General features: G+C 47.6%; 3 protein-coding genes across 6 annotated transcripts in view; 1 reads left to right on the forward strand and 2 right to left on the reverse strand.

Moving 5' to 3' along the window:
• The first annotated feature begins 552 nt into the window (after nucleotides 1-552).
• On the forward strand, nucleotides 553-31,689 carry SPHK2 (sphingosine kinase 2). 2 transcript variants are annotated; one of them, XM_035135088.2, is made up of 6 exons: nucleotides 553-977; nucleotides 1,394-2,565; nucleotides 19,467-19,616; nucleotides 20,844-20,938; nucleotides 21,603-21,718; nucleotides 23,710-31,689. In XM_035135088.2, the coding sequence occupies exons 2-6, from the start codon at nucleotides 2,142-2,144 to the stop codon at nucleotides 24,731-24,733; spliced, it is 1,809 nt and encodes a 602-aa protein (XP_034990979.1). In that variant the 5' UTR covers nucleotides 553-977; nucleotides 1,394-2,141; the 3' UTR covers nucleotides 24,734-31,689. The 2 variants fall into 2 exon arrangements, with proteins under 2 accessions (XP_034990979.1, XP_034990981.1); XM_035135090.2 differs by having other exon boundaries at nucleotides 553-812.
• A 5,763-nt stretch (nucleotides 31,690-37,452) lies between these two features.
• DBP (D-box binding PAR bZIP transcription factor) lies at nucleotides 37,453-57,622 on the reverse strand. Of its 2 annotated transcripts, none has more exons than XM_035135957.2 (4): nucleotides 54,490-57,622; nucleotides 47,629-47,970; nucleotides 41,707-41,927; nucleotides 37,453-37,912 (listed from the first exon to the last, which is right to left on the reverse strand). In XM_035135957.2, the coding sequence occupies exons 1-4, from the start codon at nucleotides 54,650-54,652 to the stop codon at nucleotides 37,697-37,699; spliced, it is 942 nt and encodes a 313-aa protein (XP_034991848.1). In that variant the 5' UTR covers nucleotides 54,653-57,622; the 3' UTR covers nucleotides 37,453-37,696. The 2 variants fall into 2 exon arrangements, with proteins under 2 accessions (XP_034991848.1, XP_034991849.1); XM_035135958.2 differs by lacking the exon at nucleotides 54,490-57,622 and adding an exon at nucleotides 52,210-52,700.
• A 142-nt stretch (nucleotides 57,623-57,764) lies between these two features.
• ISOC2 (isochorismatase domain containing 2) overlaps nucleotides 57,765-69,883 on the reverse strand; it is a 12,231-nt gene continuing 112 nt past the window's right edge. The window contains exons 1-6 of one of the 2 annotated variants that reach the window (XM_035135960.2): nucleotides 69,040-69,156; nucleotides 63,938-64,076; nucleotides 61,724-61,936; nucleotides 60,582-60,652; nucleotides 60,366-60,483; nucleotides 57,765-57,870 (exon numbers count right to left, since the gene is read on the reverse strand). In XM_035135960.2, the coding sequence (XP_034991851.1) occupies nucleotides 57,790-57,870; nucleotides 60,366-60,483; nucleotides 60,582-60,652; nucleotides 61,724-61,936; nucleotides 63,938-64,069 (615 nt within the window). In that variant the 5' untranslated portion in view covers nucleotides 64,070-64,076; nucleotides 69,040-69,156 and the 3' untranslated portion in view covers nucleotides 57,765-57,789. Of the gene's footprint in view, nucleotides 57,871-60,365; nucleotides 60,484-60,581; nucleotides 60,653-61,723; nucleotides 61,937-63,937; nucleotides 64,077-69,039; nucleotides 69,157-69,883 lie in introns of those variants that run through there. The other variant, XM_035135959.2, reaches the window with a different exon arrangement.

Genomic DNA, 69,883 nt, shown 5'->3' on the forward strand with positions numbered 1-69,883 from the left:
CATTCCAGTAACAAAAATGGTTGCTATCTTGGGGGGGGGGAGGTAAATTCTCGCGCCTTGACCACTTCAAAGATGCGAATACGTGAACTGCCGTGAGGTGTACCCTCACTTAAGATGGCCACCAAGCGATTTGTTGCACGTAGTCGTAGAGCGAAGCCTTGAAAGTTCGCCCGCGTCCAAAATGGCCGCTACGCCTTCCTTTACCCCTGGCCCGGACTGAAACGCCATCCTTTTCACTTACTAAAGATGGCCGCTATTTATTATGGAAATAGAATCAAGTCTCTCGCTGTGACCTTGCCCCCACTACCAAACCCTGCGACCTCTCCCTTCTTCCGAACCCGCACGCGGCCTCCTTCTAATGTTACGGCGTTATGAAGCTTGCTATGCATAGAGCGGCTCCCTTCCCTTAATGAAGATGGCCCCCTCCGCGGCCTCTCCACACCTTTGCCCTGGACAAATATGGCAGCCGCCACCAATTCCGCCGCATCTGACTCGGCGGTGGGAAGGGGCGGCATTCCTGAATGGGCCGGCGAAAGGTCCTGTCTCTCTCTCACAGGCTAAGGGCGAACTCTCCCCGCCCTCTTTCCACCCGAATCATCCCTCCCTCAAGGTAGAAAACAGAGCACTTCCTAGTTGAGCACGAGAAGGAGCGTGGAGCTGGGAGAAGCAGGAGGGAGGGAGCGAAAGCCAGAGGAGCGAGAGAGAGAGAGAGGGGGGGGGGGTGGCGAGCGGGCGAAGAGGAAAGAGCGAACAGGAAGAGGATGGCAGGGAAAAGGAACTGCTGAACGGGGCCGGGGACCGTCGCCTGTCAGGTATTGAGGGAGGCGCTCGAAAGTGCACGGACCTGCGGGTTTTCCTTTATTGCCCCCCATCCCCACCGCTCGCTCCTCCAAGACGCTGCTGCACCGACTCCAAGCAGGCACTGATTCTCCTCAGTGTGGTCTTGTATGCTTTGGACAAAGGCGCCTGGTGAGGGGGTGAGTTGGGCGCCTCCTTTTTGGGTGTGTGGTGGTGGTGGGAATACTTCATAGACTTAGTAGTGCATCTGCACTACGTTTTTTATAGCACTTTAGAAAAAAGCCTTTCTTTCCCGTCCTTTCGATTTCATTTATAAGCTTGGGGTGTAATAACTTAGGAGTCTACTCTTGCCCTCCACTCGTTTAAAATAGTGGTGTTAGGTGGTGAAGGCGATATACGATCGGGATCATAGCTTAAGCTCTTTTAAAAGCTGAGCTGCCAAAGTATGCTGGTATGAAATGCTAGGCAAGTCCTTCTTTTTTTAAAAAAAAAAAAAAACCCGCAGCCTCCAAACCTGGCCTCTAGCTCAAGTCCTAAATGCAGCCTTTTCCAAATAGTATTTCCACATTTCTTTTGTTTCCTTTTTCCTCCTTAGCACCATCACCTGAACAGCTGAAACTTCTTTGGCATCCTTTGTTATGTTATTGGACTTGGGATCTCTTCCCAGTGAGAGCTGCATATCCTCAGTGACTCATTTGGATTCATGAGACTCTCATAGCTGGGACACCTTCCTGAGTACATTCTTCAACTCCTTGCCTGAAGGTGAAAATCATATTATTTGAAAACACCTGAAAAGTACCTGTTTGCTAGGGAATGCAAACATTTTTTTTTTAAAAAAAAAACCTTTGTTAGTTTTTGTCTCATTCCTCTCCCCTGGTCTTTATCCAGATAGCAGGGCTTCCTTTTTTCTTTCTTGTCCTAAATCTGAAGTAGCTCAGACAGGTTGTTTTTCGTTCCTATAAGCTTTTGATGTGGCCCTGCCCCATAGCATTCTTTTTTGTGAAGAAGCAAGAGGAGAAACGTGTTTGTGTATACACTTCCCCCCTTTAAAACTTTTTGTTTGTTTACTGACATGAAGGATCTTGCTCAATGAAGAAAGAGAAAGCCCTGGGAAACGGTTGGGCAGCTTGAGCTGTAGAGGAAGTTTCTTGGTTTAAAGGGCTGCATGAGCCACTTAATCTACTAAGGAAATGAAAAGATTTTCAAATCCTCCTCTTTAAATCTGCTGCTTCTGGGGGAGAGGTTAAAGGGAAAGGGTTAGGTTGCCGTGAGTTGCAACCAGCTTTTGACAGGCTTAGCAAAGGGTGAAAAACAAAACTGCAAAGCTGGGGCTCCGTAGCGAGATGAACATGTTTTTGGGGGCATGTGGGGAAGGCTCTGAGACTCTCCTGCATGGAGAATTTGGTGCCCACCCCCCAAAGGGGACCCGCTTTGCCCTCAGCCTCACACGGACAGAGTTGCATATCCAGCGCCTGGTGCCCAAGCCGGATACAGATCATCGGACGGTGTTGCAGCTGATTGATGTGGTGGGGTGCCACACAATGCGCAGCCACACAATTGCAAACCAGTCAGCTTTCTTCAGTGTCTACGCTTACCCGCTGAAGAAGAGGAAGGTGGCGGTGAGCTCTGGGCGGGTGCGGCAGCGGACTGCGAGGACCTTTCAGGTGGATAGCGCAGAGTGCTATGAGGATAACCTAAAAGTGGCGGAGAGGTGGGCAGCTGCCATCAAGTGCCTGGTCTTGGGGATCCCCATCTCGAGTGAAACAGGTAAGGGATGCCCTGCACAATCCTTTGAGTATTGCTTCTTGCCTAGAGAAACTTGAGTCCTCGCTACTTACAAGTGGTAGCCTTTCCTAGACTCTGATGCTTCAGATTGTAGGTGGGTTATCACCAATTTTTTTAATGCTTCACCTATAAAATCCTTCTTGCTTGTGGAAAACTGACCCATCAGGGAGGTGTTCAATGCTAGCCCTTGCCCTGATATGCCCCCCCCTCCAAAATAGGGAAGTGTTTTTTAAAAGCCCCTGGCACGTTATTTTGTCAGATATGTAGTGTATCTAACACTCTCCTCCACAAAATCAAATAGGTTTACTACAGTGTATCTGCTTCTAATATTTTCTTCAAGAACTCAGGAGACCTAGATACCGAAATCCCTTAGTTTTATAACGTTTTGTCTATCCCCACAATCTCTCTCTCGACTTAGAGAGCTGTTGGACTGATTGTGGCTGGTGAGGTTTGTGGTCTGAAAGATCTGGAGGATGGCTAGCAAAGGCTGGCCTAAGTGGAGATATCCTGGAGTCCATCCTCCTAAACCAGTATTGCTTCTAGACCCTCCCTATGATTCTTGGAACCCTTAGCTTCTGCAGTATTTTATTAACTTATTAAATGTGATACTTACCAAATGGCCCAGCTTATCTTGCAGGGCAGATAATTATAGTACTAAACTTGTACATAACATGAGAATAATTGTAATAGGTCAGAGTTTCGTAAGATGCTTGCCTCTGGCACCACTGTAGCTTTTGGCTTTATAGAATGGGGTGTGTAGGGAGTTCATAACATTAGTTGAAGGGAGGAGATACTCTGAAAGTGCTCTTGCTGCATTCTGTTCAAATGAAGTTCCCCCTCTTTTTCCCTTTGTCTCAGAGCAGGGGTAGCCAACATGGTGCCCTCCAATGTTCCTGGGCTACTGCTCCCACTCTCGCTGACCATTGGCCATACTGGCTGAGGATGGTAGGAGCTGGGAGTCGAACAACATTTGAGGGGTAAGCTCATGGGGAGAATAAGATTTGTATGCTTGCAGCGGAAGCTGGAAGTGCACAGCGCAGATTGCCCGATGTCTGTGATGTCACAAGCTCACCTGCCATCAACCTTGTCTACACCAGTGTAACTTCTAAAGTAGCTGGTGCCCTTTTTTTAAAAAATAATAATAATGAGATGATAGAATGAGTTTTTAAAACAATACAAGCGGTGCTGTCAATTATAATTATCACCACCACCACCCCGGCAATCTTTCTACCTGAAGAGCAGGAAGAGGAAGGCAAGACTGATAACTAAACCAGCATTTGATTTACAGTTACTCATGATGTAAAAATGGATGGGAACCATGTGGAGAAAAATCTCCATGACTCCTTTTAAAAAAATAAAATAAAGGCTGCAGTTCCATGCATGCTTACCTGGGATAAGTCCCTTTGAACTTCAAATGTGCTTATTTCTGGGTAGTGTATAGGACTTCACTGCATATATATGTCTGCATATACTTCCGATAGTGGCAAGCTGGTTGTGGGACAGGATTTTCCTGTGGGGCATATCTGTTTCTTTCTCTATTGCTGAACTTCTCAGCTCCCATTATGCCTGACCTTTGACCGAGGCGGCCTGGAGTGTCTGGAGCCCAGCCCTGTGCTGTTAGAAATAGAGCTCTGGAATCTTCCGTACCCGGAACCCTTGGTGTTTGCTTTCACTTCCCCGATTAAGGAAGCGAAAATGCATTTTGCTAACATTTCCTTCAGCTGATCATATTCCGACGCTCAGCTAAAATGCATGAAGTCATACCTTCCAGCCATCTAGGTGGATAAACACCAGTTACCACCATTCTGCCATGTGCTGGGCTGGGCAGGTGTATGTATGTGTGCCTGCATGTGTTGCCAAACTCATTTTCTGGCTGCACCCACCACTGACATGCTGATTCCAGATGGGCTCTTGCCATCTGGGTTCTTCTGCCTGAAAAGAAAAGAAAAGTTCAGCACCTGCTTTAATGTGGCCCATAAAGAGAACCTAGGGCAGGACTGTGTAGATCTAGGCTCTAGCTTGGATCTTAGAAGTTTCCCTTGAGTTTGGTGGGAGTTTGAGTTTGAGTAGGCAGGTGGTCACCTGGGACATCCTTGAGAGGCTCCCAGATCTATTTTTCGCTCTGGGCCCTGTGAGGTGGTAAGTGTAGTCCCACCGTGGCCATATCCCTAAGCGTTATTTCTCCAGTAGAAGGGAAGGCTTGCCCTCCATTTCCAAGCGGGGGTGAACGAAATGCTGCAGTGGGGGTAGGTGGGCCTGGAAGCAGTGTTCGGAATTAGCCTGGTGCATTTTGCCCTTGGCTAGCAGCCGCTTGAGACCAAGTGTCTATGCCTGGGTGCCAGGATAGTGCCTGACATCTCCACTTATCTGGAGGCGCATGCTTGAGGATCATTGGATCTTGACTGTTTTCACAAACTAATACCACATCCTGTAGAATTCTATCGGTTATATTTTATCTGCACAGTCAGCATAAATTTCAAGAACTGAAATGCTTTTTCTGTGCAGCCTGAGCAGGAGCAATGAATGACATTATAGTTGTTGTCACTTGTCTTCACCTGCCCCAACCCACTGTCCTGCTCACAGTTCTGAAGAATATCCTTATGTTATGAATGGTCCGTGTCACCATTAAGAAAAAGAGGTTGGAATAGGCCAATATATATGTGGACTATCCCTGGGCAAAGTGACTTTTCTTCTTTTAAGTTCTCAAAGCTCTTAATCTAGCTCAAGGTTGTCATCTGAACTAGCCAGATGTTTAACTGATAATCAATCACAGTCAGTCCATCATTTGAAAAATAAGACTTTAGCACCATCTGGCCCCCAAATGACAACTAGACATTCCGTTTTGGCTACTGTAACCTTGCTTTAAGGAGCCATTTGGTGCCTAGCTTACAGTATATATCTTGAGTTTCTAACCCTGCCTGGAAGTTAGGAAAGAAAAGCAAGTGGGGCCAAGGGAGCAGCTGAAACATTACTTTCCTCCTCAACCTTTCAAAACTTTATAGATCTTAGCCAGGCATCCCCAAACTTCGGCCCTCCAGATGTTTTGGACTACAATTCCCATCTTCCCCAACAACTGGTCCTGTTAGCTAGGGATCATGGGAGTTGTAGGCCAAAACATCTGGAGGGCCGCAGTTTGGGGATGCCTGATCTTAGCCATTTGTCAGGGCTGTGCCTCCTTTGCTTACACTGCAGGTTTAGCAACTCTCGTATGCTTGTGTGTCTGTAGCCGTGTCTTCAATGTGCATATTTACTTGGTTTCATTTCTGTTGACCAATCTATTAAAAGGGCTTAGCAGCATAATAATATTTGCCTACCTCCAGGGCAACTTTCCTCCTCTTGCAGTGCATTTGCTTCCTCTGCTGGGCACAGGGGAGAGGGGGACTCCTTTGTCCTCCATCCACTAGTCTTCTCACTCGCCTGCAATGCAGCTCCTTTTCGCCTTTGGCTACCCAGGCTAGTGCTTAAATACAAGGCTGGTCTAAAGTGGTACACAGTTCATCCTGCCCACCTTGCATCTCTTAAGCATTTAGTTCCTACCACATGTTGGTGCCTTTGTAGATTAGGCCTCCTTCCTCTTTTACAGGGGTGTGATCAGGAGAGCTGATCCTAAGGCATCTGTGTGAAGAGGACCCCACAATACAAGATGGGTGCTTTAGGACATATTTCGTGTCTATCCAATGGACTTTACATATACATTGAGAACAGGCATGGGAATCTACTATGTATTTTGGAAAGCATTTGTATTTCTCTTAAAATATTGTAACCAACTTTGGCATGATGATTCCTGAGGTCAAGGAGCAGGTTTTTATCTTGCGTATGGATATAATGGGTTGCCATTTTGAACCAAGATGGGGCACAGAACCTTTGAAAACCACACTGTTTTTAAAACTTCGCTGGTAGTTTACTTTATTTTATTATTATTATTATTTTCTTAGAATTCCTGAGCAATGCCAGACACAAGGCTGCTAGTATAAAACAAAGCCCCAGATTAACCTCAGATTGGGGGCGTAGGAAAATGGGAAATGGAATAAGGATCTTATGGAGTCCATTCAAGCAGGTGTGAACTCAAACCTTGACAGGGGAGTGGGGACCAACCTAAGCATTTGCAGAGTATCTGTTGGAGGAAGGGAAAGCAGGGAGGGCCCCATTGCTGCTCACTGCAGAGCCCCTCCCCCCATGCCGCCATGCACCCTCTTTGCTAGCTGGTTACACCTTCTGTTACGAAAGGCTTCATAATAGAAGACTGGAGATTTATAAACAGAATTAAATGTGTGTTTGGGAGGGTATTTGGCTGTGCAGAGTTGGCAGTCTGTTCCTGCCCGAGGTGCATCACACCTAGACCTTCAGCCTATACGAACAATACCACTGGGGGTGAAATTGATGAAACAGGCTCCAATGCACGATGTTGGATTGTGCAACCAGACTTCATATGGCACTGTTCTTGGTCACTTAGGTCTTCAACTTCTTGTTGGTGGACTACTTGTTCCGATAACGGTTGCAATGAGGGATATTAAAGGGCAGCGTTCCCTCCTGAGTAACCAAACACTTTGGTCCTGGGTGCTGCTAAGGCCTATGCTCTGCCATTGCGGACAGTCGGCCAGATTTGGTTTTAAAAAGGGTGCAGCTTTCCACAGAAGTTCTAGGAGAAGAGTTCTCAAGTGAGCGTAGTTCATCTGTTCAAGAGGAGCTGGGTAGGATGAAGAAGGTGGATACACAGTGAAGTCTGGAAGACATTGAAAAGAAGCTCACCACTTCAAGGATGTTGACTGTCCTCCACACACACTCTTGGTTGCGGTTGTTGATGGCGCTGTTAAAAAAACAACCATTAGGCTGCTTGACCTGTTGACTGTGTAGCCAGGCACCTAGGAAACCAAACAATGAAGTCACTGCTGGAAAGGGTTACAGTTAGTGTGAGGAACAGTTGAGGGACTTGGGTATGTTTAGCCTGGAGAAGAGAAGAGTGAGAAGTAAAAATGTCAGTCATCTTCAAGTATATGAAGGGCTGTTCGTTTCGTGCAAGATGGTTCCATAGCTTGTTTTTCTGCGGCTCTAGAGGGAGGACACGAACTAGCAGATTCAAATGACAAGAAAGGAGATTCCAGCCAAACATTAGGAAGAACTGTATGACAGCAGGAGCTGTTTGACAGTAGAACGGACTACCTCAGAGGGTGGTGGGATCTCATTCATTGAAGGCTTTTTAACAGGTTGGATAGCCAGCTGCAGGGGACCGTTTCACTCTGATTCCTGCACGGAAGGCAGGTAGACTAGATGAGCCTTGGGGGTCCCTTCCTTCTGAGTCTACAATTCTGCGACTTAAACCCACTGCGAACACCCCTACAAAATGGTGTTCAGTCTGGCATAGGTTTGAACTGCAGAAGCCTTTCCTTTGCATCGCTACCAATGGTTGTGGGGACCAATTCAGAAGCTGGGAGCCGCTCTGCAACCTGCAAAAGGGGCAACTGAAAAAGTACTGCAGTTTGCCATAAGAGATTTCTGTGGGACAACAGGCAAAGTGTCAGCTGGAAACCTTAGTGGGGAAAGCCACACCATTTCTAAGGAAATTGCATGATAGCATGAAAAATGTTTTCGAAGTGATAAGAGCATAAGAAAAGGCCTGTTGGCTCAGGCCAATGGTCTGTCTAGTCAAGTACACTGTTCTCACAATGGCCTGTGAGAAACCCACAAGTAGCACAAGCACGCTCCCCCTGCCTCCATGGTTTCCAGCAACTGGTGCTCAGAAGCATGACTGTCTCCGACTATAGAGTCAAAGCAGATACTTCCAGTTGTATACCTAGATGGGAAACCTGTGCTCCCCTCCCCTTTCCTATCATGAAAGTCTCTGTGTCGTTTTAAATCGGGCATCCCCAAACTTTGGCCCTCCAGATGTTTTGGACTACAATTCCCATCTTCCCCGACCACTGGTCCTGTTAGCTAGGGATTATTGGAGTTGTAGGCCAAAACATCTGGAGGGCCACAGTTTGGGGGAGCCTGTTTTAAATGAAAGAGTGCACAAGTTTTAAGTACAGTGGTGCCTCGCTTAACGAATGCCCTGCTTAATGAAATTTCTGCTTAACGAAAGGATTTTTCGAGCGGAGGTTGCCTCGCTAGACGAATGTGTTTTACGAAAAAGTCGTCTAGCGAATCGCGGTTTCCCATAGGAATGCATTGAAATTCAATTAATGCGTTCCTATGGGCAAAAAAAAATTCAATGCATTCCTATGGGATTCGCTAGACGAATTTTTCGCTATAAGGAAAGACCCATGGAACGAATTAATTTCGTCTGGCGAGGCACCACTGTACTCCATTGTTTTTCTTTCTTGCATGCGTAGTACTTGCTGCTGATGACACTTAATTGCAACAGTTTTCTGACATACTGTAATAGTTTTCCTCACCGCACTGTGATTATAATGAATGCACATTTCTATTTTAATATTTCTCACGTGAACTGGAACAAAGCCAGTTCTTTATGTGTGCCAAACTGGTTACTGAGCCTTGATTGGCCTGAAGCTGGAACCGCCTCGGCTGCAGCTGAACCAGAATGGAAATAAAATATTTAGTGGCTTGATCCCCTGAAGTTGATATTTTAGGGAGTAAAGGTAAAGGGACCCCTGACCATTAGGTCCAGTCATGACTGACTCTGGGGTTGCGGCGCTCATCTCGCATTATTGGCCGAGGGAGCCGGCGTTCAGCTTCCAGGTCATGTGGCCAGCATGACAAAGCCGCTTCTGGCGAACCAGAGCAGCACATGGAAACGCCGTTTACCTTTCCGCCAGAGTAGTACCTATTTATCTACTTGCACTTTGACATGCTTTCGAACCGCTAGGTTGGCAGGAGCAGGGACTGAACAACAGGAACTCACCCCGTCGCAGGGATTCAAACCGCCGACCTTCTGATTGGCAAGCCCAAGGCTCTGTAGTTTAACCCACAGTGCCACCTGCTGTTTAGGGGACCCTAAACACCCAAGTGGAGAAGGACACATCTTCATTGCCCTCACCATTGATTAGAGCCTCTAGGAGTCTAGGCCTAACCTGGTGCTTGGAAACTCAGTGTGTGTGAAAACCAAGTTCAAAGCACTTTGGACTTAAATAAGATGGCATCTCTTTTCCAGCTCCTTGTTGCTGTGTGTATATAGCCCTCTTTGTGTGGCCTCTTGTGCTGAAAAGTGCTACTAAGATGCAAACTTGCATTCTTAAGGGATTTCTGCTGTTGTTTGTGCGTGGAACAAGCTTCATGATGCCCTCACGATGATTGGAGGTATTAGAAGTCTTTAAATCTAAAGATTAAGTTGATTTTTAAAGAGTAACAAAATGGTTGCCTTTCATCCCACTTAACATGCCCATCTCCACAGTTCCCTTGCAGGTGTTGTTGGCCTGAAACTGCCATCATTCTTGACCATTGGCCATTCTGGCTGATGGGAGCTGTAGTCCAACTGTGTCTGGAAGACTCCTTGGTAGCACCCATGAGTGCTGCTAGGTCAATGGAGGCTGAGAAGTGGCTGCCCTCTGCAGACCAGAGAGGAACGTCAGGCAGCAATGTGGATAGGTGGCCTGGGAATGAATGGGACTGAGCAAGAGATCTAGAAGGGAAGATGTGATTGTGGTAGTAAAGAGTGAAAATGAACTGGGAAAAAGACTATGAATTGCGGGACACCGGGATGTACCAGTGTGGATTCTGATGTCCTATCACTGCTCAGAGTTGCATCTGGTTGGGAACACATGAACATTCACAGGAATTGTGTGGGGTGGTTTTCTCAAAGGATGTGATGGAATCCAGGCTGCATATCTTTCTTTATTACTGTGAGAATGAGAGAGGAGTCTGTCTGTCTGTCTTTTTTTCCACAAGTATGCCAAAAGCAAATAGGAAAAAGCTAACCGCTTCCCAGAGAAACACCAAGACCATCTTAACAAGTTCTCCTGGGGCACCTGCCAACTTTTAGAAACGGGAAAGACGTATGTTGGGTCTGGTCAATGTTCTGGCTTTCCCTGTCCAGTGTCTGCCATGAGGTGAAGGTTGGCCTTGGCTTTGCCAAAACAGCTTCACGGCTCACTTGAGGGGGCCTGGCAGAATTAGTTGGTATGATTGGGAATTTCTACATCAGGCATGTCCAGCTCCCAAGAGACTGCGATCTACTCCCACTAATATATATATATATATATATATATATATATATATATATATATGGCAGTGATCAACTTTGAAAAGCCAAAGTTGTTGAGCTTTTTTTTGTGTGTGGGGGGGGGAATCATTCAGGGTCAGGAGATCGACCTGTTGGACAGGCCTGTTCTACATGCACGGCTGTGTGGGGGATCTTTGGCCCACCAGATGTTGCAGAACAACTGCTCTCAACATCCCTGTCCTTTGACTGTGTTCTCTGGGGCTTGTGGGAGTGTAGGCTGCATCGATCATTTTGCAAGAGAGGCAGGATATAAATTATTACTTATGAAGCGCTTAAGGGTGCAATCGTACCCTTGAATTATGCCAGCTGAGGCCTATAGGACAGGGGCAGGCAATAGCTTGTTGCTTAGGGCAGGCATAGGCATACTCGGCCCTCCAGATGTTCACTTTCTCATGCCTGCCTCAGTCAGTGGTATTCATTGCTGCTCTGACACTTGCTATCCACAGGAGTGACTAGAACAGGCTTCCTCAACCTCGGCCCTCCAGATGTTTTTGGCATACAACTCCCATGAACCCTAGCTAGCAGGACCAGTGGTCAGGGATGATGTGAATTGTAGTCCCAAAACACCCGGAGGGCCGAGTTTGCCTATGCCTAGCTTAGGGAGCCGCATTCCTTTTCTCTGTGTGGTGTGTTCCAAAACAGTGGGTTGTGAGTGGCATAAGACCTGCTTGCAGGGTTGCCTTTCTCCACAGGGAATCGGGGATTGTTATCGTCCTGTGTGTTGAAACTCCTGGGACTATTTCACCATCATTATGAGTGCTTTCACTCTGTTGTCCATGGGCACAAGGTTGGCGCTGTCACCAACACAGTCCTTACGTAATTCCCACTGGCAATATTTCCAGGAATTCTGGAGGACGTCTCTTGCGTTATTACTCTGTAGACCCTATTTGCATTTTCTGGCTGCATGTTGTTGTTCCCCCCCCCTCCTCCAGGAATCGGGACCGGCATCAGGGGTGGGCATTGCTGGGTAGCTGCCAAGAACCCCACCCTTGCGGGTCCCTGGGGTGCCCTGGTTCTGCAGCAGTTCCTGCTTTCTCTGCTGCCCGTTCAGCACCAAGCAACTACCCAAGAGCAGGTGGAGGGAACCTTTGACCCTCTGCACGTTGCTGAACTACAACTCCCATCAGCCCCAGCAAGCAGGGCCAATGGCAAGATCCTAAGAGTGAGGAGATGGAGCAGCAGTTCCCTCTTGCCCATTGTTGGTCTGAAGGAGGAAGCAAGAGAGTGAGGCAGCTGTGCCCTGGTTAAGCACACATAATCTCCTGTCTTTGTTGTTACTGTGATGTTTGAAAGGACTCGTTTTATTGTATGCAGTATTTTAATCATGGGTTGCTAATGATGATTTTGCATACTTTAATTCTGAGTGTTTATACTTCAGTGTTTGATTGGGATTGTTTTCTTTATGTTAATCTTTGCCTAGCTGGTTTTTCTACATTGCAAACCTCTCAGAAGCAAATTTTGGGGGCACTTAAGTGATTTTAAGAAAAGGCGCTGATCCTTCCCGCAGGCTTCCATAGTCCAGGGATGAAGACAAGCCCCAGGCCCAAATGTCCGCACCTGGCATTCTCCTGCAGCTACCTGGCTCCAGCCCCCCCCCCCCACAATTGCTGATCCCTGCACTGGGCAGGAGGGCACCCATGCTAACTTTCTAGCAATGGCTCAGAGCACTTGATATAGTTTCTTTCGGACTTCTTTGGGTAACCACCTCTGCCACCCAGTAAGCTCACAGCAGCCAAGTTGCGGTGGTGACAGTGACAACACACACAGCCAAGGGCCTCCTTAGACCTGGACAAGACGTATTAGGGAGCCAGGGAAATGAATAAGTAGTTTCTCACCAATGTTTTGGGGCTGTGTTTGTGCTGAGTAAGTTTCCCTACAAAGAAACTGCAGGAAGCAATTATGCTTATTATTATTATTATGTGTATATCGCACCTTTCATCCAAGGAGCTCCCAGTGGGGTGTGTGGTTCTCCTCCATTTTATCCTCACAACAAACCTGTGAGGTAGGTTTAGGATGAAAGACAGTCACTGGCCCGGACTTCACCCAGGAATCTTTGTGGCTGAGTAGGGATTTGAACTCTGGCCTCCCAGATCCTAGTCCGGCACTCTAACCGCTGTGCCACACTGGATGTTGGTGCCCCATTGCCGATTCTGCCTAATATCTCCCCATCCTTTACCCAGAGTCTCTTGGAAGGAAGCCCTGACAGATTAGGTTGTGTGACATTGCAAACTTAAAGCTGTTTTCCCCACCCCAAACCGGCACTTTTTATTTCTCTTCCCCTGCGGCGCCCCCAGAATAAATGGCAGCTTTGCAGGAAAACAGCAACAACAACCAGCCACCTTATATTTTGGACTATCAGTGCCTGTTAGCCACTGTGGTTTCATTTTTTACCTCCACTGTCAGAGGCACCATTCCTCTCAATACCAGGCGCTAGGAATCACAAATAGCACGAGTTGCTGTTGCTCTCATGTCCACCTTATAGGCTCAGCTGCGGTGAGAGCAGGATGTTGGACAAGATGGGCCATTGGCCTGATCCAGCAGGCTCCAATTGCGTTCATGAGAAGTGTACAGCTAAGTAATTTTTGTCTCTGGACTGAACAGAGCCTGTAGATGGCCTTGTGGAGTCCTTCACTTCCTTCAAAGCACAGCCTTGCTCCCTTTGGCAGGTGTGTGTGTGCGTGTGCGCTACTGCCCACCCAGTGGAGCGTTGCCCCCTGGGTCTTGAACCCCCAAGTCCTGCCCTGGTGGCGCAGCAGGTGGGGCGGCAAAGGAGAGCCAGAGCACTCCTCTGTGCCCAGTGTAGAAAGCGAGTCTGCCCTTGAATGAGAACAGTTCCTTCCTGCAACACCCCAAGCATGGTAAAGTTGTGGCAGGGGTGGCTGAGCTCTCCATCCTTCCTCAGCCTGGATTGTAGAGCTGGTAACTTTCCTGGCCTTAATAATGCATTAATATTAATATACAGTTACTTATAGCCTGCCCATCTGACTAGGTTGCCCCAGCCACTCTGGGCGGCTTACAACGTAATAAGAACACAGCAAAGCATCACACATTTAAAAACTTCCTGATACAGGAAGTTGTGTAGTTCAGCGGCGTCCAGACTTTTTTCAAAGAGGGCCAGATTTGATGAAGTGAAAGGCCGTGGGGGCCAACCTAAATTGTTGACCCTTTTTTTTAGGATTGAAGTTGTTGAGCTTCTTTTGGGATTGAAGTTGTTGAGCTTTGGGATTGAAGTTGTTGAGTTTTTTTTTTTTTTTAGGATTTCAGCCCAGGAAGTAAACTGCCACAGGGGGGGCGGATTAAACCAACCAGCGGGCTGGATTAGGCCCCCGAAATGGTCTTTGGACATTGTTTATCTCCTCAACATCTGATGGGAGGGGGCCACTACCGAGAAGCCCCTCTGCCTGGTTCCCTACAACTTCTTGCAGTGAGGGAACCGCCAGAAGGCCCTCGGAGCTGACACATCCATCTACAGTTATGCACATTAGGACACAGTGCAACCTCTCCCCTCCCTGCCCTAAGCAATCCTGATCTCCCTCGTGTGCCACACAAGGTATGCGCTCTTTCATCCGTGTCCCAGATTGCAGTGCAGGCGGATTTTTGTTTCATTCCCCAGGATCCCGTGGGAGCCGCTGAGGACAGAGCCACATTCCTGTTTGCACAGCCCTGCCTCTTTGTCAGCAGAGCCTCCTCGCGGATTGCGTTTCTTCACTCTCAGGGCAAAACATGCCCCATGGGTATCTCCTGCACGTAATCTTTTTGCTCATAAAACTGGATACCTGTATGCATGCTCTGCTTTCAACACAAGAAGGAAGGGGAGCAAAGTTGCTGCTATCATTTCACGTGAAGCATTTTTCTCCCTGTGGCCTGGCTCACTTGGCGGCATATAGGCCTCTGGTGTTGTTGGACTACAGCTCCCATAATCCTTTACCACAGGCCACGCTGGCTGGGGCTGATGGGAGTTGGAGTCTAACGACGCCAGAGTCAGGAATGCTGCTTTACCTCTTGAGAGCCAGTCCTGACCTTTGGGCCCTCAGAGAACATTTTTTTCTGTCTTATTATGAGTCCCCTTGGCCGTCTTATCTTCAGGTTAAACGTGCTCTTCAGCCTTTCCTTGTAGGACTTGTTTTCCATACCCCTGACTATTATTTTCCGTTAAACGTGTTTTTATTTTTCACAAAGGTTGGCCACACACAAAACCCTTCACCTCCAGTCCACATATTCTACATACTTTACATATTCTTGATTTACCAGCCCATTGTGGCTAGTGAAAAGGGTCAGTGAAGTGGGCAATGCCTCGCTTCAGGAGTGAGTTATGCCCACTGAAGAAGAAGAAGAAGAAGAAGAAGAAGAAGAAGAAGAAGAAGAAGAAGAAGAAGAAGAAGAAGAAGAAGAAGCTTCAGTCCCTTATATTCTTTATATGCAAGGTGCAAGTTTTTTAAAATGCAAATTCCTGTTCGGGTGGGGGAGGGTGGATATTAAATGGAATCAGAGAAGGCACTGAGGGAGGATTTATCTCTCTTCTCTCCTCCCCCTGTCAACAGCAAAACTATTACAGCAGGGAGGAAATTGTACAGAATCATGGAATTGTTGACTTGGGGGGACCCTGAGGTCATCCAGCCCAACCCCCTGCAAGGTTTAAATTGCCTCTCGCAGTTTTGACCCCTATTGGCTTCCCCTCCCCAAAGTATCCCAACATTTGAAGTTCGCCTCAGAGGAATGCTTTGTCTCTACATCTCTTTAAAGTTCAGCTTGTTCCTCTTTGTATTGAAATGGGCACAAGTTCTGCTCGTTGGGCCGTTCCCTCCAGAATTATGAAAGGAGTTCAAGGTACCCGAAAGTCTTGTGAAAGCCTCCCGCCACTGAATGCAGTTGGCTGTGGCCTTGGCAGCATAGCGAAGTGCTACCTGCATTTTAGGTACAGCCCAGTGAGCATTTGGCCTCCCGCTCGGCATAACTAGTTATGCTCTGTGAGCATTTCCAAATTAGTATCTGCCTTCCGAGATGGATTAATTATTTTGAAGCCTCAGGCTGCAGAGCTTCCTTCCTTAGTTTTTAAGGCTTCCTGCCTGCCTTTTTATCTCATGTGTTTTTGCCCTTGGAAAACTAGAAGGAAGTCTGTAGTGGTGGGGATTCCCATTTCTAGGTCACAGCTTCATGCCAGGAACAGTCAGCATTTTGAGATGATTCCGGCGGAGACTATAGAGCTGCACCATGCTTTTAAAAGCACATGGTTTCCCCCAGAGAATCCTGGGACTTGTGGGGTTGTTTCCCCCCCCCCCCGCCACAGCATTGCAGTCCTGGAGCCAAAGGCATCTCTCACAGCCAGCCTACTACATTCTTCACAGCCAGACTTTGTACAGGGGTACATCGGTTTTAAGAACAGTCCGGTTTAAGAACGATTTTGTTTACAAACTCCACAAAACCAGAAATAGTGTCTTGGTTTGAGAACTTTACCTCCGTCTAAGAACAGAATCCAAATGGTGGAAGGGCACCGGCAGCAGGAAGCCTCATTAGGGAAAGCGCGCCCCAGTTTAAGAACAGTTTCAATTTAAGAACGGACTTTCAGAATGGATTAAGTTGGTAAACCGAGGGACCACTGTAGTTTAGTTAAAAGGGTTCTGGGAATTCTAGTTCTCTGAGGGCTGAGCTACAGTTTCTTTGCTTTAAATTATGGTGTGGATCGGCTAAGAGGAAGGCACTGGGTGTGCAGGTTAGCGAGGGTTCATACTGTTGTAAGGAATGGCTTTAAAAAGACAAACAACCTATAAAAGGGACCTATATAAGGATGAGGAGGAGTGATACTTCCCCCGCCCTGAAAGCTAAAGGTGGCATGGCAGCTGTCATTAGTCATGGTGTGCAAACGCAGTTTTATTTTCTGTCTCAATTACACTGTTTGTGGTTAAACAACATTTCTGGGTTTTCGATGCCCTGTAAAGGCTAGCAAAGGTGAGACCACGGTTTTTGAAAAAAGCACATACATGAATGAAAGCCACAGGCAATGATGGCTCTTGGTATCACCTTTAACTCTCCTGAAAATCTGTTTGTGGTCTATACGGCAGCTCCCTCCCCAGAGTCAGCTGCATATTGCAGCACCGTAAGAAGTCACTGTAGAAACGAGTGACTTTAAACTAGAGGCCACTGCAAATATGAGTTTTCCTCGGGGTGGGTGGGTGGGTGTGGGTGTCAGTCACGGTGAACATTGCACATCCCAGTGATGAACAGAAAATGTGTCTGGGATTGCTGGTGAATGTCTAAGAATACATAAACACTTTCAGCCCCACCCATGAATACTGGAAATGGTATTTGTGTGAATGTCAGCATCCACCCTTGTCTCTCTTGAGGTGCTCACCGGGTAAATGTTCTACATTAGTAGATATTAAAAATAGATAAATCCGTTGATCAGTCTCAAGTCCAGAAGAGGGCAACCAAAATGGTCAAAGGCCTGGAAACGATGCCTTATTAGGAACGGCTTAGGGAGCTGAGTATGTTTAGCCTGGAGAAGAGAAGGTTAAGGGGTGATATGATAGCCATGTTCAAATATATAAAAGGATGTCATATAGAGGAGGGAGAAAGGTTGTTTTCTGCTGCTCCAGAGAAGCGGACACGGAGCAATGGATTCAAACTACAAGAAAGAAGATTCCACCTAAACATTAGGAAGAACTTCCTGACAGTAAGAGCTGTTCGGCAGTGGAATTTGCTGCCAAGGAGTGTGGTGGAGTCTCCTTCTTTGGAGGTCTTTAAGCAGAGGCTTGACAGGCATATGTCAAGAATGCTTTGATGGTGTTTCCTGCTTGGCAGGGGGTTGGACTGGATGGCCCTTGTGGTCTCTTCCAACTCTATGATTCTATGAAGTGGCAGCAGGTTTTGAAACAAAGTCAGACAGCCTTTTAAAAACGTTTTTAAAGAAAGAATTCTTTATTCCTTTGTAAGAACTTGAATAAAAAATAAGGTTAAAAATACAGTACATCACTTTGAATAAACAGAGGGAAAGAACAGGCCTAAGGTCTTTTAGACAGACAAGTTGGCTGGTTTGACTCAGCTGGGTGGAGAATGCCATATAAAAAGGTTACAGTATTTTTTTATGTGCTTACTTTGACAACATTTTCATCCTGCCCTTCCTCCAAGGGCCTCGTACTTCTTCCACCTCCATTTAATGCTCACACCAACCCTGTGAAGTAAGGTGAGATGGAGTGAGAGTGACTTGCTTAATGTCACACGGTCAATTTCATGGCCGAGTGAGGATTTGAACCTGGGTCTTTCCAGCACGCTAAACCCCTCTGTGACACTGGCTTGAGAAAACATTTTTTTACTACAAGTGCTCATGGGTGGAGGCTGTGCCATTGCAGGAGAAGCATTTTCCGCTTCTCTTGCACCAAGGAAGACTTGCTTCTACTCAGACAATTACATAGATCAACTATCAAAACAAAGAAAGCATCTGCAAAACTATTGTTTTATTCATCCAGGTAGACGGAATCAGTTCAGACTTGGTATAATTTATTGACTAGATTTCTTTGATCAGATTTCCACTTTAGTTTTCCAGACATTCACAGCAGGCGTCTGGGATCAGCAAGCCTCCACAGGTAAAAGCTTGCAACGACCACAGTTTCGGGATTTGCCTTTGGTGTACAGCCGTACCTTGGATCCTGAACGCCTTGGTACTCAAACGTTTTGGTTCCCGAATGCTGCAAACCCAGAAGTGAGTGTTCCGGTTTGCGAACATTCTTTGGAATCCGAATGTCCAACAGGGCTTCCACAGCTTCTGATTGGCTGCAAGAGCTGCCTGCAGCCAATCAGAAGCTGCTTTTTGGTTTCCGAACGTTTTGGAAGTCGAATGGACTTCCGGAACAGATTCTGTTCGACTTCCAAGGAACAACTGTACATTGTTAGGGCATGAACTCCTAGCTACCCATGTCACATGGGAATGCACACTTGCTGTGTGAACGTCTTGCGGTGTCACGAGCACTTCTGAACTCTGTTTTGTGGTGTATCTGTCAAATGTGTCATGCAGATATTTACTGTACTTATTTTTATTTATTAAATTTGTATACCGCCCTATACCTGTAGATCTCACAACATAAAAAACTACAATATAAAAAACACAAAAGACATACAAAAAATATAAACAAAGACAACCCAATAATCCACCCTTCCACAACACACTTTAAAGGGCATTAGATGTCAATCAGCCAAAGGCCTGGTTGAAGGGAAATGTTTTCATCTAGTGCCTAAAGTTGTATAATGAAGGCACCGGGTGAGCCTCTCTGGGGGAGAGCATTGCACAAACGGGGAGCCACTGCAGAAAAGGCCCATTCTCATGTTAGCCCCCTCCAGACCTCTTGTGGAGGAGGCACACGAAGAAGGCCTCACAGGATGTTTGCAAGGGCCAGGTAGGTTCATATGGAGAGAGGCGGTCCTTGAGGAGCCAGCCCCCTCCCATGGAACTGGACTCCTATTGGACCCAGACAGTGCGGCCAATGGTCAGAGCCGATGGGAAGTGGAGTTCAACATTATTAGGAGGGTCAGAAGTTCCCCAGATCTGGAGTAATGTTTGAAGCTGGTCCTTGGTGCCACCACCACCACCACCACCATCATCATCACAGCTTTACCATGCAGGCAGTTTCCCGTTTTGCACCAGCTTGCAGATGCAGCTCCAACGGGGGAAATGCAACGCCTGATTTGTTCGCCCTCTTCTCTCCCCTCAAACCAGAGATCAGCCGCAGCCTCCTGCCCCGTCCCCGTCGCCTGCTCCTGCTGCTGAACCCCTTTGGAGGCAAGGGCAATGCCCTGCAGTGGTGCCAGAATCACATCCTCCCCATGATCACGGAGGCTGACATCGGCTTCAACTTGATCCAGACAGGTGAGGTGGCAGCAGAAGGAAGGTGGCCTTCAAGGGGCAAGGTGAATGGATGCCGTGTGGGGGGGGGGGTTAAGGACATAAGGCGAGCCAGCTGGACCAGGCCAGAGGCCCGTCTGGCCCAACATCCTGTCCTCACAGCCGTCAGCCGGATGCTAGTGGGGAACCCTCAGAGCTGTGGTTTCCAGCAAATGGTATTCAGAAGTATTGCTGCTTCCCACTGTGGCCATGAATTTGTCTAATCCTGTTTTGAAGCCATCTTGCTTGGTGGCCATCAGCACTTCCTGTGGATATGGGGAGAGGGTTTCCCTTTGCTGGAAACACAGCCTGTAGATGGATTCAAAAGCGGAGTGGGGGGGCGTAGACAAATTGGTAGAGGCTAGTTCTTATTGGTGACTCTGAGCCTTACTAGCTCAATGGAACCAGCGTGTTTAGGGGCAGTCTATCTTTGAATATAAGACACCGGGGGATCTACAGAAAGGGAGGGCTGCTGTCATTGTCATGCATTTGCTGTGGGGCTCTTTTTTTTTTTTTTTACCAAACTAGCTGGGCTGCTCTTAAGTACTTAAGTGAAACTCAGTTGAAAATGGGAGCACAGCAATATTTGGGAACAGATACTTTTGTTTAAACAAAAAACAGCAGCAGTAGTAGTGGTGGTGGCGGCGGCGGCGGCGGCTAGGCAAGAGCCATAGAACCTGTGAGCCGTAAGTCTCTGGTTCAAATGTCGCCTCAGACACCAACTTGCTAGGCAAACAGCAGCCTCAGTCTTTATGCACAGCAACCTGTGACATGGGGGTAATGATCCCAGATTACTGAAAGAAGGTATGCAAAGCTTCTTGGGCACTTAAATAGCTCTTAACTCCTAAGTAATCATTAGCGTTAAATGCTAGAAAGTTAAATGTATAGCCATCTTCTAAATGTATAGCCCCAAAGCTTTCAATTACAGCAGCAATAAATTGTGATGCCCATGTGTTTATATTTGTATAATGTATAATGTATATGTACATGCACGTACACACACACACATGCAAATATAATTTCAGCAGCAGCAATAATAATTTCTCCCAGTTTGCTGTTTCCATTCACTTGTAAACAGCTGCTTAGGACAAGACATACAGAACAGGTCAAAATCGTCTCCTGGTGGTCAGCCACTGAATCAGTTTCTTCGGGTGGGAGTGTGGCTTTGAATTGCTACTAATCTGTATGCTATTTATTCCTTTTCTGCCCCAGAGAGACAGAACCATGCCCGGGAGCTGGTACAGAACATCAACTTGGCTGAGTGGGATGGCATTGTGTCCATTTCAGGAGATGGGCTTCTATATGAGGTATTGTTCACAATGTGCTAGCCAAGGCACTGGCCTTCCAGCCTCCTGGAACCTTCCCCTTAGGCTACTCACTAGGGCCCATTCCCGTTACTTGTCTCCTGAGTTGCCCTTTTGTGCTCCCTTAGAACTCTGGCACGTAAGACCCACTTCACTGCTTTGAGGCATGTGTGTGAATGTCCTGGTGTACTACTACTACTACTACTACTACTACTTCCCCAGAGTTTCTAGTCCTCATGGGTCCAAGGCCAAGGCTGAACACTGCATCAAAAAAGCCCTACTCAGATATTTGCAAATTAGAGCAGTGAAGAAAATGCATGATAGGCTTTGGTGCCCCTGTTTGGGTTTTGACAAGTCTTCGGGGACTTTTCAGGGCACAGGAACTGCGATTTCCCTGAGAACCAGGCCTAGAATTCCCCTCAGCCCTCCCTCTACAAGATACTTTGCTGGAATGGATCAAAAGCAGAAGCTCCAGCTGTCTTTACAGAAGCTTCTCTGTTCTCCCAGTTCCTTCAGTGAGAGAATTTTGGTTTTCTTGGAACATGAATTTGCAGAGTGCTGTTCTTGGGTCGTCGTCGTCCCCGTCCCCCCCCCCCAAAAGCACATCCCATTTCCTGCATTATTAGGATTGTAGGTTATGAATACTTTCCTATCTCCTTCCTTCCAGGTTATTAATGGCTTAATGGAACGGCCGGATTGGGAAGAAGCTATAAAAATGCCCCTAGGTATTCTCCCTTGTGGGTCTGGAAATGCAGTAGCTGCAGCCATAAACTTCAGAGCTGGGTAAGTGGGAAAGCTTAACTGATATGCTTAGTCAATCTTCTTGCTTATTATTTTATATTTTATTATTATATATATAAATTTGTATTTGTTGTTACCAAAGTTGCTTCACGTTGCTGCTTTTGGGTTGTGTTTGCACTACGAAAGCTTTCCTACAAAGAAACCGCAGCAGTACAATTTTTATCCCACCTTTTCCTCCAAGGAGCTCAAGGTGACATGCACACAATTCTCATCCCCACAGCTTAAGCTGAGAGGCAGTGACTGACCCAAGGTCATACAAGTGAGCTTTTGTGGCTGAGCAGGGATTTGAACCCGGGACTCCCAGGTTCAGTACACTAACTGCTGCAGCACGCGGGCTCCACACCACACCACTTCTGGGAAGCAGGGGAGCAGGCTCTACTTGGGGCTCCATCTTCAGCTGGACCTGATCTCTGCTTTTGGATATGTGAAGAGTCCCTGCAAGCATACACAGAGTGCTGTTTCTTTGGCTAATTAGGCTCCCACTCACCTGGTACTGGTTGGCAGGGCTTCCAGGCCAGATTGCAGTTTCAGAGCTGACTGCTCTACTTGCTGCAGTAATTTTGAGCAAGTAATTCTGCATTTACAAGGGTGGGGAGCAAGTTACACCAGCAGCTTGGCCATTGCTGAGAACTAATTACCAGAATCATGGTCATTATTTATTCTGCTTTCATCCTGCCCTTCCTCCAAGAAGTCCAAGGCAGGATGCAAATTGTTCCCTTTTAGTCTCAAAACAAACCCTGTGAGTTAGGAAAGTTTAATAAAAATTTAATAATAAACGAACAAACCCTGTGAGGTATAGGCTGAGGCTGAAGGAGAGGGACTGGTTTAAGGTTAGCCAGTGAGATTCTCAGATGGATGTGGATTCGAACCTGGGTCTACCCAGGTCTAGTCCAGCATTCAAGTCACACTTGTGTACTGTTTTTAATATTTGGTTGGAAGCCGCCCAGAGTGGGCGGGGTATAAATAATAAATTATTATAAATTATTATTATTGTGTCTGCGACACTTTATATTAGTACAGTCGTACCTCAGCTCCCAAATGCCTCAGGAGTCGAATGTTCCAACTCCCAAATGATTGAAAACCGGAAGTGAGTGTTCTGGTTTCCGAACGTTCTTTTGGAAGCCATACGTCCAACGGAGCGTCCGCAGCTGCAAGATTGACTTCCAAGGTACGACTGTACACCACTCTTCATCCATAGATCTCAGGGTGGTCCGCAGCGTAAAGCTGCAATATAAAAACCACAAAGGCATAGTAAAATAAGAACAACAAATCAATAACCCGTCCCCCCCTCCCACAACACATTTAAAAGGGCATCAGATGTCAATCAGCCAAAGGCCTGGTTGAAGAGGAACGTTTTCACCTGAGGGGTAAAGGTGTGTAACAGAGCTTTCCATTGCAATATGTTAGTGTGTAGGTGAGTTGCGCGAACCCTCCCCACGCTCCTCCAGGGCTGGAAAGGGGTTAATTTAACCTCCAGTTTGCTAGAAAAACTGAATTCCTGTGTCACAAAATGATGCATGTCCAAAAAGTGTGTCGCCAACTTGAAAAGTTTGAAAAGCTCTGGTGTATGATGAAGGCAAGCCTCTCTGGTAGAGCATTCCACAAATGGGGAGCCACTGCAGAAAAGGCCTGTTCTCATGTTGGCCCCCTCCAGACCTCTCGTGGAAGAGGCACACGAAGAAGGCCTCAGAGGACATTTGCAGGATCCAGGTAGGTTCATATGGAGAGAGGCGGTCCTTGAGGTATTGCGGCCCTAAGCTGTTTATGTTTTCCTTTCTCATTTTGGACATGCGGCTATTGTTTGCTGGCTAAACAGAAATGTAAGTGCTACTGTTGCCCCGTGACAGATGCGGCCTCTGCACCCCACATTGTGGCAGTGTTTGTCCCTCCCTCTCTTGGGAGCCTCTCACCATTTGATTGCATGGGCAAGTGAGCTTCTCCAACCCTGACACATTTCTCACTCTGTCGAGCAGGTTTGAGCAAACCTTGGGCCAGGAGCTGCTCACAAGCTGCACCCTCCTGCTTTGCCACGGCGCGGTGACCCCCTTGGACCTGGTGTCGGTCACAACCGCATCGGGCTCCCGTTCCTTCTCCTTCCTGAGCGTGGCCTGGGGCTTCATCTCCGACGTGGACATTGAGAGTGAGAAGTTCCGGCACATCGGACCGGCTCGCTTCACCTTGGGGACAATGGTCCGCCTGGCCGCCTTGAACACTTACCGGGGGCGCCTCTCCTACCTGCCCGCCCCGGAGGGCACAGCCCACCGCCCCATCTTGCGCAGCATCACCATGGCGGCTAACGGGAGCCTCCCCTTCCAGCACGGGCCGCTCCACCGCACAGTCTCTGACCTGGGCCTGTGCAAGGAACGCCACTCCCTCTGCTTCCAGGAGGTGGAGCCTTCCGACGAGCCCACCCCCTCGCCCAGCTCCCCACCCTCTTCCTCCAGCTTCCACTCTTCCAGCTTCAGCTTCGAGAACCTGCCGGAGGAGCTCGTGGCTGACTGCAGGGAGACGCGGGAGGCCGGGCTGCCCATGACCGCACCTGCCGTCTCGCTTTCTCCCCAGCAGGTGCACGGCCCCCCCGACGAGTTCCTGGCACCTCTGGACCAGCCGGTGCCCAAGTCATGGGTGACAGTGGAGGAGGACTTTGTCTCTGTGCTGGCCATCTATCAGTCTCACCTGGGAGCCGACCTGTTCATGGCACCCTTTGCCTGCTTCAACGACGGCCTCATCCACCTTTTCTACATCAAGGCAGGCATCTCCCGGGCAGCCCTGATCCGCTTGTTCTTGGCCACGGAGAAGGGCACTCACTTTGACATGGAGTGCCCGCATTTCATCCACATTCCCGTCCGGGCCTTCCGCATCGAGCCCCTCACTCGCAAGGGCATCCTCACCATTGACGGAGAGAGGGTGGAGTACGGACCCATCCAGGGGCAGATCCACCACGCGGTGGCCAATCTAATCACCGGCGTGAACCAGGTGAAGATCACAGCGTTCTGACCCAGGATGCGGGAGCACTTTGCAGATCTGACGTAACTTTCGTTCTCTTCTGCCCCTTTGCTGCAAAGAGGGACCCTGAGGCTTGGGGTCGGGGGTACTGTCTGTGTGGGTAGTGGGTGGGCGTTCTGACTTGCAATGCCCCCTCCAGCCACCAGATGGCAAGCTGCTTAAAACCTCCCTCTGCTCTTCTCGGCCTTGGCACACACATACCATATATTCCTTTAATGAGCCTTTGGGTGGCAGGTCTTGGCCACTCCCCATGATCCTCTGCTGCTGTCCATGCAACAGTTTGAATGTTGACCTCCTCCTTCCTTCCTTCCTCACCCACTTGCAAAGGCCTGGTTTTGCCAACCTGTTTTGCATCTCCCATCAAGAAGGAGCAGCTTGGCTACAGGACCCTTGGTGTGGTTTGGGTCGAGAAGTGATGTAGCCTTTCCTCCCCTACAAGGACCCACCACCCTCTCCACCTTGTTCCTTTTAGGGGAGGCCTTCTATTCCACTTTTCCAACCACTTGCCCCATAGACGGGGGACACCTCTGTGGTGTACCCTGCTTGCCAGTCTGGGGCAGTAACACTGAAGACTCCCCTCCCTTTGCAGCTCATGGTTCAGGACCGTGTCTGAAGTGATGGGGAGAGAGATGCTGGTGTGGGTTGGAGAAATGAGTGGGGCACTGAGTGGGCTGGGGAAATGCACATTCCACACCAACTTTCCTTCAAGCCGTGGGACCAAGAGTCGTGTCCCAATTTCTCAATTTCTAGTGTTGTTCTCTCTCTCTCTCCATTCACAAGAAGCCACTTAGAGAACACTAACCCTTCCTTGCTGCTCCTCGTCTTTCCACGGTCCGCTCAGCCGGGGTGGACGCAGGGTGGGGGTGTATGTGAAAGCAGTGAGACCACTGTAGCAGGGAGCCGAATGTACGAGGCAGCCCACAAAACACTAACTTCTATTTGACACCACCACCCCTCCTTTTAAACCCTTAACAGAACCGAAGGCAGCCGTTTTCCCTCCTCTCTTTGTTTACCCTGGGAAGGGAGATCTGCCATCTTTCTTTGGAGTTGTGTTTGGTTCTTCGGCCACCTCTCCTGCAGGGGGTGACCAAGGACATTAAGGGCAAGGAAGGGACCACTTTCTCGACAGCCTTCTAAGGCTCATTTCTAGCCAGCCGGAGGTGTAGTGAAAGGGGATGGGACTGACCCCCAACCCCTGCACTGATGACCTCCCAAATCTGGCGCTCTCAAGGAATAAACTTGATGAATGTAACTGGAATTTTTTCTTCTTCTCACGGGTGGGGGCTTAACTTCGGTAGGGCGGTTTGTTATTATTCTTTTCTCCCCACTATGTGGGGGTTAACAAGCAATTAAAATGATCCAATACTGTAATGGATATGTGTGTGTGTGCATATATGAAATGATGTTCACCAAAAATGTATTTGTCTGTGTCTCTTAAGAGATGTCGAATCAGGAGATTGAAGTTGGCAAATTCCACCGGCAAAACTTTCCCCCACTTCCTCGTGGGAGAAAGCCTGTATATCAAAGGTCGACCTAGTGGGTTGACGTCTAGGCCAGTACTAGAGCAAAGCATAATAGGGTTCCTAATTTGCTGAAATTTCCACACTACTTCTTTTTTTGTTGTTGTTCTGTCCTTTCTCTTCGCAGAGTACATTGTTAAGCAGGACTGTTTTAAAAGGCGGTTAGAAAGATTCGCAGAGGATAAGGCCACCAATGGCTCTTCCTCATGATGCCTCCAGTATCCAAGTCTCTGAATCCTGGCTGCTGGGGAGCATGAGTGATTGAGTGCGGTTGTGCTCATGTCCTGTCTGTGGGCTTTCCATAGGCCTCTCTTTAGCCACTGTGGGGACACCATTTGCCCTTGAAAGGTGGGAATGAGATTCCTCCCTGCAGTGGGCACATCAACACCATGCATTGAAAGCACCACAAAACCAATTTAAACATTTGCAGCTTTCCGCCAAAGACTTCTGGGACATGTAGTTTGTTAAGGGTGCCAAGAGGTGTTGGAAGGGGGAGGAAAAGGGGACTGATCCTTAAACCATTCTGGGAATTTCAAGCTCTGTGAGGGGAGTAGGGACGGCCTAACAACGCTCAGCACCCTTCACAAACTACAGCTCCCAGAATTCTCTAGGGCAAGCCATGATTGTTTAAAGCGATGTGGTGGTGTTTTAAGTGTAAGGTGTGAATGTGGCCTAGGTAGGCCTGGACTTGGGCCATTGGCTGCTCTTTGCTAACACGACTGCTCACGGTCCCGTTAGGTTAACAAGCAGTTTTTACGTTCTTTAGCTGCTGGTTTTTGTCTTCACTCTGAATGTAGCCGCAGAAGTGCGTGTGTGAGAGAGAGCAGGTTTTATATACAAAGGAAAGGCCATCCTGCAAAGTTTCCATCTCACAGAAACCTCCTGAGAGCCAGGCTGTCACTTTGATCCCTGTAATCGGAGCTTATGAATGACACTGTTGGGAGGCAACTCAGAGGCCTCTGCCTGCCATAGCAAGGAGGGCGGATTCCTCTCTGGGAAAAAGACCCTCTGTAGCAGTTGCTTTGTAGTATTTAGGTGGCATGTAAGGCCGACTCAGGAGGAAACGGGGGGAATTCTGGGATCTGCTGACGTTATTGTGTGGTTAAATGACTGCTGTTTGAAAAGGAAAGCCAATCGAAGGGACCAAGATTTTTTTAATTTTCTTTGTTCACGTGAACGTTCCTAGGCATTTTATTAGCAATATTTCAGCTTGCCCTATTTCCCGCTCTCTCCCTTTTCCCCACAAGTTGCTAGTGGGAGCTGGTGAATCCATCACTAAGAAGTGTTGATCGCAAAAGGTCAGATCCGTACTTTTAAAGCACCATCAACACACATTCACAGCACGTGGCCTCCCCCTAAAAAAAGAATCCATGGAACTGCAGTTTGTTAAAGGTGCTGGGAATGTTAGCGCTCTGGGGGCACGGACTACAGTTCACATAATTCTTTTGGGAAAGTCGTGAGCATTTAATGTGCTTTAAATTATGTAGATCTTTCCACAGGTCTGGCTTTTTTTGGGGGGGGATGAGGCAAGGACGACAGAACTGTGTGTCTCAATATATGACAGCGTAGGCTCACAGCCGTATTAAGCGGAGCCACGAAGCAAGGAACAATGTCATCTTGAGAGGGTTTTCTATTGCCCAGATAACAATCGTGCAGAGCCACCGAGCTTCACGCAGCTCGCCGGCCCTGTGTGGGAGTTCCAGGGCCCTCGCCAAACTTTGCTGCCTGCCTGGGACTGCAAAAACAGGTAGCGGGAGATGTCTTGAGGCACGCCCCCTCACCCAGCCTGGCAGGTCACAAGGCGGAACACTTCCGTGGGGCTGAGCCTCCTCTCTTCCCCCCTTCCCCCCCTTTTAATTGTATATTATAAATCTCTATTTGTGGCTTACCTCATAGGCAGTGTCTTAGGAAGCATCGCTTCTCTGTTTGCTGCTTGTTGCACTTTAAAAACAAACAGATATTTCCTATAACATTGCACAGTCTTAACTTCGATTACCGTAGCTTTAAACACTTGTTCCAGCATCAAGAAGAGTAGCTTTAGAACCCCAGGGAGGAGATCTGGTTCACTCTCGCAGCGCCAGCGCCTGCTCCAGATCTCGCAAGTGGGAGGCGTCGGCGTCCTGCTTGCCGCAAACCCCACTGTCCGAAATGGGGAGGACAATGTAACTGGAGGGTGGCACTTATTCTTCCCCCTGTCACCAGTTGTGCTCTTGGAGAGGGCTGGGAGAACAGTAGCGACACCGAGGAGGAGCAGAGCCCTGGATCTCCCTCCTGGGATATGGGCCTCAGCCAGTGCCTGTCAATTCTAGCACTTGGTTCCAGCCCTTAACAGTGGGGCACAACAGCACCACACTCTGTTGTCCCCTCGGAAACACTTTTTGTACTGCTGGGAGGGAAGTTCAGCAATGCGGAAATAAGTCGGGTTTTTTCCAGGATCGGGACTTGCGTGCAGAATTCTTGGAGGAGCAATAGTCGGGGTTGTGTCCAATGTTTCACACCCATTATGGACATAAATTTCAGCGAGTCTAAGCAGAATTTAGTGGCATACAAGCCTCAAGGTTTGCCCTCACTCAGCAACCATCAAAGAATGTTATCAAATATATCCACTGGAAGAACACTGGATACCCCCCTTTTAAAGTACTAATGCATACGAGCTTGGTATTTATATATGTTGGGGAACAGAATGCAAATTATGCCACGGAAGAAATTATTCAGCTGCTTATCGCTCTTAATTTATTCTGGAGCCTGTATAATAGCTGCTCTTAATTTTAATGCATAGATCTGTGCTGGGGTGTTAATAACTCGCTCTGAACTACTCATGTCTTTGGTAGAGTTTTGCAAGGTTGCCTTACAGCTCTTCCCATCCCCTGTCGCTTCTCGACCGCCCTCACCGTCCTCACTGTTAGCATCTTCACGTCTGCACAAGAAAGCTTAGCTCAGAGAAAAGAAACTGGCAGGCAAGACTAGGTCTTTTAATCTGGGACCAGCTGCATGTTTAACTGGCTGAGATTTCTAGCATTGCTGTTGTTAAGCAACCAAGGTTCTAGTCCCTTGTGATAACAGAGAAACGTTTCTGAACACAGGCAAATATGGCAAATGGTTTTGGAGAATTATTATTATTATTATTTAGTGCAAGGCCTGAAGTTGGTGAAGGGGTAGAAGCATGTCTGAAGTCGTATTCTCCTAAATCGGTTCGTAACCAGTCGAGCTGTCATGGCTCCTGGCCAGGGAACTCAGGGACTGGGGTTCTGTGAAGGGGGTATGCATCTTAACAAAGAATACTCAGCTGCCTCCTCACACTGTGGCTTGTGTCAGTTTCATTTGTGGGGTGGAAGCTTACGTAACTCATTTAAAAGAAGTTGTAGAAAGTGAGCTCTGATGGGTAGCCGTGCCCTATGCAACACAGAACTCTTTGCTGCTCAAAATGTCAACATAGCTAATTCTAACCTATTGAGAGGTTCCTGATAAAAGGGACCAGTATGGTGTAGGACAGGCATCCCCAAACTGCGGCTCTCCAGATGTTTTGGCCTACAACTCCCATGATCCCCAGCTAACAGGACCTGTGGTTGGGGAAGGTGGGAATTGTAGTCCAAAGCATATGGAGGGCCAAAGTTTGGGGGTGCCTGATGTAGGAGTTAGTGTGTCAGATTTGTACTGGAGAGAATCACTCTGAAATCCCCACTCAATATCTGTGGCTTGCTCTCAGCCTTAGCTATTTTATAGGGTGGTTGTGAGAATAAAAAAGTGGGGAGGGACCATAATATATACACTGTCCGAAAATAATTAGAGGAAAGATGGGATTAAATAATTGGGGGAGAGGCCCACTGCATGCTCTGAAGGGATGTGATGCAGCAGCCAGCCTTGGGGTCACTACTTGGAAGGGAGATCACCTGGAGACCACCCCCACATTTGATGCCCCCTGACTGCATGGTGCTGATAACGCCAAGGTTGCAGGTTCAATCCCCCTATGGGACAGTTGCATATTCCTGCATTTGTAGGGGGTTGGACTAGATGATCTTTAGGTTCCCTTCTAACTCTACAATTCTATGATTCTTTGGATAAAGGCAGGGTCTAAATGAAATAGGGGGGGGGGGCACTGCAAGCTTATATCCACTTACCCAGAAGCAAGGCCTGTTGGGGTTAAATGGGGCTTACTTCTGTGTAAGCATGTCTAAGAGTGTATGTATAAATGTGGCCGAATGCACTTGCTGGATAACAACACACTTGGCAATCTTCGAGGGGAACAGAAGATCATGGCAGCAACAATGGAACGAGCAGGTGGTGCCCAAGCTGCTGCTGGAGTCCTCATCTTTGCAAGCACAAAGCATGATGGGAACTGTATTTTTTGGGACTCCAGCCCCCTTGTGAAATGGGAAACAGACTGACTTGCCTTTAATAGTCTGTCAGGGCACAAAGCTTGTAAGCTGCTGCCGAAATTATCTCTTCTTTTAAAAACGCCTCGTTTTGATCCAAAACAGCCAATTGTTTGCGTATAAACCGAGTTGCAAATGATAACACTTGAGCTCAGTGCGAGAGCTCAGTGTTGCCCAGCAAAGCTTGCTTGTTCTCAACAGATTTTTTTTTTGGCTCGAGATACAGGCCTGTCCTTTGCCTCTTTGCTGTCTACATCTTCAAGCTGCTACAAAAATATGTGTAGGCAGTTTAATAGAAGAGGGAACACTGCTGCATAAATGTAAGCATATTTTAATATCATTTAGGCTGCAGTGTAGAAACGGGGGTGGTGATCTGGCCTGGAAACCATGTTCAGCCTTGCCTGTGAGCCCCATTAATCTCATGTCTGTTTGTTTTTGGGGTTTTTGTGCATCAGATCTGTGACTGTGTCCATTCCAAGCTCATTGCACTTTTCCTCTTCCTCCTCCCTCCAAGGTCCCATGTCCTGTGGGTGTTGCAGCCCTTAGCATCTTTGACTGGAGAAATGCAGCCTTGGTTTGGGTTGTTTATATGTCTGCCTGAAGTGCTGTACCGGTTAACCTTTATGTCTGCAACTGCCTCCTGTGTGTTGCCTGTCAACGAGATAAATGTTTAAAATGAAATAAATAAAAATAAAACTCCAAAAAACTATGCAATAAAAGCAATAGCATGGATATCCATCTCCTTGTTTTTTCCTGAGTGCAACAGGGGGATTCAGCTGTACTGTGCCACGCAGAAGGAGACCCACCCATAGCATCTATACGCTATAATCACCGTTTTCGTCATGGGCCTGGGTGGGTAGAAGACAGTGGCTTTAAATGAGCATTATGTCTGGCAGGTACTACTACCCTGCTTTGTTCTTCAGATAGGGAGATAGATCTTGCACAACCTTTATTTGCAAGACTTTAGGCAAGTCTTGGGGGTAGTTTATAGCTCATCACTTAGTTAAAATGCTTTAAAACAGCCTCTACTGGGCACAGGGGCAGAGGAAGGGGGTGCAGGGGGTACTGACACTCAGGGGGGGTGACAAAATGCCGGGCAGCACTCACTGCGGGGCCTGCAGTGCGCCCGAGCCATGCATCTCTCCTGCGGTTGCTTGGGTGTGCGCATGCTCCACGCTGCCCAAACAGTCCAGTCCGCCCGCTGCCTCTCTCTCCCCCCCCCCCCAGTTATAGGGCGGCTGAGTGGGAGGAGGCAGGCAGACTCCGGAGTCCCCGCAGTGCAGCCCTCACCCCACCCCTATGGGCGGCTCGTGGCGCCCCTGGGTGCACCACCACAGGTGCCCAAGTGGCTTCCTCTGCCGCTGATTGGGCAGCTTTGGGGGAATGGGGTTTTAGAGGGAGGGGTAATACTTCTGGTGGCGGTACCTGCTACCTGGGAAGGTAGCCCATCTAGAAGGAACATGCCTCTGCTGCCTTGTGGAATATCTTTGGGAGATTAAAAGGCTAAGAAGTAGCCCCTACACGAGTCTGGAGTGGATGGTGCCTTGTATTCCTCCTTCCGGTGACCAAACATCTTGCTCTGCTTTCCTTTGGACCACATCAGTGAGGTTGAGATGAGGGTCTTTTCATCTGGGCAACCCAGGACCTCTGTACACGCTGCCCAGGATTGCAGCCTGGAAAGGTCACTTTGGTGCTGTTAAAGCAGCAGCTTGACTTCACCCCTGGCGGTGCACTCCATTGTTTCAAGAGCGAGGGGTGCTCCAAACAACTACTGGGCTTCTTCAAATCGTGTGCCCACTTCCTTAAAAATGAAGTCTGCATGGAAGACTGAAATTCCCAGTGTCTCACTTTGGGCACCAGGTGGCAGCAGTGCTGCGCTAATTGGCGCATTAAAAAAAAAACACCCACAAAAGGTAATGTGGGAATTGGATGAAGAAATCTTTTGCAGGAATTGACAAACTCTGCTTTCAAAAGGAACGTGCGCCAATTATGCACCTGTATGCAACTAAGCCAAAACAGAAGTCCTACGTACTTCTCAGTGCTTATATTTAAAGAAATAAATACTTATTTTGTTAAGTAGATAAAAGAAAATGGTAGGAGCAGATGTGACCATTGTGATGAGGTTAGACCTGGTGGAAGCTCAGCCAGAGTCTCTGTTTGGTTATCTTGAAATTCTACAGACCTCACTTCAGCAGACTCTCACTTGCCATGAAGTGCTCCTCACTTGCAATTATGGAAGGTTTGGTGCATCTTAATTGAAAATATTCTCTCCCGATTTCTGGCTGCGTTTACATCCAGCCTTTCCTGATCTGATTCTATTACTGTATTTATTATGTTATATTCTCACCACCATCATTGGCTGGTCTATCCTGAATTATGTCCACCACCCACCCAGTGCATATCCAGAAGGGTGCTTACTTTGGAATCAGCGCTGCTCACGCACCGAGCCTTTACTTTCTCGCTTTCTAACATTTAAGCCCAATGGTAAATCCTCAAAGTCAGTGGTTTCCAAACTCCCCTCCCTACACCCTCCAACAAGAATTGCTAAGAGTCTTGACAGAACCACTGAATGGTTTTTCCTGCCTGCAACGTGCCGTGCGAGGTGTTGCATGATTTTGAGCTGTCTTTCTATTGCTTCTTTTATTTCTGATCTTGTATTGCAGTTTCCATTCTAGAATTCAAATACAATAAAATATAAGGAATAAAAGAAGCAGTGAAAATCAATACGAATGTTTCATGTGGACATGCTGCAAACGACCCGACTGCATCTTGTGAGAATTCCTGCTCTTGAATTCCCATAATACATCTGCAGTCGCTGTTATGCAAAAGCTCACTGGAACAGGGGTGATGGTGGTTTGTTACAAATGTCCTGATGTTTGCGTGGGTAGTCTCGATCTCTACACCCTTAATCCTACACGCTCCTCACCAGAGCACAGTTTAGCAATTTTGCTTCCATCCATGTCAAGCACCAAACTGAAGCCACCTCTTTCCAAGGACTGCTGCATGCTGAAGGTATATGGCTGTTTCAGAGCAGCTTATTTTTTTCCCCAGTGTCGCTTCCCAGTAAAATGTGATGGGTTCTCTTGGAGAATGTAATCACAGTTACACATCTATCAGGCTTCTGGAAAAAAATGAACGAAATCTTGTGCTAAGCCTTTTGTCACTTTTGAATGGTCAGGCCAAACAAACAAACAAACAAACAAAAGCTGCAAGACTTTGCTATTAAAAAGAATGGAAATGGACATCTCTGCTCCCCGCCCCCCCCTCCAAGCCTGTATTTTGCTCACTGTTTTGTGTGAAGCATCATAACCAAGGCTGGTAATCTTTGTTCTTGCACACATTTAAAAAAATGTGTGTGCCCACATGTGCAGAAATAGTGGTACGCATGCCCAGAATGGAAAAAAAGTAGCAGAAAGAATGGCCGAGGAACAGAAATACAGCCAATATACATACTATTGTGTTCCAGTCCAGGCTTCCTCAACCTCTGCCCTCCAGATGTTTTGAGACCACAGTTCCCATCATCCCTGACCACTGGTCCTGCTAGCTAGGGATCATGGGAGTTGTAGGCCAAAAACATCTGGAGGGCCGAGGTTGAGGAAGCCTGTTCTAGTCACTCCTGTGGATAGCAAGTGTCAGAGCAGCAATGAATACCACTGACTGAGGCAGGCATGAGGAAGTGAGGAAACTTGTATGCCACAGAGGATTTTTTATTTAGGGGGGGTGGTTCAGATCTTGATGACACAGTTGCAAAACAAGGTCCCCATCTAGAAGCACCCAGTGATGACACCTTCTTGCAATTTGTACTTTCTTGTCGGTGTGGTTAGTGTGTTGGGCTAGAACAGGCACCCCCAAACTTCGGCCCTCCAGATGTTTTGCACTACAATTCCCATCTTCCCTGACCACTGGTCCTGTTAGCTAGGGATCATAGGAGTTGTAGGCCAAAACATCTGGAGGGCCGCAGTTTGGGGATGCCTGGGCTAGAATAAGCTCTATTTTCCAAACTTTGGTTTGCAACTGTTTTGGGACTACAACTCCTATCATCCATAGCTAGCAGGACCAGTGGTCAGGGATGATGGGAACTGTAGTTCAAAAAGAAGCTGGAGACCCAAGTTTGGGAAACCCTGCTCTAGACCAGGCATCCCCAAACTTCGGCCCTCCAGATGTTTTGGACTACAATTCCCATCTTCCCTGACCACTGGTCCTGTTAGCTAGGGATCATAGGAGTTGTAGGCCAAAACACCTGGAGGGCCGCAGTTTGGGGATGCCTGCTCTAGACCCTCTCCACCCACCTCTGTACATGATATAAATGTAATAATAAAATAATACATAAAAAAGAAAATCGGTCTCTCTCCATTTATACACACCAACCTTAAAACAAGGTCTCTTCACAAAGGTTGTTTGCAGAATCAGTTTGGGAACTGAAGGCCCGACGACTCCTACACAGGCAGGCTTGCTCCATCTTGTAAGGCAGGTGTGGGGAAACTTCGGCCCTCCCAAATGGACTACAATGACCATCACCACTGACCAAGCTGGCTAAGGATTATGCGAGCTGGGAGTCCAACGTGAGGACCTAATTAAACATCAGAAGCTGGTGACGGGGCAAGGTGGGCTTTTTAGAGGAAGGGGATGGGCAGCTTGGTGGCAGGGCATCTGCTTGGCCTGCAGCATGGGCCCAGCAACTCTAGGTAAGGCTGGGAATGCCTGGTCCAAAATCCTGGAGAGCTGTTGTCAGTGTAGGCAAGCGGTTCCTAACACTCTCCCCCATGGATCTCTTGAGAATAGCAGAGGCCTCCTTAATGGTTTTATCTGCTTGTTGCAGTGACTGCAATGCCCTGTACTTGATTGATGTGCGGTTTTTAATTGTGTTTCTATTGCCATAAGCAACAGAATTGCGATTAAAAGCAGAGTTGAATATTGAACACAAGGCATGTACCCTCTCCCATCTTCAACCGCAAAGCCACACACCACAGGCCACCTGAATGAAGCTTGCAGACCACTGGTGATTCAACGACCTCTCTGGGGAACGCCTGCTGTAGACAATACGGAGCTGGATGGGCCAGCTCCCGACGTTTCTGTCTCTTTGGCCCCTGCTCTGAATGCTTGAAGCCAAACCTCTTCTGCAAAGTGGGCAGGAATGTGCAAAACAGCACAAGCTGTAGAATTCAGTTGTCTTTGCACAGAATGCTAGTGGGTTTCTCCTCCTCTCGCCCCCTCCCACCCCCACCGCCAATTAACATGGCTGTTTTCCTTTAAGTCTCCTTTTACCTTGTTACAGCAGGACATGAGTAAACGATAGGGAAAAACCGACACCTTTCTGTAAATTGAGTGGACCAAAGAACCCCAGAAATGGCTGAGGCTGATGGGACTTGTAGTGCAGCAACAGGAGGGCACCAGTTTGGTAAAATCTGAGCCGCACAGAGAAATGTTAATGCAAACGACACAAAAGATCTCGGGTTTGGTTCGTTATTTTTTTAAAATCCTGTCTTTCTTTATTCTTAGTTTGCTCATGGTATACAACTGTGTAAACATCCTTTCAAAAATAAAAGCCTTCTGTCAAGTCCGGTGGTTTCACCCCCCAAAGTCTTCAGCAACACTGTTACATGGAAAATTAAAAAGACTAGGAACCTCCCCAAAGGAGATAAAAATACCATATTTCCCCCTCCCCCTTACCCCCCCATTCACTTTCTGTACGAAAGAACCATCCTTTCCCCAATTAAGAAGAACATAGTTTGTAATCTCTCAAGTCTCTCCTGGAGCCTCTATATATACTTTTTGCTTTACAAAAAAAAAAGAGAGAGAAAATTATATATATTTATATATTTATATATATATGTTCATATTTATGGAGGGTCAACCAATGAGGTTCTGTGTTTTTCGTTTTTCTTTTAGCTTCTATACATATGACGTACATCAGACAGTGTTGGACACAAAACATGAGGAAAAGTGTGGTGTGGTGGAAAGGGGAAAAGAACAGAAACCATCACTTGCCTTTTAACTAAAAACAGGTATAATAGTAATAATAATATAATCGTAATCATTAAACTAACAACCCATACACCTGCCCTCTGACACAAAGCCCCTTTTGTCCAATTGTGGGGGGGGGGAAATATGAGTGCACAACCCGTTTTTTTTCTTTTTTCTAATTTGGCATTTTGCAGGCAGAAGTCTTGACGTTTACTGGTATCAAAAGGAAGAAAAGAAAACCCCTCCTGTGTCCTCTTTTTCCCCCAGGGTGCCAGGACTCCTCTAAGTTCTCTTTGCAATGGGTGCAGCGGGAGGAGGGCGTAGTGGTTCGATACCTGCTGCGAGATGGGAGCCCAGAACGGCTCGGGGGTGTGTGGGGTGGGTCCACTTTTGTAGCCTTCTCGTGTCCTTCGCCACCAACCCTGACAAAAAGAGTCGACTGGAGAAAAATGAGAAAGGAGTCGAAGAAATTGTGTGCAGAAGAAGAAATGTCCACTGAAAAACGATGCTGTCGGAAGAAAAAAAAAAGGAAGCCCAAGCACACCCTGATTCCTCCTTGGGCCCACTGTGTCACTGAGCCAAATGCCACAACAGGGCAAGCAGAGGTGAGTAGCTGCAGCAATCTGGGGCTGAATTCTGCCGTTTGGAGAGAAAAGTCTGCCAACGAACCAAACTTTAGCATGTACGTGGAGAGAGAGAAAGAGAATGGGTACTGTGTGCACGTGTGTGTTTGTGTGTGTGTGTAATACATCTTCCAGTGTGCTACAGAGCCCTTGTGTGTTCGCGGTGTGTCTCGTGTGCCTACGATGCCCAGTTCAACGTCTCCAAGTCACTGCCCTTTTTCTTGGCGAGGGTCAGCTCAGGCCAAACCCAGGAAGTCTTATCCCTTCTGTCGAGCACCCGGAGCACGGCAGTCCCCGCACGTGGGGAATCGTCCGCCTCGGGACCTTTCCCCTTATTCCAAACATCTGTTGTTTGATTATTTGTTTGCCCGGTTCGGGAAGACGGGGGGGTCAGGGTTGAAAAACCAGGGTGGCCCCACCGCGTCAGAGCGGTGGAGCGGTGGAGAAGAGCGCGGCCGTCTGCTGCCGCGGGCCTTACAAGGTGCCGTGCTGCGATTCGTACTTGGAGAGGATGCTGCGGTAACGGGTCAGTTCCTGGCGGATGTTGGCCACTTCCTGGCGCAGGACGGCGTTCTCCTTCTCCAGGAAGGCTGCCCGGACCGTGATCTGGTTCTCCTTCAGGCGGCGGGCGTCCCGCGAACGTTTGGCTGCCTCGTTGTTCTTGTACCGCCTGTTCCAGTATTTCTCGTCCTAGGTAGGAGAAACAAAACGAAACAGGTCAGTGTAGGCTTGTGAAGAGTCAGCTCTCTTTTGGGAGCCACAAATTGCTGTTTATTATTTTAATAAATCTTCCTTTTCGTTCAGGGAGCTCAAAGCTCTCCACCTCCATCATTCAGCCCAGACACTGAGGTCTAGCTCCAAGGGCCTTCTGGCGGTTCCCCCACTGCGAGAAGTGAAGCTACAGGGAACCAGGCAGAGGACCTTCTCGGTAGTGGCGCCCGCCCTGTGGGTCGCCCTCCCATCAGATGTCAAGGAAATAAACAACTATCTGACTTTTAGAAGACATACAAAGGCAGCTCTGCTTAGGGAAGTTTTTTCATGTTTTTAATATTCTGTTGGAAGTCACCCAGAGTGGCTGGGGAGGCCCGGCCAGATGGGCAGTGTGCAAGTAATAAATTTATTATTATTATTATTATTTATTATTATTATTATTGCATGATTCTCAGGTAATAGTCCACCTGGGCACTGAACAGGGACAGGCCTGCTTAGTTCCGGCAGGGCGGTTGTACTACGTACCTTAATACTGTGTTCTGGACTTATAAGCAAGCAGGGGCAGGAAATCTGCTAACTTTGATGACATGCTTGCAGGCCTTGCATGTTCCTATGCTAAAAGCAAGAGAAAAGAGCAGCAGAGGCATTTCAAGCTGCTTCCGGCTCTTTCTCCTGCATTTCTCCATATGAACCTACCCAGACCCTGTGATCATCCTCTGAGAGGCCCGGAGGGTGGCAACAGGAGAGTGGGCCTTTTCTGCAGTGGCTCCCTGTCTGTGGAATGCTCTCCCCAGGAAGGTTCCGCTAGGGCCTTCATTATACACCTTTGGGCGCCAGGCAAAAACATTCCTCTTCCACCAGGCCTTTTGCTGATTGACATCCAATGCTCTTTTAATTGTGGGGACCATTGAGTTGTTTGGCTTCTCATTTTTATTATGCCTTTTGTGTTTTTTATATTGTAATCTTAGGCTGTGAACTTCCCTGAGATCTACGGATAAAGGGTTGTATACAAATTTAATAAATAATCATAATAATCTGCCACCTACTAGCACCCATTCTACCCCAGCATCTTAGAACTATTTGCATCCCAACTAAGTCTTAGTAAGAACTCTTGAGATTTGGTGCCTGAGGGTACTTTCTTTCCCCTCCCCTTCCATTTTTCCTTTTGTGTTAAACCGAGGACAGGAAATGTCTTCTTTTTTTTAATACTAAAAAAAAAGTTCAATAAGGCACTTGGGGAGGCTTATTGGCTAAAGAGAGAGGTGCAAATGCAATATAGGTCAGGTGTTGGGAACCTCTGCCCCGTCAGATGCAGCTGAACTACAACTCCCCCCCTCCCCAGCCCCAGTAAGCATGACTACTTCTCCCAGTGTGGCGATGTAGCACACAGAGGACCGGGTTCGAATCCACCCACAGCCACAACACTCAGGCCAGCTTCAGTCTCTCGGCAAAGTGCATTTCTGTGCCTCTCTCTATTTCTTTCTTTCTTTGTTTACTCCCGCTTTAGTGCAAAATCCCATAACCATCACTTGCTGGAACTGTTCTAGATCTCTGAAGAGGCTAGCCTCTTTCTGAGCATGTGCTGAGTGGGCTTTCTGAGCCATGTGGGCGATGCTTCTGGGTTTAAGTTTGAGGTCCAGCTGTTGTTTCTCTCCTAGGTTTCCCCCCCCTTAAATAAGGACATCATATCTTTGTATATTGGTGGCCAAACACATCGTTCTGGAATCTCAGTGATAGATGTTCCCCAAAAGAACACATGTGCTTCTTGAAAGAGCACATGCACGGCCATGCATGCGCAAACACACCCTTTCCTGTCATTGCTTGACAAAATGCGTATGGACATGCTACTTGCTTTTGAGACACACAATGCGAGACAATCATCCATGCCCGCCAGCTCAGAAAACAGGTTCGTGCCCAGCAGCGCATTTCCCAGACAGCTTCTCTCTCCCCCATAACATTGTCACCCTGCAGCTGGCATGTGAAAAACCACTAAACCCCGGAGAGAAATTCACTGTCCTAGCCCTGCCACCCAAATCCCTCATGGTGGAAAGCACCCATTTTGGGCAAAAGGCATTACACTGGGGTTTCACACTGTCTGTCTGTCTGTCTGTCTGTCTGTCTGTCTCCTAAAAAGCAGCAGCTGGGACCATGGTGTTGTTGGTTTTTTTATATATATATTATTGCGGTCAATGGTGCTACTCACAGGTGTGTGCTTTCGACAATTCAGCACACCTGAGGTATCTTAACAATTTAAGTAATTAGCAGGGGGAGTTTACCTACTGCACCGAATGCAGCAATGTGATAGGGTAAATTGATTATTTGAAAACTGTTTTTAAGTTAATCAAGTGGGGTAATGTGTACTGTTATAGAATACTGTTAGGGAATGCTGTTGAGGAAAGGTGGTGAGAAGGGGTGTTTTGCAGCTGTTTATTATTTAAAAACAAAGATAAGCAAAGATATTAAGGGCAAGCTTTTATTGCATCGCCCCAGTCACTGCACAAACTCGGTTGGTGCAGATGGCCAACAGGTGCTGGGGGAACAGGGATCTTTCCCCTAGCCTGTTTTCTCATGCCACATTCACGCCATGCGTTTAAAACGCTACTTTATTTCAGAGAATAAAAAAATGCTGTGGTACCACTTTAAACATTCATGGTTCCCCCACCCCACCCCCCAAAAAAGGAATTCTGGGAGCTGTAGTTTGTTGAGGGCGCAGAGAGCTACCAGTATTAGAAGACTCTTATTCCCAGAGTTCCCTGTGAACGGGGACTGATTGATTTAACAATCTCTGGAGATTGCAGCTCTGTGTAGATATAGAGCATGCAGTCGAAAATGGGAGGGTTTGGGCAGCGAGCCTAGCTCTGCCCACTCACGCCAGCGGATTCCACCCAAATCTTGCCAAGCGGCACATGCCACAGTGGGCAGGGTCACAGCTGGTACACTGTAACCTTGGCTATCGGGTATCAGTCGGCAGGAAAGAGCTTAGAAAATGTTAAATAGCAATGCTAAGTAGTTCAAACAAGTAATATAATAACAAATATTAAATTCCCTAAACTTTTCGATCTTACTTAAAACGGCCCAACCTTTTAAAAAGAAAATTAAAAAGCAACCTGTCTCCTGTTGTGACGTTAACGTGCTGCGGAATAACCGCCAGTGGTGAGATATTATGGGAGTTGTAGTTCGACAAGCACTGGAGTGAAACCACACTGGCTGTCCCTGGGCTACAACACTGGGCAAGGAAGAGCCAGGTTCAGGCCTCCACTGAATTCAGTGGGTCAGCCACTTTCTCGCCTTCTAGCCTACCTCACAGGGTTGAGTTGAGGGGGGAGGGGGAAAGAACCAGGAGCGCTGCCTCGAGCACCTTGAAAGAAAGGCGGGGTATTAATTTAATGAGCTGTTAAATTATGACACTGTTTTGTTTTCATTGCTAAGTTTGTTGTTAATTTTTGTTGTGATTTTTTTTGCTGAATTTGGATATAAACGGACAAATTAAAAACCACCACCTGCACCCAAGCTATTTTCTGCTACATTGGGGGATGTAGGGAAGAGATTGTGCACAAAGCAGAGGTCAAGGCTCGGGAACCTGTGGCCCTCCAGATGTTCCTGGCCTCCCAACAGCCACCAGCCAGCAGGACCAATAGTCAGGGTCAGGGATGATGGGAGCTGTAGTCCAATAGCATTTGACGCAACACAGGCTCCCCTGTGCATTTGATATTATCCAGGGAAAATCTCTTAAAATACTATTCTAAGATCAGTGCATTTTGCGCCTCTCTCACCTTCTGATCATCCGGGACCTGTATTTTCCGTGCTTTTTTCATGATGGGCTGTGGCTTGAGCTCCTCCTCGGAGAACCGATGCTTGCGGGGGTCGAAGGTCTCGTGCCCCGGGATGCTCGACAGTGCCAAGTCGGCAGGGTCAGGGTCAAAGTTCATGAGGACCTCCACGCCCTCGGGGTCCACAGGGCTGGGCGTGCTTCGGGACACAGGTGTTACGGGACCTGGAACGGGTGAGGAGGCAGGTGAGTTTCACAAATAAAGAAAACCCGCAAGAAGGCAACAGCACCCACATCAGGCTATCTGCAGGCTGGTCCGCCCCACACTCCCATTGCAACCTCTACGGAGTCCTTTGTACACAAACACACATGCACATCCATATGCTGTATATACATTGCATTATGTACATATCCACCCCCCATTGTTTTCATTTTCTCTGCAGAGTGTTTCAGGAAGAGGGCTGTAGGGCTGTTTGTCTTCCTGAGAAGTGGAACGGTGAATTGGGGACACAGGGCTTCGCTGCTGCTCAGGCAGCTGCAGCTGCACACATGATGGGGATTAGCAACACGCAGAGGGGCTGGAAAATTTCTGAGGATTAAACAGCACTGCAAGCCCGTTTTGGGAACAGCACTATGCAGTATGCGGTGTCCAGCTAGCCACGTGGGCCCCACCGATCTGTTTAAATGCCTAACAGATGGAGGAACGAGGCATATGAGAGAGCGGATCCAGACAACCATTTCACGAGTGACAACCGCTTTGAAAAAGCTCATCATGTGCCACCACTTGGGGAATCTGGTGGCTTGAGTAGACAAATGGGCATCCCTCTAAGCCAGGCACCCCCAAACTTCGGTCCTCCAGATGTTTTGGACTACAATTCCCATCATCCCTGACCACTGGTCCTGTTAACTAGGGATCATAGGAGTTGTGGGCCAAAACATCTGGAGGGCCGCCGTTTGGGGATGCCTGCTCTAAGCCATTTGGGGTTGCTAGGGGCAAAGCAAACAAGTACACAAGAGCGAGCCCAGGGTTTCCCCAACTTGGGTCTCCAGCTGTTTTGGGACTACAATTCCCATCATCCCTGACCCACTAGTTAAGGATGATGGGAACTGTAGTCTAAAAACAGCCAGAAACCCAAGCTGGAGAAACCCTGCTCTAGACCAATAAAAGAATCTTTGCACCTCTCCTCAGAGACCAGGGTCTCCACATCTCCCCTCAACTCAGGTGTCTGCCTACCCATCACCCCCCCCCCCCATCACTAAGCTCCACCATCTGGATCTCTCGGCTCTCATGCCCCCCACCCTCAGAAAACGTGAGATAAAGAACACCTCCCAAGGTCATCCACCCCCACCTGCCGCCTCAGAAAAGCCAGGAGTCATATGCTCCACCCTCAACTAGATCTGTCTAACTCCTATACACTTAGCACCAGTCTCCCCCCTCCACCCCCAAAAAATACACCCGCAGGGGACCCCACAATCCCCGCTCCCTTTAGGCAACACTAAAACCCCACTTTCCTCAGACAACCTAGTACTCCTGTTCCCATTACTACAGCCCTCTCCTTTTGAAGAAACCCACAATCCTTGTTCCCTCTGCCCCCCTTTGCCTTTTCTCCTCTTGAAGAACCCAAAAGTCCTGTGCCCCTCCCCCAATATTTCTTTCCTTGGAAAACCAAGAAACTCCAGAGCCCAACGCTCCATCCACTAGGCGCCACACACGCACCCCAGAAAAAACGGGTTTGGACATCCCTGAAACACCCTGGAATCCACACAAACACACACACACACACACACAGTCCTTGAGGGACCCCACAACTCCCCAGAGAGAACCCCCACCCGGGGTCCTACACCCCCACCCCCTGGAACCCCTTCTATATGTGGAAAAACCCGCGAATCCTGACCTCCACTCCCATCTCTCCTTGAAGGAAGCCAGAATCTGATCCCCCTCGCTGGACTCCCACCCCTCCAGGGAGAACCCAGGAGTCCTTCTCCCGCCTCCCCGCAGAACCCAGGCGTCCTCCGTGGCCGCGTCTCCTCCCGGCCCAACCTGCCCTGCCGGGATAGGCGGCCACCCACAGGCACACACCCCCTCCCGCCCCCGCAGCAGCAGCAGCACCCACTTCCTCCTCCTCCTCCTCCCGGGCTGCTGCAGCAGCAGCGAGCAGCAGCAGCGCCGCCTCTCACACCGCATTCCCACGTGCCCGCTGGCCCCGCCCTGCGCCGAGGAAGGGGGCTGCCTGCCAGCTGGCAGCGAGAGGAGCCGAGCCGCGACATGTGTTCGCAGAAGCAGGGCGAGGCACGTGAGCGGGAGCAGGAGGCTCCGTGCAGCAGACACGAGACCGGGCTTCCCAAGCGGGAGCCAGCAGCGCAGGATTTCCGCGCCCAGCAGCAGACACGGGATTCCCCGCAGCCTGCCGCCCCGCCGAGCAAGGAGCGCGTGTGTGCACGCGCGAGCCTTTACCCCCACCCCGGGGGTGGGCATCCAGTACCCCCGGAATTGCTGGAAAGGGGGAGGAGGGAATCCAGAATTCCTGAGTTCTTTTTTTATGTGGGGGGGGGGGAGAGAGGAGAAGATGTATTTGGAATTCTTCTGCGTGTCTAAGGAGGGGGAGGAGGAGGGAGCCTGAGGCTGTTGGTATTCAGGATTGCTAGGAACGAGGAGGAGGAGCGAGCGATCCAGCAAAGTGGGGGGAGGAGAACGGTGTACGTGGGCAAAAGATACTGTCCAGGACTCCTGGGTTCTCATGGGGGAGCTGCAAGGCGCTGAAATCCAGGATCCGTATGTGGGGGGGAGGGGATGTGCAGGCGAGTGTCGGGGACCCCTGGGTTCTCCGAAGGGAAAGGGGGGCATCTAGTGAACTTGGATGGGTGTTGGCGACTCCTGTGGGGAGATGAGGGGGCTATGGGTATTCAGGATTCCTGGGTTCTCTCTAGAACAGAAGGTTGAGGGACCGAAAAATGATTTGGAAGAAAAGAGGGTGCAGCACTATTAGCAGCAGTCTCTATAGGACTCCTGGGTTCCTTGGGCAGGGAGCAGCAGTTGGGGGGGAGTATTGAGTGTCCAGATCAGTGGCAAACACTGTACTTTGTAGAGTAGGGTGGGAGGAAAAAGTTGGGGAGAAATATGGGGACATAGGTGGGAGGCTCTTAATACACTGTAAAGCTTTGTGGTTCAAGGGGGGGGCACCCAAATATACCCAACTTACATCTGTGAAAAACATAATTCCTTTGCATTTTACGTCACCTTTTGCCACCAGCAAAGTCTACGCTGCCCACTGCTAGCTCGAGGAGGTACCATTGCGACTACCTTCTGGAGTGCTCACTGGGGCCACGAGGGCACCAATCCCAAGCGCCCCGCTGTACTTCACTAAGGATGGCGTCAAAGTCGTCCCACTACCTTGTTTTCCCGATATTTCTCTCTACAAACCACAAGCGCTAGTCTCCCAACTCTGCGTTTCAAAAAAACCCCAAACATCTCATGATATCCACCCTCCTCTCTTGCAATTTCCCAAATCACACCCAAAACCACAACTGTAAGTGAAAGCAGGAAAGGGACAATAGGTATTAAATGGTAGCAGGTAACTTTCAGAGCGCTGTCTATTTTATTCTCAGGCTTAAACCCACATTAGCCTGCCCTCCCCACCGAGATCCAATGCACACATTGGAGGCATAAATCTGAACAATATCAGTAATTACTGCTCAAAGGGACAGTTTGAAAATAATAGTATTTCAGCTTCAGGGAAAGCATCCAGTATTTTCAAGAAGTGGAAAAGTTAGTTTTAGGACCACTTGGCAACTTTAGGTGGGGAGCCCCCTCTCGAAATGAAAACACAATTCCCACCCAACCATCTCACAAAGTCCAAGTTTCTAAAACACATGAGATGTTAACGTTGACACATGAAATAATGAAAGTAACCAGGTGTTGCAGATGTTGCTGAACTACAACTCCGATCATGACTGGCTGTGCTTGCTGGGCCTGGTGGGAGTTGTAGTTCAGCAATGTCTGGAGGGCCAAAGACTCCCCACACCTTATTTAAACACAAGCATTAAATAGCAAATTACCTGTAAAGGTAAAGGACCCCTGACAATTAAGTCCAGTCGTGAACGACTCTGGGGTTGTGGCGCTCATCTCGCTTTACTGGCCGAGGGAGCCGGCGTTTGTCCGCAGACAAGTTTTCCCGGGTCATGTGGCCAGCATGACTAAGCCGCTTCTGGTAAACCAGAACAGCACACAGAAACACCGTTTACCTTCCCGCCAGAGCAGTACCTATTTATCTACTTGCACTTTGATGTGCTTTCGAACTGCTAGGTTGGCAGGAGCTGGGACCGAGCAACAGGAGCTCACCCCGTCGCGGGGATTCGAACCGATTACCTTCTGACCGGCAAGCCCAAGGCTCAGTGGTTTACATCACAGTGCCACCCGCATCCCTATAACTCTCTTATAAATAGTATAAAATTGCACCCCAAAGTTTTCTCTTTAATATCCTAGCCTACCCATGAAGCTCTCATCCAAGGCAACCAACTAGGCCCACACCTGCATAGCTTCAGAACTGCTGCAACCTTCCTTCTGCACTCTCCGCAACAAAAAATGCATAAAGGACCCTACTGAAATTCTTAATACTTGTGATCGAAACTGGGTAAAAACCATCTGATCTACTTCTGCAAACTAGGTAGGGACTAAACATGGACCTTTCCCTCCTAAATCCAAACAGAGCAAAATTTGCTTTTATTTTCTGCAATGGTGTGTTTGTGTGTTAAACATCTGCTGCAAACACAATTATTTAACCAAATTTTAATGGGGGCATCAGACAATTTGGGGGGGGGGGACGACTAGGAAGGAGAGGGAAATGCAATTCTTGCAGCAGCCAGGAGGGGGCCACTGGTATTACCACTGCAACCCAGAGAGGCTGGGATTGAAAAACTATTTGCAATCAGGGAGGAGATTAGAAACTCAATTTTCTCTTCAACCAGGGAGGGAACATGAAACTGCCCTCCCAAACAGGGAGGGCTCTAGAAACTGCTCACTCCTCCTATCCAAAGTTGTGTGTGCTCAGAGGTACCCCCACAAACACACTTAAAAAATATCAAAACTCACCAAGAAACTTGCACAGGTACAAACTTCTGAAGAAGTGTGCATGCACACGAAAGCTCATACCAAAATAAAAACTTAGTTGGTCTTTAAGGTGCCACTGAAGGAATTTTTTTATTTTACTTCGACCCAGACCAACACGGCTACCTACCTGTAACCAAAAAATATCCAAATATGCAGGCTAAATTTTGCACTTGGAGTAAACACTGCATGCTTTGCATAATATATTCCAAAGCATAACACAATAACTACTTTTGTTAGACAAACAGAAGGAGAGACTGGTGCATGTAGCCTGGAAACAGGTAGCAGAGGAGGTGGGAAGGACAAGAAAAAGGCCGGAATTGAACACGCATTTCTCTCCTGCCTCCCCACTCAAAATCTCAGCCTCCCAAGTCTGCTTTTCATTTTAACACTCCCCACCCCCTCAAAAGGCAGGGCTTTGCTCCATGCACTTCTGTGTAACATGTAGTTTGTCCTTGACCTTGAAGTGAAAGGGATACTACAATATAACCCTTGTTCCACAGCAGCCACTATTAGCCTGTAAAAACACCTTTTAGCCTTGAAACCAAGAGCTATTTCAGAGTCAACTGCGTGCAGCGTGTCTTCTGAATGGGAGCTGCAGTTCCCATCACGACTCTCTTTGCAAATGTACAGCTAAAACTTAATAGGTGTGCAGCTCAGAAACACAGGGAGCTTGGAGCGTAAACAAAGTTATATGTAAAAAGGGGAGGGGGAGTTGATATTCTCACAGCTCCTTCCAAGGGGAGGGACGACAAATGCCAGCAACCACTTCCGACTCCCATTTCCCCACCAACCTCACACCCAAAGTACAGCACAGTTTACCTGTTTGGCTGCTGCTGCCGTGGTGGTCGTAATCGCTACCCACTAGGCCTTCGCCAGACGAGGAGCAGATGGAAGATGACGACGCACAAGAGGCCGGGCGGCTAAGGTCCACCACCACCCCACTGGAAGGCGAGGCAGTGGGTTGGCTGCCCGGCGAGAAGGGCTGGTGAGCTGGGCTCGGGGGCAGCCCGTTTTCCAGCAAAAACTCGTCCAAGTCAACATATTCAATCTCGTTGTAGGGCAGCGTGCGTTCCCACAAAAGGGAGCCCAGGTAGGCGCAGTGCCCAGGCCGCGAAATGCTCAGGTCGTCCTCCATTTTGCGTTCCTTGTCTTTGATGACACCTGCAGAGGGGCAGAAAAAGGGGGCAGGAGGAGAAGTTCGGGTTAAGGAAGAAGGCTTATGGGATGAGAAGCGTCTAGGGGCAGAAACCTAGAGGCCGGAAGCCAAGAAAGCAGAAATCTACGAGTCTCTGTGTGCATGTTTTCCACAGCACAGGGCCAGCGGAATAAAGGAAAACGATTGATGTTACACTGTTGACATAGAAGTGGACTGGGGATAATCATTCTGAAGTCGTAATTCCCATAACTTTGCAATTCTAAGGGTTTTGCAAAGTGAACAGCAATAGATTCCAGTGCACAAGAGAGAGGGAGAGGTCAGCAAGACTTCATGTTTATGTGCATAGCTCACTTGGAATACAACACCCAGCACTGCTGGCGTGGGGAGCTTCATGCGTCCCTGGGCACGCACACGGGTGCAAAGTGCAAAAGGCCAGAGTGTTGAGGCAGTTGCTTCTAGTCTCTGGGCTTGGCCACTCTCTGAAACCAGACAGCCCCAGGCAACCCAGGACAGAGTAAGAGGGTCCTTGCCATCTGCCTCTCCCAAGCAATCGGGTATCCCAACATCTATCTAGTTGCACATGGCTTTGCATTGCATTTGGCACTTGAGCGGGGGGGGGGGGTATCTCTCGCAGAGCTGTAATTCCCAGCACCCTTCAATCACAGCTCCCAGGATTCTTTGGGAGAAGTCATATGCCTTACATGTGTGGTGGGTGGGTGTTCCTGCACGGGGCTCCCATGTGTGTTTATCTCTTCCTTACATTCTTACAGCCCAAGGGCCCAAAGCAGATAAAAAACAGTTCTGCTCAAATATAAACTCTGCACGGTCCTTCTCTACGGGCACAGGCAGGCTGTGCAGGTGGGTGGGTAAATAAAAAGGACAGGCTGCCAATAAGAGGGCCAGATGGCTGGGAGAGATGCCGTGTTGATGGGTTGCTGCAGCATGCGACGGTCGGCATCTCGTGAGCCGCGGATGCTGCCGAAACCTGCCCGGGCCCTATCCCTATCTCTCCAGCCCTAGAGGCCTGCATGCCGTTCACCAGCAAAAAAAAACGTGAGCGCTTGCCTCACCCCAGATGACCCCATGCTCAGCCACGCTTGATTGGCCTCTCGGCTCTCCTGCGCCCTCGGAGCTCTTTCAGCCCATCTGCCTGCCTGAATCCCTCCAGCTCTCTCGTCTTTGGCCTAGGTGGGGCGGCAGCAGCAGCAGCAGCAGCAGCAGCCACCGCCGGGGGACCCTGGTGTGTGCATTAGTGTGGGGAGGGAGCATTTGGTGCTGTTTGGGGGGCGGATCTGACTGGCACCTTCTGTGCTGGCATTGAGAAGGTGCAGCCAGCCACGCCAGGAGATGCTGCAAGGACCCCAGTTGCTAGAGCTCCCCTTATTCTAAGCTCACTAGGTTGTGCTCCCAAACCAAAGGACCCAGGAGTTCGGGGTCATATCATTAGATTCGCTCCCCCATAGTGCTCAGATTGCAGAAAAAGTCCAGCCTCTTTTGCAATATCAATATTATTATTATTATTATTATTATTATTATTTTGTTATTGTTATTACAACAACTATTATTATCATTATTTTATTTGTACCCTGCCCATCTGACTGGGTTGCCTGAGCCACTCTGGGTGCCTTCCAAGAAATGTAAAAGCAAAATAAAGCATCAAATCTTATAGAAGATTGGGGAAGAGGGAGATTTAGCTAAGGTTGGGAGTGAGCGGGCAGGAATCATGGGACAGGCTTGCAGAATTCCTTTTGTCCCACAATTCCAGAGGTCTTTGTTCCAGCGGGTTGCCTCCATTCTTTAACCAAGGTCACCCTCTTTCCTTGCACTTGGGAAGCACCCATTGCCACCTTCACCCCCTCCACCCCTCACTAGGTCTCTGAAGGCTTGAGGGCTCTTATGGTTTACAGGCCGGGATTCTCTTGAAGACGCCCCACCCCCCTGCACGAGGCTCAGGCAGGCTTGGGAGTGGCACGCCATACCTGAGTCCTGACTCTGCCCGGACACGTGGGAGAGAAGTCAGGGCCCAGCTGACACCTCCTGCCGTGACACCAGCCTGGCACCCCGAAACTGGGCGAGTCACCCGCAACGCCCCACAGATCAAGCGAAGCCTGTGCGTGGCTGCCTACAGTGCAGCTCCCCAAGCCTGAGCCGCTGATCCACTCCAAATCCACCCCAGACAACCCTCTTCCAATGAACCCCACCCCCACAAACAACTATCACCAAAGAGTCGGAGCGACTCAGGCGATAGGCTATCCAAGATTCAGGTTCAAATCCTGGCTCAGCCATTGGAGTCACCGGGGCAGCCTTGGGCAAGTTCTTAATCCTCAGTTATCCTCATCTGTAAAATGGGAATATTATTAACTAGCTTGTCAGGCCTATTGCAAAGATAAAGGAAGTAGTGGAGGAGGGGGAGATATTATTCATGAGGATCGTGAGTTGCAAGGAGCATGACACAGGCAGAAATACAATGGTTGAAATAATACAGTACAATAAAACATGCAGAACAATGTAGTAAATGAATTGAACTGTAAGCATTTTGTCACCGCTCTTAACTTTGCCCCTCAGTTGTATTTGTATTAGCTTCACAACCTTGGTCCAAAGTACCCCTCACCACTTCTTAGTACTGCCCTCCCCTCCCCTCCCCCCGCCCGTAATATCTGAATGCCCTCCTCCCGCCACAGTCAATATTATCCAAATGATATGAAGCTATATTTGGAGTTATGAGTCAAATATTCAAAGTCTGGGTCCATTTATTTATGTATGTATTTATTGAATTTATATCCCACCCTTCCTCTCCAAGGAGTCCAGGATGGCAAAACAAGATAAAGTTTTTTAAAAATCCGAAACAGATAAAAGCATTCCAAAATATGATTACAATCAAAAACATATAAAATCAGTTACAGGTAGGTAGCCATGTTGGTCTGCCATAGTCAAAACAAAATATATAAAAATATCCTTCCAGTAGTAACTAAGTTTGTTATTGGTATGAGCTTTCATGTGCATGCACACTGCTTGTCTCTAAGGTGCTACTGGAAGGAATTTTTTATTTTATATAAAATCAGTTTAGGGACCAATCAAAGAGACTACCAAAGCTCAAGCCTCAGTTTTCCTCAACTGTGAAATGGGAACAACAAAACTCAGCTTTGTGGAGGCTGTTGTGAAGAGGAAAGCCATCTGCAAGTTGCAGAACACACCAGGAATAATAAAATGAAATTGCATCTCTATCAGTCTGTGGCCAGTGGCATGTTTACTCAGGTGTAAAGCCAATGGGATTTTATAACCAGTAGCAAGAAAGACAGTCACGGGAATAGAAATAAACACGAACTAAATAAAAAACCGTGAAATTCCCTGAAACGAGAAGTAATTGACCATAATATTATAGTCGATTACTTCTCGTTTCAGGGAATTTCAGTTTGTTTGTTTTTTTAGTTTGTGTTTAATGTGATTTTATAAAGCTTACTTCCATGTATAACCAACCAAGGGTCCCCTGACACATAAAAGGATAAGACATTTATTGTGCCCATAAGCTTTTGCAGAGCAGAGTCCTTTCCTGTGTATCCAATGAAACTGATACCCACAATAAACTTTTTAAAAGGTGCCACAGACTACTAACCCTTCTGGAAATGAATTGCTTCCAAGTAAAACGTGCTCAGGATCGAGCCGCCCAAAGCATTGGAGCGTGGTCATTAACAACAACAACAAGCTCAAAGTAACCGGGGTCAGGCGAGTTTCTCAATGGCTGGAGCCAGCAGGAGTCTATTCAAGCAGGACATCAGTTTACTTTCTGTTCCGAAGAGGAATGATTGACATTCAGCTCTAGGAGGGGAAGCAAAACTCGGCCCTTCTTTTTTGGGGGGGGCAAACCTACAACAACAACAACAACTGGGGTGGCCAAGACTAGTCAGCACCCAAACAAATCTGGCAGAGAGTGAGTGCCTGTGCACAAACACGTTTGTTTATGTGTGTGTGTACAGCAAATGGCACCCTTGCAGGACGGGTGGCAGGGTGTCCAAGATGCAAGACTCCCCCCCACCCCCAAAAGATATATGCACTCTGCCGATCTTAATGACGGGCACCTTCCTGTCAATATAATCAAACTTAAATAATAATAAAAACTGAAGCAAGTCTCTGCAGTCCGAGATGCCCACCTGCTCTGCCTGAATTCACAGGAGCCCACCCCGGCCGGAGGGTGCCAATCACCCCCCCCCCAAGCGCGCGCAAAAAGTGCCCGCAAAGATACCCACCGTCCGTGTCGGTGTGTCCGCCTCCCATCTTGTCCGCCGGCCAGAGCTCAAATGCCAGCTTGTAGGTGGCAGCTTGCTTCCTCGCCACCCTTGTGTGCCTCCCTCTTCCCCTCTCCCTCCGTGGGGCGTTGACCCCGGGTGGCACCCTGGGTGCCCCTGCGATGTCCTAGCCGCCGCCTCCTCCCGCCTTGCCCTTCGCTGCCCGCTCGCTCGTGCGAAAAAGTCTTGCGAGAGTGTTTCCCGGGGCGAAGCGCCACAGCAGCGCCCGCGCGCACGTTTTGCTCCCTCCTGCTGCGTCCCGTGGCCAGGCTGTGTGCAGCTTTAAGGGATTTACTGCTGCCAGCCAGCAGATGCAAGAGTGTGTGTGTGTTTGGGTGAGTGTGTGTACGCGCACGGGAGGTTGTGCGCATGTCCAGAGACACCGCTTGGTGGATCACCCTGGAAAACCCTGACGAGTTGGCACCTCTCCAGCAGCAGCAGCAGCAGCGAGAGAACCCAGGCGTCCGGGCTCCCCAAACCTCCCCCTCCCCTCCCGATCATCGGAATCCAGGACGCACGCAGCCTTCGCACTCGGCACCGCATTCCCCGACAGAACCCAGGAGTCCTGGGCAGCTTGCATCTCTGTCCTCCCCCCCCCCTTTCCAACCGCTTCCACTCCCAGAAAACCTGACAGGCCCTATCCGTCCCCTCCTCAGCCCGCTCTCTTTGTCATTGTTTTGCTTAGAATAGGATCTATCAAAACCGGCCGCCCATCTTGCCAAACACCCAAGGGGCAGAAAAGCAATCAGGGATGAAATGCACACGCACCGCAACGGTAGGGGCAATTGAATCACAGAATTGTAAAGTTGGAAGGGGTCCTAAGGGTCATCTAGCCCAACCCCCTGCACATAGCTGCCAAGTTATCCCTTTTTTTAAGGGATTTTCCCTTATGCTGAATAGGCTTCCTCACGAGAAAAGGGAAAACTTGGCAGCTATGCCCCTGCAATGCAATATTCTTTTGCCCAACAATGAGGCTTGAACCCACAACCCTTGGATCATGAGTCTCATGCTCTACCGACTGAGCTATCCCACCTATCCAAAGGCATTTACTTCCTTTCTCCAGAAAGCCTAGGTCCCAGGCCCTTCCTGCAATAACTATATTTCGACCTCCTTCCAGATCTTCCGTGGCATCCCATCCAGAAGTAAACATGGGTCTGTCCCCATGCATATGTGGGGCCTACATGAACCCATTGCATGGGGTCTTCCCAATTTAGAATGAATGCATTTTGATTGGAACTCACAACCCAGGAAAGGAGCATTTCATGGATGGAAATAATTAACAATGCAGCATTAAAAGCAAACACAGTTCACCCCACCCCCATCGAGATGGAAAAGCCCAAAATTGAACACTCAGGCTCTGAAGGCCATCTGGATAGAAGGGGAGGGAGGACAAGAGTATATAAATATCACAGCATATCATTAATAGGAAGGACATCCCTTTCCAGAGGCCCTGAGTCTGAGCAGGTCTTTGCCACTCACAGATTTTGTTACGGTTTTTTTTTTTAAAGGGAATGAATGGCTCAATTTTTTTATATATGAGCACTGGACAAGTGTGTGCTGGGTGGGTCCTATAGACAGGTATAAGGCAGGTGGATGGTGTGAAAAGCCAGGTGAACAAGGAGGCAGCTATAAAGGGGGCGATTATAGGTTGAGAGATAAACTATGGGGTGGAGAGATAGATGGGGTGGCAGGTGGAGGGACATTTATAGGATGTATTTACAGACTGAGCAGACCAAAGCTTATGTGCCAATAATTCTGCTCGTCTTTAGACTGCCACAAAACTCTTTTTTCCATTGAAAGCAGACATTTATGAAATGAATTGGCACAGAAACGACAGAGAGGCCTGGACTAATATTATGGGATGCATGGGAGATGTATGAAGTAGAAGGATGGCCTCTACGGTAGCCCACGGGAGACATGATTGGCTAGGCAGACTCGTATGCAAATATGCAAATCCTGCCTCTGTCAAGGATGACAGCCCTGCCTCAGTAGCTTCCCTATCTGTGAAATGGGAATAAGAGTGACCCAGCCGTTTCAAGGGCAAACTCTAGGGAAGATTCTGCAGTGCCCTAAAGATTAATACAAAAAACAACACCAGCAGCAAGAAAAGGGATGGATGTATAGAGGAAATACGGAGCTAAGTACATGAATATCTACACTTAGGGAGAGATGGACAGGCAGGCAAAGGAGGAACCGGGTGGATGAAAGACTGCAAGGGAGGATCGAAGGGGTATCACTCACATGAGCCCAGGTCCTTGGCCCCTCGGCGGTCGGGACTTTTGACCGGTCCCTGAAGGAGGCTCTTGAGACTGACCATCGCGGAGCTCGGGGTGGCTAGTCCCAAAGGAGGAGAGGCGAGCATTGGGCTAGGAGCCGGGCTACTTTGTGTGGCTGGGCGGGCCATAGCGAAAGCGGCAGCAACAGCAACACGAAGATCCAGGAGGTGCCCACCGCTGAAAATTGCTTTTTTCGCCCTTCTATGGTGTCAAGCAAGGGACAACGAATAAAAACAAAATGGTCCTTGTGGAAAACAGCAGCAGATACCCCCGAGGGAGATTCACCGATTAGATGCTCGACTGGAAAAGGAAGTTGAGGTGTAGGTTTGGGGGTGCGATTTTTTATTTTAAAGGAGGCGGCTGTCTTCTCTCTCTCCTGCCACCAGCCTGGAAACAAGCCTCCGGAGGGGCAGGCGATGGCCCCCACCTTGCCTCACTCCGATCCAAAATTAGCAGCCAACAGGCTCTGAAAATCTCCACAAAAGATGAGCAAAGAAAAGAAATATATATATATATTTGCGATGAAGTTATTGGAAAATGTGGAGCGGGGTGGAGTAAAGAGTTCCTGAGATCCAACGAGATTTCCCTAGGGAACGGGAGGGTTGTATTTCCAATCTTGCTAGAACAAAATTATTTCCCCTAGAATTAAAAGTCACCAGCTTTCGGAGAGCTTAAGCAGATTTAAGGCGCCAAAGGAAAACGGAAAAGTCAGCAAATCCAAAATGTCCAGTCGATCCCTTTTCTAAGGATCTCGCAGTTGCAGCAGCAGCGGCAGCGGCGGGTGATCTCCGCTGCTTTTTCTTCCAGTCAGATCCTAAATAGGCTGGAAAAGGGATGCCCGTGATGATCTATAAATGGGGAGGGGAGACCCCGTCTTCTCCGCAGGCAATGAGGGAATCCGAGTGTAGGGGAACCTCTTCGCACCTTCCTTTTATTATTAATCAGTATTATTATTATTATAAAAATAAAGGGAAACCGAAAGCAGATCCTGCCGCTTTCCAGAATCCTTCGCCTCGGCTTTCCCCCAAATGCGAATCTACAACCAATTTTTTTTTAATTAAAAAAAATTACAAATAAATAAAAATTGCTCCAGTTACTTTCCTCTAAGCACTTTGCAACTGTCTTGGGTCTTTCCCCCCTCCTTTTGCAACATTCGAAGTGGGAGGAGCCGCGAGGGCCCAATGGGCGGAGCTAAGAGCGACCTTCTCTTCCAATCGGCAGCCCAAGAGCCCGAGATTTGCAAACACAGCTCCCCCGTCCCGCGCCCTTCCCGTTCTGTCATGTGCGCCTGCCATGGGGCAGGTGGGGCTCTGACCTAGATTTGGCCAATAGCAGAGCAGCAGATGGGAGGAGCCTGACCCAGTTTTGGCCAATGGCGAGGCGGCGGGAGGGGGAACAGGAGACTGCTCGGGATTGGGAACACGTGAGCAGGCACGTGTTGCTGGTGTTTTGATGAGGGAGCGGAGCAGAGAGAAAGTTGGGTCTTAAAGGGGCAGCGAGGAGGACACGAGAAGGTGGGTGATCCCTGCCTAAAGCGATCACAGGCTAAACCAGGAGCCGGGGACCTCTGCTCTTTTCTCCTTGCAGGCTTCTTGCCTCTGCTGCTCAGAAATACAGTTGGGGCGGAGAGGAAGGGAGTGAAACATCTCACCAAAGCAGCTTACCCTTTGCAGAGCATAGGAATCCAAAGGATTAAATCCTTAATGCCAACATGCTACAAATCTCGATATAAAAGTATAGTTGTCGCGTGCAGTGCGCTACTCTACTCAGAGTTGATCCACGTAAACCGATGGGCATGCCTAGCATAGATACACTGGTTTCCAGCTGGTCTACTCTTTCACTGGCAGCCTAACAGCAGTGAGATGTGCAGAACTAAAGCAGGCTCTCGCTGGAGCTGGCATTCTGGAAAGGCACAGAGCTCACTTCACACCCGCACAAAATGGGGGAGCTCAGGCTTTCTGCTCCAAATATGCCCCATGTGGAGCTGCCAGGTTTCATAGCAAGCATTTCTACAAACACCCCCCCCCCCCAAATAATAATAATACACATGTGGCTTTTCCTACATTGGTGCCGCAGAGTGTGGAGAGGGTGGGAGGGAGAGAGAGGAAGTTACATTTTGTGGAATTGACTCTATTAGATGCAAAGCTTCAAAGCTTAGGAGCCTTCTCTTTACTGCAGAGAGATGCTGCTCTCATTGGTGCGTAGCTGCATGTAAACTAAGCAATCATTAAAAAGGCACAGCTACAGAGACTGATTTAAAAGCCGGCAACCCTCTTGAGGCTGAGGAATACACAAGTACCAGAGAGTATGTAGAAGAGGACACTAAAAAGTCAGAACAAGCATTATTGAATCATCAGGATTTGTCCTTGAACATAACCAAATACCACTCCTCATAATTGTGGGCAGAACAAGAAATTATGTACCGGTAAGTAGCACTAGGTGTGTTGTGTGTGTTTGTGAGGGGTGTGTGTGTGGGGGGGGTTAATCTTCAGATCAAGGTCTTTCCCCTTCCCCAAGCCCTACTCCTCATCTTTCTGCTTTTAATATCTCCCTTGTCTCTTTCCCCAACCTCTCAACATTCTTAAACAAATTCCCCGTAGCTGCAACAAAATGCATAGAAAAACCATTTCAAATTCTGTATATGCAGACGTATATGCAGACACACCTTCAAGAACATGACCAATAAGGAAATGCGCAAATCAAATTAATATGTGCAAAAATAAATGAACATCATTTATTCTAACTGCAGATTATGGCTTTTCTGTGGTTTGTGGGGGCGGATCTGGCATTTTAACAAGTGCAGAATTCAAAATCCTCATGTACCTTGAATACCACACAAAATGTGCATATCAGTGAGAAGATGCCACAAATATTTTGGTGCATTCTCTTCAGAATTGTAGCTCTGTGAGGGGACTTTGGGGTCTCCTAACAATGCTCAGCACAGGATTCCGTCAGGGAAGTCATGGTTGTCTAAAGTGGTATGATACTGCTTTAAATGTATAATGCAGATGGGTCTTAAATTTGAACCTGGGCCCATGCTCCCAAACTTGTGCACACAATGGAAACACTTCCATCCCACTGAGTAATCACAGAGAAAGCTGTAAATTGGGAATTAGGGTATCAGTTTTCCAGGATAGGCTACAACCCTGTAATTTCCTGTATAAAATTTTTATTTGCACATCTTGATTCCACTTCTCCTACCTACCCAATGTGTGGCAATGGCAGACCTAAGGAGTTGGAGATCTGGGTCAATGGAGCAGCTGGCCTAGCTGAAAAGGGGGCTTGGTTCTTTCAGGAGGGGGAGAAGGCCGCTGTCTGGGGCAGGGTCCTTAAGCATCTTCTGGATCTGAAAAGAGAGGAGGAGATACAGATGTGAAATCTTCCAGGGGCTACCAACTATGCTTTCTTTCAATGCAGAACCTTCTTCCGAGGCAGCCCCCCTGCCCCAGCCCCACAAATCTGGTTGCCTTCCAGAAGCTGTGACTCCAACTCCTATAAGCCCCAGTTGGTGTGGATGGTCAGGGATGATGGGAGTTGTAGTCCGGCAGGCTCCAGATTAGAGAAGGCCCTAAGAAGAAAGAAAACAAGGAAACACAGCAGTGGTGGGGGAGAAGCAATACATGCTCACCCCTCCTAAATAAGGCAGGCCTTGTCTGCCTATCTTCTCCATACCCTCATGGCATGGCAAGCTGCTGCCTCAGGACCGGGTCTTGCTCACAAAATCAGGGCTTGCCTGAGTTTGTTTCACAGCTTGTTGGCACAAGCACTGGGGTGGCACACTAATCCGGAACCCGTGGTCCTCCAAATATTGTTGGGCTCCAGCTCCTATCGTCTTTGATCGATGGGAGCCGGGCTGGTGTAGTGGTTAAGAGTGCCTGATGATGATGATGATCTGGAAGACCCAGGGTTCAAATCCTCACTCAGCCATGTAGCTCACTGGGTGACCTTGGGCAATCTCTGCCTCGCAAGCAGAAGGTCCCAGGTTCAGTACCAAAAGGCATCTCCAGGTAGGGCTGGCAGTGACCCCTGCCTGAAACCCTGAAGAGCTGCTGCCAGTCAGTGTGGACGATATGGAGTTAGATGGACCAATGGTGTGACTCGGTATAAGGCAGCTTCTTATGCTCCTTGCATGTTTATTGTGGGGATTAAATGAGATGGGGGGGGGGAGAATCATGTGCACCCCTTTGGATGTAAATAAATAAATGCAATAAACTAAATGTTCATGTTGGCTGGAGATGATGGGACGCTGTATTCTGGCAATGGGAAGCTGTATTCTGGCAACATCTGGAAGGCGACAGGCTCCTCTCTGTCTGCCTGCCTACTTTGTCTATCCATTATTTCCTCCCTGCATGGTTGAAATTGTAATGGTAAGCTCCTAAGTCAGGGAACTGTCCCTTTCCCCCTTGAAAACGATGATGACAGCAATTCAATACTATTAAAATTACTTACTACAGTCGTACCTTGGTTGTCGAAAGGAATAAATAATAAACATTATTTATTGTTACTCTCCTGAAATAACTCCTTCCTATATGCATGAGAAAAGCCTTGCAGAATATCTTGGGTCATCCATAGGCCACCTCTCTGGGACTGTGAACTCTGCCTCCCCTAAGGAAGCAACGCTTGCTCTTTCGAAAAGAAGCCTTGTGATTTATTGTGACATAAGCTTTCATGGTCTGGGGCCAAACCGTCATCAGATGCATGAAGTGTTATCTTCTTTCGATTGCTATTTCATTTATATTTCTCACACAAGTTTGAATATTGAGGGTGGGGGGGCAGGGAGGAACGGTGAGCAAATGGGCCAAAAGGCCACAGCTGCAGGAGTTATATTTCTATGCCAAAGCAGAGATCACTTGCCACAGCAGTAACTGGCAATAATATTCCTAGCTTTGCTGTGCTGATTTCTCCACCTGCAATGGGGAAAGAGAACCCTGGTCTCGACTAAGCCTTAAATGTATCAAATCAAACTTTCTGCTAATTCTGGAGCAGGAATTGTTCCTAGTTCTGCTCATGCTCTTGGGAATCACTTATTTAGGGAAGGGATAGGGAGCAGATGTAGGAAAGGAGGAGGAGGAGAGCCCCATATCTTGTCAGGGGCCCTATGTTTTTTTTCCAAACACTCTGCAGTTTCTGAATAAGTTAACCAATCGGAGTTTGGCAGGAGATGTGAGGGATTATTCAAAGCGATTGGCCTCTTTGGATTAGGGGGAGACAGAATTGCTACTCCTGTATTTTCAGCCCATCTCCTCCATAGGGAAGGAATTCTAGGCTTCTGCCAAACTGCACAGGTAACCATTGGGAGTCATTTATACATCATTGGGAGTTTGTGGGAGACCTCTTTGGTGGAGATAAACACGCTCTTTAACTGCAAACTCAACTGGTAAGGGGTGAAAGGCTTTGTAAGCAGAGATGTGAACCAGTCTTTTGCCTGCACACGCAGCCCCTTCACTTCTCCTGTTGGGTGAGCTGACAAACCAGGAACTCTTTCATTAACTACAACTTCCCATTTTGTCCAAAGTGGGGGGGGGGGAACTATGGTTAATACCTTTAGCACAAACCAGGATATTAAACCATGCCTTGAGACTCACTTAGTATCCTGTCTGGCTCAGAAACTGTTAAACCATTGTTTCCCCGATTCAGACGTAACAGGAAACTATAGCTAACTGGAAAAGTCCCTGATTTGCTTGCTCCCACGACAAAGGGAGGCACGAAGAAGTTATGTCTGCAAACATATGAGTCTTGTTCCTATTTCAGCTTACTGAGCAGAAGTATGATAACCCAAAGAAGCCCATATGGTAGGGGAGGGTGACAGGCTGAGGGGTGCAAAGGAGGCTGGGGAATTACCTCTCGGAAATAGGGGTGCGCAGCATCTCTGACCAGTTGCAGAATGAGCCCTTCGCTGGTGGTGAGGAAGGCACCGCTCTGGCGTAATCTGGACAAAGCCACAATCCTGTCCACCTGACTGGAATCCAGAGGGGGAAAAGAATACCTCATAAAGTATACAAGGCGGGAGGAAAAGAGCCCTTTCCTGCTACCCACTGGGATCATCCCACCAGTCACCTGCGGGAAGAGCAGGCATCCACCACCACGTGAACATCCAGGCCTCGCTCCATGAGGTCCAACGCTGTGCTCTGCACCCAAAGAGAAGACACTGTCATACTCAGGTCAACTGCTTGCCTCATTCTCACCATGCTGCCACCCATCCCATTTTCTTTTTCAGATTTCTTTTATTTCAAGGTTCAAAGTTACGTTTTATCACTCAACAGTTAAAATCCTTATTCTCTCATACTACCGTAACAACTTCCTGCTCACCCCCACCCTCGATGTTTATGATGACGATTACATACAATTGCATCTTAAAATTCCACCATACCCGGTTTCATCCCCTTTAACAGGTTTCTTAATATATTCTGCTATTTTTTCTTCTTAAAACTTCAAATCCCGCTCTGGACTTGGCATATGATTTTTTAATTTTTTTAAAAAAATAGACTAGAGAAAGTTTCCAGTCTTCCTTGAAAGATTCTAGATTTGTGTCCCTTATCAGAGATCACTCATCCATTATTGGTGGTGACCTTATTCATGTGTCACCCAGCTCTGAGGCTCCTCCTTAGACCAGGGATAGTCCATGCAGTGCCCTCCTGATGGGTTTTTTTTTCAGGCTCCAACTCACACCAGCCCGTCAGCATGGCCAATGGTCAGGGATGAGGGAGCTGTATCCCAGCACCACAGTTGTCCCTGTTGTTTTGTATTGTGTTTCTGTGGATTTCTACACTGCTTGGCATCCTAGTCAAGAAGGATGTTTTCCCTCCAGTTAGGAGCAAGGGAAATGCAACTGCCTTAATCCCTTCCTTTCCTTTCAACTGGAAGGAGGGGAGGAATACCAAGTTTTTTTCCCCTGGATTCCTAAGGATTTGAAAATATTTATTAAGGTCTGAAAGGGAGGAGGGAAACAGTGACACTATCTGGACAGGAAGAAGCGAACCCTGGTCTCAATCGATCCCTAAACAAACAGAATCAAACCTGCTGATAAATGGCCCCAGGCCTCTCTTCTGCCAGGCCTCTCTTCACTATTGGGATCCCCGATTTACTTATGGCAGGCACCGCTCAAAGACACAGGCCCATCTATCCTGAGGTCAGATCTTATGCCCTATCAATCAGTAACATCTGTATCCCCAAGAGGAAGAAGACCTTCAGCCTCATACCATGATGCAGGCCTGTGTCTCGATCCCACACAAAAGCACAGATTTCAAGTCGGGCACAGCTGCCATCTCCTTCTCCACCTCTGGGATAACCATGCTGAAGCAGGTCTTGGCATATTTCGGCAAGTCTTCAGCACCCAGCTCTGGCACCGTAGGGCCCAGGCCTTTGGGGTATTGTTCGGTCACTACCGCCCGGATTTCGAGAGCCTTGGCAACCTGCAGGGAGACGGGAGAGGCCGTTGGGAGGGTTAAAGCAGGACTCCTGGGTTCTCTGGGAAGGAAGTGGCCCTTCTCACAAGACAGTGTTAGTCGGTATTAGGCTGCCACCATGTGTCCACCCGTGTAACTGCAACTGGGTGTAGTGCTTTTATGGGTGGCAAATGCTGCAGCTTTGGAGGCCATATATATATATATACAGTGGTACCTCTACTTACGAATTTAATGCGTTCCGAACACATATTTGTAAGTCGAAAAAAATTGTAAGTCGAATCCCATAGGAATGCATTGGGAGAAAAAATTCGTAAGTAGAAGCAACCCTATCTAAAAATTCGTAAGTAGAAAAAATCCTATCTAAACCGCATCCAAGATGGCGGACGGAGCTCCATTCGTAAGTAGAAACATTCGTAAGTAGAGTTATTCATAAGTAGAGGTACCACTGTATATAGTAAATATGTTGATGGCAATGGTGCAAACACTTATTTTTCTTCTCCCTCACCGTGGTCTCTAATCAAACTGCAGCAAATGCTAAAGGTACTTGCTAAGCACCCAAACCAGCTCAGTTCTCAACACTGCTGCAACCGATACATAATAGGTTAGCTCAATTGGTTAGAGCATAGTATCATAGAATCATAGAATCGTAGAGTTGGAAGGGATCCCAAGAGTCATCTAATCAAACCGCTTGCAATGCAGGAACCTTAGCATGCTGCTGCAAACACCAAGGTTGTGAGTTTGATCCCCGTATGGGCCATCTGCATATTGCTGCATTTCAGGGGGATTGGACTAGGTGACTCTCAGGGTCCCTTCAAACTCTACAGTTCTTTGACACTGGTGCAGTTCCTGTAGGCACCTATGGGAGAGTGCCCATTAGAATAAGAACATTCTTCCTTCCAGCACAGAGAGCCATTTCAGAACTGGTCTTAAGAGGCCAAAAACTGATACATTATTGGGGTGGGAGGTCAAAGACGAACAGGTCACGGAGGTAATGATCAAGTGGGCTTTAGATATTGGGAAAACCATTAACTTAACAGCATGGGAAGAACTATGGAGAAAGAACTGGAAATTTACAGCCTATGAAGTATTGAGGGGAAACCTAATCAAGATGTTTTATAGATGGTACTTAACACCTACCAATATAGCTAAAATGTATAAGACAAAAACAAATCTGTGCTGGAGGTGTGGTAAAACAGAGGGGACACTTAAACATGTTTGGTGGACCTGTGAAAAAAATCAAAAACTTCTGGAACACAGTGTATAACGAGCTTAAAAAAATGTTTAAGTATAACTTTATGAAAAATACAGAAGCTTTTCTACTAGGGATAACTGACACAGGTATAGCAAGAGATCAGAAAATATTCCTCTATGCCTCAGGAGCGGCAAGGATCCTAATTGCTAAAAACTGGAAAAAAGAAAGTGCCAACAAAAAAAGAATGGCAAGATAAAATGTTAATATTGAACTGGCTAGATTAACAGAGGCAATTAGAGATCACACTAGACAAGAGTTTCAAAAAGCATGGGGAAAATGCAGAGAATACTTCACAAAACAGTGCCCTAAAATACATACCTGGACTTGTTTCAATTAATGTCTGCCAGAGACTTTGTGGAAATTTAAGTTATAATTGGGAAAATCTTAATAATTATTCTTAAAGGAAACAGTTTATAAGAAGTCAACAAGGAGGCCAGATACAGGATAAAGGAAGTCTTTTATTTGGTTGTTTGTATTGTTGTATGTTATACTCACTGTATGTTATGTTCATGATTAATGAGGGTGGATTTGTGTATTGGGGTGGGGGGGTTGTGTTATGTTGTAAATAAAATTCCAATAAAAATTATTTTTTAAAAAAGAGAGGCCAAAATCTTTCTTCCTTTTAATCGATGTTAGCCAACCTTGCCAATTAATAGAATTAACTGCCTTGCCTTGCCTTGCCTCCTCCCCTCCCCATCCACGTCCCTCACCTGTTTCTCAAAGCCCAGCAAGCCTCTTCACTACACAACTTTTACCTTTAGCATCCGAGCTGCCACAGATACAATCTGAGGGAAGTAGCTGATATTCGTCCGAAATTTCTCTTGCAAGTCACACAGGAAGAGGATGCTGGTTTTGGGGACCACTTTTCCGAGTCGAATCACTGACATTTTCAAGCTGAGAGACAGTAAAGGGGAAGAGCCTGGAAGTTACTTCTGGACATTTTGATATAAATATTTGCTTGTGTTTTAGGATTTTACATTTTACTCTGGTACCCTTTAGAGAAGATGGTCTCCCCACCCCCCTTTCCTTTTCGAAAGTAGGCTATGGGTCTAATAAGATCAGAAAATGTGTTTTGCATTTGCATGCCACTGGAAAATGTTTGTTGCCTTAATCTCAAGCAAACCTAATATACTGAATTTTGAGTGATCCTGCAGAGTAGAATGAAAAATGGCCAATTTTAGACTGGAGCGGTCTCCAAATATCTGAAGGGCCAACATGTAGAAAATAGAGCAGATGGAAGCTGCTTCCAGACAATTTGTTTATGGAGCATTGATCCAGGTTTCTTTGCAGGGAGGTTAGATGATATTGGCTATTTATTCAGCATTTCTTCCAATGCGCTTGCGGTGAGGTTACACAATGCTACATCAAGCAACTGTTATCCCAGACCCTCCAAGTGTCCCTATATTCCAGGGACAGTCCTGGATTTATAGAAACCTTCCTGGTTTCTGTTTTGATCCCAGAATGCCCCACTTTCCCTTAGGACGTCCTTATTTTCATCGGAGAAATGTCAGAGGGTAGGGAGTTATGCGATCCCCAAGCCAAGGTGATACAACCTTTAGAAGACGTCTGAAGGCAGCCCTGTGTAGGGAAGCTTTTTTATGTTTAAATATGTTTTTATATATTGTTGGAAGTTGCTCAGAGTGGCTGGGGCAACCTAGTCAGATGGGCAGTGTATAAATGACATGATGATGATGATGATGATGATGATGATGATGATGGAGTAAGATGTCCCTATTTTCAGTGGAGAAATGTTGGAAGGTATGTTGTCCTACATTTTCCAGTGCATTTCTCCATTGCTTTCCTTGTCACAAAACAATCCCATTTCAGTACTGGAAATACACAAAAATTGGGCAGATCCTTCCATCCCTAATCTACACACACACACAAACAAACACAAACACACATCAAATCAATAATTATATTCTACCTCCACTGCCATCTGAACACCCATTGCTGGGAATCGCAAGCAGGGAGAATTGCTGTCTTTCTGGTGGGTTTCCCAATTGTGGCAGCTGGCTGAACGCAAAGAATAAATTCCTACCCTTCCAAGTAGGGTAATTGGATGCAAAGGCTCTACCCCACCCCAATTTTTTGCAGTTGTGTGGAAGAGGGAACATTAGCAGATGTTCCTGCTTCAGAGAGAGGGGGGGGGAAGAAAGAAGGAATGACGAATCTGAGAGAAAAATGTGCTCATATGGCAGTTTTTAAAAACGTGCCTATTCTTCAAAATTATCGTATACGGTATTTTTTAAATGCTCAGTTAAGGTCTCCGTTTATCCACCTTTCATGGCATCTTCACATGGTGACGTAGCTTAAAGCCTGAGAGAAAGTGGGTCACTAAAGGCCAGCCAAATCGCCTCATAAATTAGCTATGTCCAAGCACTGCAATTTATGATCCCCCCCTCCAAAGCAGGAGGAGGGAGGTGGGTGCCCTCTGCTGGTCAAGAAAGGATAACCCATACTGTACAAGCTTCTCCTCTTGCCCACCCAGACAGGAAGCTGCCAAGGACCAGACACCAAGAGGAGGAAACGAAAGCTCTGCTCCAGCATATTTGCTGCTTGCGGTGTGGCTCACTCCTCGCACAAAACAGAGACTGTGTCCCAGAAGCCTTTGCAATATCAAACCTTGCCTTAGGTTGTGAAGAAGACACTGGGCACGAGAGCAGCCCTTTGGGCTTCCACAGACGGAAGATAAACCTTGGGTAACAATCCTTGACCCTATTATTTCTGCCTCAAGCCCTAGCTAACTGTTACCTGCCACCTAAGTAGGCCAATGCATGTTCATCAATGTGAACACTCCCCAGCAACACCCACCTCATGCTTACTCTACGCCACAAATGGAGAGCCTGGGACTCAGCTCCAGATTGCCGGACTTCAGCTCCCATCAGCCCCAGCCGGCATGGCCAACAGCCAAGAGTGATGGGAGTTGTAGTCCAGCAACACCTGGAAGGCTATAGGCTTCCCGTTGCTGTTTTATATGATTTCAGGGCCCCTGATCTTGGCTAGTGGCTGCCCACTGTGAACTCTCTCCAGTCCCTGACTTGCACCTTGAACCAGTAACAAAAACTCTGGAAGGCAGAGTGAAACTGTTGTCAAAAATGTATAATTTTCTGTTAGAATAGTATACTAAAGATGAAATGACTAAGGAGGTGATGATAAAATGGGCCAAAGATTTTGGGCATAATATTGAATATGACACGTGGTTGAAACTTTGGAATGAAACGATGAAATTTATTGCATGTACCGCCCTGAAAGAAAATGTCATGAAAATGATGTATAGATGGTATTTAACACCAGTAAAATTAGCTAAGATGTATCGGATGAGTAGTAAAGTATGCTGGAAATGTAAAGAGAAAGATGGACAATTTTATCATATGTGGCGGACATGCGAGACAGTAAAAATTTTTTGGGAAATCTTATATAATGAGTTGAAAAAGACATTTAATTACACTTTTACCAAAAAACCCGAAGCGTTCTTATTGGGACTAATGGGCGATGAGATTGCTAAGGGGGATCAGAGACTATTTATGTACAGTATGCCACAACCGCGGCGAGAACTTTACTAGCCCCAAAGTGGAAAATGCAGGATGTACCGACTAATGAGGAGTGACAAGACAAAAATGATGGACTATGCTGAACTGGCAAAGTTGACCTGTGGGATCCGAAACCAGGGAGAGACAAAGTTCCAGAGAGAATGGAGTAAATTCATTGACTATATGGAGAAAAACTGTACAAGTTTAAAGACACATGCAGGACTGAAATAAATCCTACGAAATTGGACTGAGTTTGCAAAAAAAAACTGCGAGGATAAGAGTGAAATAATAAAGCCGTATGGAGGGAGGGAGGGAAGTCACAGCTTGGCAGAGCAAAAGGAGATTAGATGAGGAATATATGATGTAATTAATAAGTTTTATTTTTGTGTATGTTTGTGTGTTTTGTGTTTTGATTATTTGGAAAATTGAATAAAAATTATTATTAAAAAAAAGAACCAGTAACAAAAACTCAAAAGGCTGCATAGAGGGCTCCAAGAGACCTCATCACGCAAACAATGTTTGCTTGTGGGAAACTGAGAATACAGAGTAACAGCCAATGTGCTAGTTGTCCAGCATTGTAGAAGTTGGGCTGGCTGGAGAAAATTTTGGGGGTGGGCATGAGGTAAGGGGCACACTGGATATGGGACATAAGAAAATTTTCACCGAAGTTCAAAGCTCTTTTTCCATTTATTTTTAAAAAGGAAGGATTGGCCTTTAGGTGCTCAGACACTGTTTTATGGCTGTTCTGCTATTTTAAGGTATTTGTTTTGGGATTTGGGGTGGGAATGTAATGTATTGCTTTTATTTCATAAGCTGCTTCAAACTTCAGGAAAACAGCATTATTGGGTTGTTCTTTTTATTTTTATTATGTATTTTGTGGTTTTATATCCTGATTTTATTCTGTGAACCGCCCTGAGACCCCCGCATATAGGGTGGTATATAAATTCTAATAAATAATAATAATAGACCATTTCAAATAAACATGATCCTCTTAGGCTAGTGCAAAAAATAATTTATAGCATAACTTTGGGGGTTAGTTGTAGTAGCTCAGCTTTTTTTTTCCTTTTCTCTTTTTAAAATCACCTCTAGAAGTAGAAAAACGGACCCTATGGGATGCCAGGCTTTATTTATTTCACCCTCCTAAAAGTGAATCACTTCTTTTGACTTCTCTTAAGATAAAAAGATACAAGCAGAGGAAAAACACAAAAGAACCTGCTTCCCTAACTCCAGGTGGTGGTGACCTGTTTTAGGGAAGTCTCTAGCCTTCATAACAATAAGTTACGAAGCAAAAGATGCAGGTTCTCATTGAAGTGATTTCTATGAGGTAAGCCAACCTGGTTGCTCCTGCATTTCTGTGTATTTAGCCAACAAAACAAGTCAGAGCTGTGACTGATGAGTTGTTTGGACACCAGGCAATAGGAATTTCCTGAGGTCCTGGAGAGCTGCTGTTTCCCCCCTTCCCGCTCGTGAACTTTTCCTGCTTCTGTCTCATTTTCTAGACCTTGGAATCTCTGTACTTTGTCCTTCCTTTTTTCCATAGCAACCAGGATGCATTTTACCTGTGGGTGGGTTCATCTGAGATAAGATACTCCCTGGAAGATATTTTCGGCACACCTTCTGCATGCAAGGCAGCTGTTCTACCACTGAGCTATGGCTGCCCAAGTTTTCCTCTTGTATCAGCTTCCCAATACAATAAGACCCACTTTTTGCCATTTTACTTCCAGGAACCCCTGCCATCTTGAGGAAGCATGCTTGAAGTCTTGGGGGAAGACTTTTGCAATTGCATTACTTTCAAGGAGGTTCACCTGCTGCCAGCATAAATGTCTTTGTTTTAGGCATTAATCCAAGGCTGTTTTTCTCCCAACACTATGATGAATTTTAGCCAGGTAGGTTTTTTTTTAAAGGTGCTGCCTTCAACTTTCATTGTAGCTTGGATTTCTGTTGTTTTATTGTTTCTTGATATGTTGTAAACTGGGGCCTTTTTCTTTTTTAATTGGAGGGGAACAAAGAAATGCCCCAAATAAAACAAAATTAGCATCCCTTTACACAGTGTAAAGTAGCAACACGTGTTCTTGCTGGGGTGGAGGAGTAGCTATTCCAAATTTGTTTTTAAACACGCATCCAGGATGGGTGACACCTGGCTTGAGAGCAGTACATGTGAAAAGGATCTAGGAGTCTTGGTAGACCACAAACTTGACATGAGTCAGCAGTGTGATGCAGCAGCTAAAAAAGCCAATGCAATTCTGGGTTGCATCAATAGGAGTATAGCATCTAGATCAAGGGAAGTAATAGTACCACTGTATTCTGCTCTGGTCAGACTTCACCTGGAGTACTGTGTCCAGTTCTGGGCACCACAGTTCAAGGATACTGACAAGCTGGAACGTGTCCAGAAGAGGGCAACCAAAATGGCCAAAGGCCTGGAAACGATGCCTTATGAGGAACGGCTTAGGGAGCTGGGTATGTTTAGCCTGGATAAGAGAAGGTTAAGGGGTGATATGATAGCCATGTTCAAATATATAAAAGGATGTCATATAGAGGAGGGAGAAAGGTTGTTTTCTGCTGCTCCACAGAAGCGGACACGGAGCAATGGATTCAAACTGCAAGAAAGAAGATTCCACCTAAACATTAGGAAGAACTTCCTGACAGTAAGAGCTGTTCGGCAGTGGAATTTGCTACCAAGGAGTGTGGTGGAGTCTCCTTCGGAGGTCTTTAAGCAGAGGCTTGACAGGCATATGTCAAGAATGCTTTGATGGCGTTTCCTGCTCGGCAGGGGGTTGGACTGGATGGCCCTTGTGGTCTCTTCCAACTCTACGATTCTATCCTTCTTTTACCACAGAAAGTGGCTCTTTTACCTCAAAAAGCGAGGTTTGGGGAGCAAGGTCTCCAAATCTGACAAGTTTACTGCTTAGTAAACCTTGCTGACTTCAGTGGGTCTTACCCCTAGATAAATGTGCCTGGAATTTCAGCTATAAGGGTTGGAAAGCGACATGGCAGCTCGCAGCTCGGGCCGTTCACACAATCCCGTGCAAGGGGTGAGAGATACAGACCCTCCTCAGTCTCCAGCCACCGTTTCACACGAACGTTTACAAGGCAGAAACATGGCGGCTGCGAACACGGGTCAGGCCCGTCAAGAGTCCCGCACCCATTAGGCCCCCTTTCTCAGGCGCC

The sequence above is a fragment of the Zootoca vivipara genome, chromosome 13, assembly GCF_963506605.1.
Source record: "Zootoca vivipara chromosome 13, rZooViv1.1, whole genome shotgun sequence".
NCBI classification, from domain to species: Eukaryota; Metazoa; Chordata; class Lepidosauria; order Squamata; family Lacertidae; genus Zootoca; species Zootoca vivipara.

Bases quoted from the DNA above. Each gene is read 5' to 3' on its own strand.
- SPHK2 (XM_035135088.2), top strand. From the start codon at position 2,142: ATGAACATGTTTTTGGGGGCATGTGGGGAAGGCTCTGAGACTCTCCTG. The intron at 2,566-19,466 runs GTAAGGGATGCC...CCCTCAAACCAG, and splicing joins CCCCATCTCGAGTGAAACAG to AGATCAGCCGCAGCCTCCTG. The intron at 19,617-20,843 runs GTGAGGTGGCAG...TTTCTGCCCCAG, and splicing joins CTTCAACTTGATCCAGACAG to AGAGACAGAACCATGCCCGG.
- DBP (XM_035135957.2), bottom strand. From the start codon at position 54,652: ATGGCCCGCCCAGCCACACAAAGTAGCCCGGCTCCTAGCCCAATGCTC. The intron at 47,971-54,489 runs GTGAGTGATACC...GCCCCTCTGCAG, and splicing joins GGCCAAGGACCTGGGCTCAT to GTGTCATCAAAGACAAGGAA. The intron at 37,913-41,706 runs GTGAGAGAGGCG...TCTCCTACCTAG, and splicing joins AGGTCCCGGATGATCAGAAG to GACGAGAAATACTGGAACAG.